The following is a 60,948-nucleotide window of genomic DNA, read 5'->3' on the forward strand; positions in this document are numbered from 1 at the left end:
AGTCTTGGGTATGTGCTTGATGCAAGGAGCTCCTGGTCCTCAGGGAACAAGTTGGTACCCTTGAGGCCAAGGTGACTGCCCTGGAGAAGCAGAGACGGTCAGTTAGGCACTTGGGGAAAACTCTCGGGGGCGTATTAGATGAGCCCCGCTCTGAACGTAGCAGCCCCATTGCTGCCAGAGAGCATGAGGGCACCGTGCTGAGGATAATGGGAATGTGCCCTCAGAAGGGACCTCTTCTTTGGTTGGTGAGCGGGAATCCTTTCGCGCCAAGGAACCATCCCTGGGCAGGGGGAGAGGGGGGAGGGGGGTTGGTAGTTGGTGATTCGATCCTTAGGCAAGTAGACAGCTGGGTGGCGAAACCGCGTACTGACCGTATGGTGACTTGCCTGCCTGGTGTGAAGGTAGCAGACATTACGCGTGTAGTAGATAGGCTGATGGACAGTGCTGGGGAGGAGCCTGTGGTCGTGGTGCATGTTGGCACCAATGATGTGGGGAAATGCAGTCGTGAGGTCCTGGAGGAAAAATTTAGGCTGCTAGGCGGGAGACTTAAGGCCAGGACCTCCAAGGTAGCCTTCTCAGAAGTGCTACCTGTTCCACGTGCAGGGCAGGAGAGCAGGCACAAATTAGAAGTCTCAATGTGTGGATGAGACGATGGTGTAAGGAGGAAGGGTTTAAGTTTGTTAGGCACTGGGATGCTTTCTGGAACAAGCGGGAGCTGTACAAAAGAGATAGTCTCCACTTGTCCCTGGATGGAACCAGGCTGCTGACGCTTAAAATCAAAAAGGTGGCAGAGCAGTTTTTAAACTAAATCTTGGGGGAAAGCCGACAGGAGATGAAATGTCTCTGGTTCGGGAGGACTCGTCTCAAAGAGATGAAGGGTTGGCTGCTATTTTTCTACCGGGTAATGGATCAGAGTTGTCCACTGTGATGGTGACAAACAGTATGGACTGTCTGCCAGAGTCTCGAGGCGGCAGGAGGAAGGTAGCGGGCCTAGTTTGCCTGGGAAATTATAGATGTTTGTATGCAAATGCTAGAAGTGTTCAAAGTAAAATTGGTGAATTGGAATGTTTAGTGTTGGGAGAAAACATAGACATTGTGGGAATTCAGAAACTTGGTGGAATGAGGAGAATCAGTGGGGCACGGTGATTCCTGGATATAAGTTATATCGGAAGGATAGGGAGGAAAGGGTTGGAGGTGGGGTGGCTCTGTATGTCAGAGAGGATATACGGTCCAGTAAGACTGAGGTCAGAGAATTAGATTCACTTTTAGAAATGCTTTGGGTTGAAATAGAGGGCCCAAAGGAAATTTAACTATGGGAGTTTGTTATCGCCCACTAAATCAAAAGAGAGAGGACGATTATAATATGATGGAAGGCTTAAAGATAGCGGCTAAACATGTCATAATAGGTGATTTTAACTACCCGCAGATTGATTGGGTCAATATGTGTTCTGGTCGAGAGAAAGAGATTGAGTTTCTTGATGCTCTCAATGACTGTGCTATGGAGCAGATGGTCTCAGAACCTACCAGGGGTGGGGCGATCCTGGATTTGGTCCTAAGTAATGCCCAAGACTTGGTGAGAGATGTAAAAGTGATTGCGCCGCTTGGGAGCAGTGACCATAATGTTATTGATTTCACCGTTTGTATAAATAGGGAGTTGCCCCCAAAGACCGCCACAACCACGTTTAACTTTAAAAGGGGTAAATTCACTGAGATGAGGAGGCATGTGAGGAGGAAACTGAAAGGAAAAGTAAATACGGTCAAAACCCTTGGGGAAGCTTGGAGACTATTTAAAACTATAATCCTAGACGCTCAGATAAAATACATACCACAAGTTAGGAAAGGCACAAACAGGCATAAGAAAAGGCCTGCATGGTTAACAAACAAAGTAATGGAAGCTGTAAAAGGTAAGAAGGACTCCTTTAAGCGGTGGAAAACCAGTCCAAGTGAGATTAGTAAAAGGGAACACAGGCTGTGGCAAATTAAATGCAAGACTGTGATCAGGCAGGCAAAAAGGGACTATGAGGAGAATATTGCAAAAAACAAAAAGACCAACAATAAAAATTTCTTCAAATATATTAGAAGTAGGAAACCAGCCAGGGAGGCAGTGGGGCCCTTGGATGACCATGGGGTAAAAGGATTACTGAAGGAGGATAGGGAAATAGCTGAGAAGCTGAATGAATTTTTTGCCTCTGTCTTCACTGTGGAAGATGAGAACTTTTTGCCCGCCCCAGAACCACTAATTTTGGAAGGGGTGTTGAAAGACCTGAGTCAGATTGAGATGACAAAAGAGGAGGTCCTACAACTGATAGACAAATTAAAAACAAATAAGTCACCGGGTCCGGATGGCATACATCCGAGAGTTCTGAAAGAACTCAAAGTTGAACTTGTGGATCTTCTAACAAAAATCTGTAATCTTTCATTGAAATCTGCCTCCGTTCCTGAGGACTGGAAGGTAGCAAATGTCACCCCCATCTTTAAAAAGGGTTCCAGAGGAGATCCGGGAAATTACAGGCCAGTCAGTCTGACTTCAATAACGGGAAAGTTGGTAGAAAGCATTATCAAGGACAGAATGAGTAGGCACATTGATGGACATGGGTTACTGAGGAAGACTCAGCATGGGTTCTGTAAGGGAAGATCTTGCTTCACTAACCTGTTTCATTTCTTTGAGGGGGTGAACAAACATGTGGACAAAGGGGACCCGATAGATGTTGTTTACCTTGACTTCCAGAAAGCTTTTGATAAAGTTCCTCATCAAAGGCTCCTTAGAAAGCTTGACAGTCATGGAGTAAAAGGACAGGTCCTCTTATGGATCAAAAACTGGCTGAGTAATAGGAAACAGAGAGTGAGTATAAATGGGCAGTCTTCGCAGTGGAGGACGGTAAGCAGTGGGTGCTGCAGGGCTTGGTACTGGGTCCCATGCTCTTTAACTTGTTCATAAATGATTTAGAGTTGGGAGTGAGCAGTGAAGTGGCCAAGTTTGCGGATGACACTAAATTGTTCAGGGTGGTGAGAACCAGAGAGGATTGTGAGGAACTCCAAAGGGATCTGTTGAGGCTGGGTGAGTGGGCGTCAACGTGGCAGATGCTGTTCAATGTGGCCAAATGCAAAGTAATGCACACTGGAGCCAAGAATCCCAGCTACAAATACAAGTTGATGGGGTGTGAACTGGCAGAGACTGACCAAGAGAGAGATCTTGGGGTCGTGGTAGATAACTCACTGAAAATGTCAAGACTGTGTGCATTTGCAATAAAAAAGGCCAACGCCATGCTGGGAATTATTAGGAAGGGAATTGAAAACAAATCAGCCAGTATCATAAATGCCCTTGTATAAATCGATGGTGCGGTCTCATTTGGAGTACTGTGTGCAGTTCTGATCGCCTCACCTCAAAAAGGATATTATAGCATTGGAGAAAGTCCAGAAAAGGGCAACTAGAATGATTAAAGGGCTGGAACACTCCCTATGAAGAAAGGTTGAAACGCTTGGGACTCTTTAGCTTGGAGAAACGTCGACTGTGGGGTGACATGATAGAGGTTTACAAGATAATGTATGGGATGGAGAAAGTAGAGAAAGAAGTATTTTTCTCCCTTTCTCACAATACAAGAACTCGTGGGCATTCGATGAAATTGCTGAGCAGACAGGTTAAAAAGGATAAAAAGAAGTACTTCTTCACCCAAAGGGTGATTAACATGTGGAATTCACTGCCACAGGAGCTGGTGGCGGCCACAAGCATAGCCACCTTCAAGAGGGGTTTAGATAAAAATATGGAGCAGAGGTCCATCAGTGGCTATTAGCCACAGTGTGTTTGTGTGTGTGTGTGTGTGTGTGTGTATATATCAAATTTTCACCACTGTGTGACACAGAGCATTGGACTGGATGGGCCATTGGCCTGATCTAACATGGCTTCTCTTATGTTCTTAATTGTCACATGGCATTGCGTGTGGTACAGCCAGATCTGAAGACTGCTCTGCAACCTTAAGTTCTAAGTCTTTATGCCGCATCCTGACTCCATAATTCCCCGTGCTGCTTCACCCCACCTGCTGCAGCCCTTGAAGCAGAGCAATGTGAGATGTCCGAATAAGAAATAAGATGTTCCTCTAAGCACTACAGATCAAAAAGGAGAAACTCAGCTGTCTTTTAAAAAGGCGAGCTTGTGTTTCTTGTAATGGCAAGGCAGCAAGTCTAAGCTGATGCACTTGGAAGTGATTATAACGTTACTCAGCGGGGCTTACTCCCTGGAAAGTTTTCAGATGACTGCAGCTTTAGCAACAACATACATGGTGCTTGAGCTAGTGACATCAACAAAAGGTGGGTATTTTATAGGGCTGAACGAGCAAGCTTGCTCAACTACCTAAAAAGGGACCCTTATAATGCTCCTTGGCAAGATGGAATCTTGTCGAAGCTCAAACACATGGGAATTGCAATTGACGATCTATTTTTATCTGATGAATTTTAGATTTATCAAACAGAGAATCTTAGATCTAGAATCTCATAAACTGTGTCCTGTCCAATTTTATGCCTGTTCTCCTGCAGAGTATAAAGTAAAGCAGCAGCACTGCAGTACTGTGGTCTGAACTCTCTGCTCACGACCTGAGTTTGATTCCGGCAGAAGCTGGATTCAGGTATCCGGCCCAAGGTTGACTCAGCCTGCCATCCTTCCGAGGTTGGTAAAACGAGTACCCGGCTTGCTGGGGGGAAAGTGTAAAAGCCTGGGGAAGGCAATGGCAAACCACTCTGTAAAAAGTCCACCGTGAAAACTTTGTGAAAGCAACGTCACCCCAGAGTGCTTGCACAGGGGACCTTTCCTTTTTCCTTTCCTCCTGTCTCACTTGGATTTGATGAGACAGCCAGGAAAATGGCCAGATATTTATCTGAACTAGATAATCCACAACATTGGAGAGCTTTTATGCTGGCTAGGATGAATGCATTTCCCTCCAATGTTCTCTAAGGGAGATTTCTTCAAGTCCCCTTTAGCGAGAGACATTGTCTATGCGGGTCAAGCTTGCTGGATTCCATCCAGCATATTTTATTGAACTGCCAACTGTATACTAATCTCCAGAAGGTTCTGTTAGATAGTCTTTCCTTACCGTCCTACATTCAAGAAAATAGGATTGATTGCCGTTTCCTATTAAATGACAACATAATCGATATCACAAAAGCTGTTGCCAAATTCTTGGCGGAAGTTATTAAAAATGATTCTAAGGTTTTATTGTGATCTTAATCTTAGTTTAGCCTTTTATGCTTTGAACAGACACATCTGATTGTTGTTCGGTTGGCAGGTCTCTGCATATCTCTCTTCGTTATGCCAATAAAGGTGTGATTGGATTGGAACAAAAGGTGGGGCCCTGCTAGGGTTGCCAAGTCCAATTCAAGAAATATCTGGGGACTTTGGGGGTGGAGCCAGGAGCAAGGGTGTGACAAGCATAATGGAACTCCAAAGGGAGTTCCGGCCATCACATTTAAAGGGACTGCACACCTTTTAAATGCCTGCCTTCTGTAGGAAATAATGGATAGGGGCACCTTCTTTAGGGGCTCATAGAACTGGACCCCCTGGTCCGATCTTTTTGAAACTTGGGGGCTAATTTGGGGAGAGGCACTGGATGTTATGTTGAAAATTTGGTGCCTCTATCTCAAAAAACACCCCCCTCCCAGATAACCACGGATCAATTCTCCATTATTTTTTATGGGAATAAATCTCCATAGGGAATAATAGAGTTCCCAACAGACATTTCCCTCCCCTCCCCCTGCTTTCTGATGACCCTGAAGAGGGGGGAGGGCCTCCAACTAGCCAACTGCCTCTTACGTATATATTTCACTGTTTTAACCTACTTATTATTTGAACATTGTAAATAAACTGTTGCTGTTATACTGCTTAGGTCCTCACATCTCCTTGGTCATGGTCAAGTATTTACTAATAAGGAAGACAAGGGTGGTTGGGTGCTCTGGGCTCTCCCATGCAGACCCTTACCAGAGTGGTGGCAGCCAGTAGAAGGCCTTCCTAGGCCCTGCTGTGTGACACATGGAAACACAAACCTGCTGCTGTCACCAGCGTTACGCCTTCCTTCATGTACAAGAGGCTGCACTTACTTGTGTAGGTTCCCTGGGGAATGGGGGGGGGGGAGAGGAGAGCACTGTAGACATCAGCATTTTTCTAACATTCACTTTATTTACAAATATGCAAGTGCCATTCCTGGCTAAATAGGACCTCAACATGGTTTATATTAAAAAATCACTTGAAAAAACTACAATTATCAATGCCACATACCAGTGAAGTCCAGTGCATCAAAACATTAGCAGTAGAATTGAAACAATCTAAACAAAAATGTCCTCTGGTCCTTCCAGAAGGCTTTTAAACACACATGCTTTCATCAGCTTTCTAAACATAAGAGTAAGCAAGCCTGGTAGTTTGTTCCAGAGAAGGGATGCTGCTGCAGGAAAGTGCTTTGTGGCTTGTATGAGCTTGCTAAACTTATCTCTGAAGGGTAGGGCAGTGCTATTATAGGATTCAGAAGGGCTTGTCTTCAAGCTTTTAAAAAAGCTTTGGTTGATGCCTTAGGGGGGGAAATGCATGCATATTGGCAGGAGTGGCCAAACTGTGGCTCGTTCACACATATTATGTGGCTCTTGAAGCCCCCACCATTTCCGCCAGCCAGCTTGGAGAAGGAATTTCTCTCTTTAAATCACTTCACCAAGCCAAGCCAGCTTGCAGTTTGAAGAATCAGAATGCATTTAAAGTTGCTTGCTTTCCACCTCCCCATCTATTTGCCTTCCTTCCTTCCTGACTTGTAGCTCTCAAACATCTGATGTTCATGTCTTGCGGCTCTCAAATATCTGATGTTTATTTTTTGTGGCTCTTATGTTAAGCAAGTTTGGCCATCCCTGCATATTGGCTACATCCCTATAAAGGGAACTTGTATATAAGCCCCAAACCATCATCAGCTGTACAGTAGATATATGCTAGCACAATGACTGAATGCTCATATTTCTTGTCATATTTAATAAACAAGCTAACAGCCTCACCTGCTGGAAGCCAACGTATCTGCACAGTACTGGCCTTTTAACTTACTTATAATGTATTGGCCCTAACCTTGATGGCCTAGGCTAGCCCAGATCATCAAAACAAAGTAGGGTGAGCCCTTAGCACTCGGATAGGAGACCACCCAGGAGAAGTCTAGGCAGAGGCAGGCAAAGGCAAACCATCTCTGTTGCCTTGAAAAACCTATGCAGTCACCATGACTTGACAGTGCTTTCCACCACCATTGTCTACCAAGTGATTTGTTCAAGTCCGTCAGTCTTTGCTACTGGTGGAGAATGAGCTCATTCTAGGTTGCAGGCTTAGCCATCTTAAAGCCATTACAATATCATTGGAGTTAAGTTGGGAGTGGATTGCTTACAACCTCCGTGCAGATTGAAGCCACAGATTCTGAGGTGAGTAGCATAAGGAGTGGGTAGGAACATAAGAGAAGCCATGTGGGATCAGGCCAATGGGCCATCCAGTCCAACATTCTGTGTTATACAGTGGTAAAAAAAAACCCCATGCCATCAGGAGGGCTTCTAGAAACCCTTCCACTGTGCTCCCCCAAGCACCAAGAATACAGAGCATCACTGCCCCAGATAGAGTTCTGACAATACACTGTGGCTAATAGCCACTGATGGACCTCTGCTCCATATGCTTATCCAATCCCCTCTTGAAGCTGTTTATGCTTGTAGCTGCCACCACCTCCTGTGGCAATGAATTCCATCTGTTAATCACCCTTTGGGTGAAGAAATACTTCCTTTTATCAGTTCTAACGCAACTGCTCAGCAATTTCATTGAATGTCCATGCGTTCTCATATTGTGAGAAAGGGAGAAAAGTACTTCTTTCTCTACCTTCTCTATTCCATGCATAATCTTGTAAACCTCTATCATGTTACCCCTCAGTCAATGTTTCTCCAAGCTAAGGAACCCCAAGCATTTTAACCTTGTACAGAAAGACAAGTTTGTATGGAAGAGGAAACATTTTTATTTTTGCTGACAAAGAAGTGGTAGGATTCCCTTGTCTCTAACTGCTGTGGGAAATCCTAGCTAGCTTCACAGGTGGCAGTGGAGCTTCCATTTCACAATCTGGAACTCCATATGGGGCTATTCCCAATCATGGAGGCATCCAAGCAAATACTTCCCTTTCCCCTTTTAGCTTTTTGCGCACATCATAGTGTAATTTGCCCGTATTGCCCCTGCCAGTGGCATCCAAAGGGGGTGGGGTGGAAAGGGGGGTGGAGGAAAAACACAACTTGTTGACATCTTCACATGTGTACTTTGCTTTAGAGGAAGAGGTTGCAGAAGATGACACAACCCATGTTGGACTGACTTCTAGTTCCTCTCTTAGTGTATATGGAAATGGGTGGTACCCAATTACAAAGTGTACACTCCCTATGTCAAGTCAGCCTGGTTCAAAATAGGATGACTCTTGAAACATTCAGAAGAAAGAATCCAATGTGTGTTTCGTTGACAGACCCTCATTATTTAAAAAAGAACATACATACACATATCCTTGTAACATGGCAAGATCCACATATATTGTATACGTGGGTTTCTGTTCTAGAGTTCAGAACGTAAATAGATAACCTGCCTGGAGATTAACAGAAAAGAAATGAGGTTCTTCACGTGTTACACTGGGATCCCCCCCACTGACATGCAGAACCAGTTGAAAGATTACATTCTACTTCAACCCCAAAGGTGTTGGGATATTACTTTTCTACCACCAGAAAGATATTACTTAGATATCTACACAGTGATTAGACAGTCCTAACCCTACTTGTAGAATCTCCAAAGATCAAGAAATCTGACTCCTGCTTCATCATCCTCTTTCCACCAATTCATACTCACTTCCTCAGTCTTCTGCCTTGGTTTTTAAGACTTGTTTCATTATTGATTGTTCTTATTCTGCTGTTTTTATTGTTTCATGGTATTGTTTTCACTTTGTGCAATGTCTTCAGCAGGTCTCTGGAGAGAAGCATATGGATTTTCTAGACAGACCTAAAGATAAATAAGCGACAATGCAATTGACTCATCAGTTTGACAGCGGGAGTCATCTTCCCATGAGCAACCTGCAAAATCATGTCCTGTGGGGAAACCCTGGAAGTGCAGTTCTCCCCCCCCCCCCCACAAGGCATGGCTAAGTGTTCTTGTCTAAAGAGTGGGGTGGGGTGTCTCACCACAAAGTGCAGCTTTGTTTTTATGGTGGCTTTACACCACTGTTGTAGTAATGAGATCCTATAGTCTGGGGATGGCTGCTTTTGAACATCCAAGACTCGAGAACAAGGTAGTCCCAGACACAAAGCATAGAAGTGTTTTATCACTTGTGTGTTCAGTCTAACTCTTGCTCTTACTATTTTAAATAAATAGTTAAGTACCAAACTGTTGTTTGATGCTGTTCTTATTAGTACATTAACAACTTCTCTTCCTATGAAGGTTGATAAGAATTAATCCTGGCTACAAAGGAAAGTCTTGTTCTGCAGTCATTTCAGCAGGAAAACATTAACAGAAGATTTTAATAATGTACAAAGTACCAGATAATGTGGCACTCCTGCAAGAAAAAGAACTGGTTTTTATACCCTTCAGAAGTCTCAAAGTGGCTTACAATCACCTTCCCTTCCTCTCCCCACAACAGGCACCATGTGAGGTGTGTGGGACTGAAAGAGTTCTGGCAGACCCATGACTTGGTCAAAGTCACTCAGCAGGCTTCATGTGGAGTAATTGGGGGAAAGGGAAATCAAAATTGGTTCTTCAAATTAGAATCCGCCACTCTTAACCACTACACCACATTGGGTCTCACTGGGTAATAATAGTGGAGCTCTGCCCGAGACCCTTGGATATTACAAGTGTGCCAGAGTGTCCCTGTCTTCATTTGAGGAAAACTGGGAGGTTCTGGTAGATTGGAAGGCTGCTCTGAACTTTCCAGAACTCAGAGAAGAGTGAAGAAGAGAATGCTCCGCTTCAGCATGAGGAAGTATTTACACTTTTTATCCAGGAGAGGTCACTCTTTGGATGCCAAGATTGCACATTGTGCTTTTTGTGGTTTGTTTAGTAAACCAAATGCCCAAATGATGTGCCACATATTTGAAATGTTTTTGCTTGTCATTGTCCGATAGAAGAAATGCAATATCTGTTTGAACCATTACTTAATAATTACACTTGATCTTAGACAAAAAGTTGTCCTTTTGAATAAGGAATGCCAACGTGATACAATATTTTAAGCAAGAAGAAAACCGTTGGTTCTGTGATAGCAAGAAAGCAAACTTTTTGCAAATGTGATGGTAATATCTAGGAGTCCAGGAGTACTGGAAAATGGTGACCAATATGTTATCTGCAGTCTTAATTACAGCAGCTGCTAGACCAGCCTTTGCCAAAGTGTGGAATCAGAAGATCATTTCCGGAAAGAAGAAGCAGCTGAAGAAAGTGAAGGATTACTATATTTTACTTAAACTTACAGCCTTACAGAGATATTGATAACCTTAAAAGGATACAGGGAGACAAGTCACAGATGGATTTATTGTAAATTATTTCGTGCATGTATGTGAATGCCCTTGTCTCCAATTCTTACATATTTGAAAATGCTGAGACCTACATATTGAATAAAACAACTTAAAATCTGTGAATAACTCCACAGCGCACAGGATTATCTTCCCAGGCTCCAACAGTTATCAGAGAGGAATGAAAGGTGTGGCGGGGGGATTTTTAGGGTTGCCAGCTCTGGATTGGGAAATTCCTGGAGGTTTTGGAGGAGCCTGAGGAGGGTGGGCCTTGAGGAGGAGAGAGATTTCAGTGGGGTAGAATGCCATACAGTCCAATTTCCAAAGCGGCCATTTTCTCCAGGGGAACTGATCTCTCTCTCACCTGGAGATCTGAGGAGATTGCCAGCCACCACCTGGAGGTTGGCAACCCTGGGGACTTTCCTTGAGCTTCTGGCTCACATGCTCATGACGAGACTCCAGAAAAACATATCATCACTTTGTTAAACTTCCTGCAAGGTACTCAAAGAGTGGAAGGAAACTTGCATAGGAATTTGTTTGTAGAAGTGTTTAAAAAAAAACAACACCTTGAATCAGAAGACACTCTTTTGGCCACAGAGAACACAACCCTAACCTTAGGGACAAAGTTCTCTGTTGGGCACCTCTGCATTTTACATGGAGGTCCCAACCTGATAAGCCCTTAGGAGTAGCAGAGATCACTGGACACTTATTTGGCTCTTCTCTTTTCCCCACACTTTCCCCCTGACTCGAGAAGACCACTGCTGTCCTGTGAGTGCTGTGTGGGAGATCCTTTCACAATGACTCCTTGCCTCATGTTGTTTCCTGGTTTTGGAAACCTTTCAAGAAATAGTCTCTAGAGAGTGGCTAGCCCTACCTTCTCTGGGTTCCCCCAGTGAGGCCTGGGATCCTCCCACAATGCAAACATACAGACTTTTCACATTACCTTTTTAAGCCAGATGACCTTCATTATTGTCCCATCATACAGTAAACTAGTACAGGGACAGGGCTTTCAGGTAGCGCTTTTTCTTCCTGTAGTAAGCCATCTCTGAAGCACTGTGTCAATTCAAACTGCACTGCTTTCCATTGCCCGCCCTTTAACACCACTCACAATTTTCCTCAGAGTTTTTTTTTTTAACCTATTAGGAGTGCTATGGTGCTGAAACAGGGCCACAAATTAGTGGAATGAAAGATATGGGGAAACCCATTGGGTTGCCTGGCTATTCAGCACTGTGATGTTCCCAATATAACATTTAAAAAAAAAAAAAGATTGTGTGCCTGGTGAAAAAGGGTGCGAAAAAAGTTGATCCAGGAAGCACTACAGGGCATTTTACATAGCCCACTGTAGTGATTCAGATCCAGAAGTAGCGGTTGAAAATGAGGTGGAAGCAGTCTTCATCCACAATGCCTCAGGTATGCCTCACTAATGGGAGACAAACGGGATTGTGTGAACAGGTAAATATATTCCAGTAGCTGCCAGTTACTGTAATGGATTTGTCTGAAATAAAAGTAAGGGGAAATTTTACTGGTCAGTTATTACACAGGACTAGATAGGCTGTCTGAAAAGTTTCATAAATGGGTCAAAGTGTGAATCCAACTGAATAGGCTACTTCCAGGTCTAGCTATATAACATGGTCTTTATTTATATGGTTAAACCGTTCTACAAGTTCCTCTGATTGAGGATGATAAACCAATGTTCTTCTAGGATGCGGTGTAAATTCCAAACAAGATTAACCATCACACTGGACTTCAGATGTTTTCCTTGATCAATCAATATTTCATAAGGAATACCCACCAGGGAAAAGTCCATTAAGCACTTGGCTACCTCTTAGGTTGCCAGCCTCCAGATGGTTGTTGGAAATCTGGAATTATAACCAATCTCCAGGTGAAAGAGATTCGCTCACCTGGATAAAATGGCCACTTTGGAAGGCGGACTGCATGGCATCAAACCCCACAAATGTCCCTCCCCTTTCCAAAAGCTGCCTTCCTCAGGCTCCACCCCAAAATCTCCAGGTATTTCCCAACCAGGAACTGGCAACCCTAGCTACCACTGGGATCTTCACAGCTGTCAGTAGGAACAGCTTAGGATACCAGGTGTATTAACTGACCATGACCAAATGTTCAAGGTAGTGGACTTATGAAAATCATCCATATCTTGGGAACAAATTCAGCTACAACCAACAGAGGATGCAGAAGCACTGGGATAATATGCCCTCTAGCACCTCTTGGAGATTTATGGTGACTTTTTAACATAGAGAATGCAAAAAAACCCCCCAAACCATGCTTCCATCTGTTCCCAGGTTTCAGCGACTCACATGGAAGCTGCCTGGAAACCAAATCAAACCTGTGTTCTATCAAGGTCAGTGTCGTTTACTTTGACCACATACAACTTTCCAGCATCTTTCATGTCACCTGCTGATGGGCAGTAGGTTCATGACGGACAAAAGGAATTACCACTTTACACAGAGAGTGATTAAAATGTGGAATTCACTGCCAGAGAATGTAGTAATGGCCACAGGCATAGACAGCTTTAAAGGAGGGTTAGATGCAGATTCATGGAGAATAGGTCTATCAGTGGCTACTAGCCATGGTAACTGAGGGGAACCTCCTTGTTCAGAGGCACTAAGCCTCTGAATCTCAGAGCCAGGAGGCAACATCAGGGGAAGGCCTCAGCCCTCATGCCCTGTTGTTGGCCATCCAGAGGAACTGGCTGGTCAGTATGTGAGACAGGATGCTGGACTGGATGGACCAGTGGTCTGATCCAGCAGGACTCTTATGTTCTTATGTACTCCTCGATCCTTCTATAACTGGAGGTGTCGGCTTGAATCTGCATGCAAAGCAGGTGCTCTACCACTAAACCATGGCCCTTCCCCCTGGTCCCAGTTGACCAGCCCAAATATCATCATGCACTGCTTCATATGTGTGCTCCAATGTAGAGAAAAATGCCTCTGGAGAGCCTGTTTGGTGTAGTGGTTAAGTGTGTGGACTCTTATCTGGGAGAACCGGGTTAGATTCCCCACTCCTCCACTTACAGCTGCTAAAATGGCCTTGGGTTAGCCATAGCTATCACAGGAGTTGTCCTTGAAAGGGCAGCTGCTGTGAGAGCCCTCTCAGCCCCACCCACCTCACAGGGTGTCTGTTGTGGGGAGAGAAGATATAGGAGAGTGTAAGCTGCTCTGAGTCTCTGATTCAGAGAGAAAGGCAGGGTATAAATCTACAGTCTTCTTCTTCTGTATCATCCTTCATTGTCTGCTTAGGCAGGAAGAATAAGCCCACATCATCTCCCCAAGGCCAGGCTGGCTCAGAGTGCAGTGGGGCCAGGTGGCCAGTGGGCAGTCCCTTTCACAAGACCTGCAGTAGTCTTGCTTGCAATATGGCTAGGGCACAGAGCAACTGATCCTGGTGTGTAACAAGCTCCTGGCAAATTCGATGAGGCCTCTAGTGACAGTCATTATGCACCAGAGGGATCACTGTGGATTGGAGTTCTGGCAGAGCTGACTTTCGGAAGGATGAAACATGAAAATGTTCATAAGAAGAGCTCTGTTGGATTAGAGTCCCTTTTAGTCCAGCATCCTGTGTCATGCATTGGCCAACCAGTTCCTCTGGATGGCCAACAGCAGGGCATAGAGGCTGAGGCCTTGTCCATGATATGGCCTCCCAACAGTGGGATTCAGAGGCTGTGGAAGTTCCCTTTAGTCACCATGGCTAGTAGCTACTGATAGACCTATCCTCCATAATGCTGTTTTATGTCCACGATGTCCAGAAATTGAGAGGGTATATACAGTATGCTCTTCTTAAAGCCAGTTTTTCACCTGAGGCCCCCGGCTGCTCCTTGCCCCCCTGGCTGATGGAACTTTTAAAAGTCCACTTATTTATTTATTTATTTATTTATTTATTTATTTATTTATATTAAGATTTATACCCCGCCCTTCTCACCTAAGTGTCTCAGGGCGGCTTACAACATAATAATTAAAACAACTTCAGTTTAAAACATTTAAAAATACAATTAAACCATAAATTAGTAAAAAACAAGATAGAATAAAACCGGCGGCCTATAGATACATTTTGTTCCATCCAAGATGTTTTACATTGTCAGCTAATGTCATAGGCCTGCCGGAAGAGGACTGTCTTGCAGGCCCTGCGGAATTGCCCTAGATCCCGCAGGGCCCGCACCTCTTCCGGCAGCTGGTTCCACCAATAAGGTGCCGTTATTGAGTAGGCCCGATCCCTGGTGGATTTTAGACAGGCCTCCTTTGGCCCGGGGACTACCAACAGGTTTTGTGAACCTGAGCGTAGTACTCTCTGGGGAACGTGTGGGGAGAGACGGTCCCTAAGGTAGGCAGGTCCTAGGCCATATAGGGCTTTAAAGGTAATAACCAACACCTTGTACCGGACTCGGAATATTACTGGCAGCCAGTGCAGACCCTGGAGCCCTGGCCGAATGTGCTCCCATCTTGGGAGCCCTAATAACAGCCGGGCAGCAGCGTTCTGCACTAACTGCAGTTTCCGGGTCCGGCACAAGGGTAGCCCCATGTAGAGGGCATTACAGTAGTCCAGCCTCGAGGTGACCGTAGCATGAATCACTGTTGCCAGGTCGTCACGTTCCAGGAAGGGGGCCAACTGCCTCGCCCGCCTAAGATGAAAAAAAGCGGACTTGGCAGTGGCTGCTATCTGAGCCTCCATCGTCAATGAAGGCTCCAACAGCACCCCCAGGCTCTTAACCCTGCCCGACGCTGTTAATGGAGCGCCGTCAAAAACTGGCAGGGGGAGTTCCCTTCCCGGGCCGCAGCGACCCAAGCAAAGGACCTCTGTCTTCGCCGGGTTCAGCTTCAGCCCACTCAGCCTAAGCCACCTAGCCACTGCCTGTAACGCCCGGTCCAGATTTTCTGGGGCGCAGGCGGGCCGGCCGTCCATAAGCAGATAGAGCTGGGTGTCATCAGCATATGATGCCCACCTCCCCCAAGCACAGATGGTCAACCATCTTCTTGAGCCCATGTGAGTCAGCTGTGAGGCTCATGCCTATCAGGTGACCCCTCCTGCTGTGTCTGGGAATCTCCTCAGAGTATTTATCATAGTCTTGCTGTGTAGTAAGTGAGACAACACAAAAAAACTGTGAGGAGATCTTAGTGGTTTCTGTTACCCCCTGAACCACATGGGCAGAAATGATCTGAAGGATTTTGCTTGTCACAACACTCAAGGACTGCGGATAGCAAAATATTATAATACACTAAAGTAAAAGCTCTCTTATATTTTGGTTGTTGTTGTTGTTCAGTCGCACAGTCGAGTCCGACTCTTTGCGACCCCATGAACAAAGTCACGCCAGGCCCTCCTGTCTTCCACCATCCTCCGAAGTCTGCTCAAATTCGTGTTTGTTACATCAGTAACACTGTCCAGCCATCTCATCTTTTGCCATCTCCTTCTTCTTTTGCCTTCTGTCTTTCTTAGCATCATGATCTTCTCCAGGGAGTGCTCCCTTCTCATATGGTGGCCAAAGTATTTGAGCTTCAGCTTCAGCATCTGACCTTCCAGGGAACAGTCTGGGTTGATTTCCCTTAGAACTGACTGATTTGAACTTCTTGCAGTCCAAGGGACTCTCAAGAGTCTTCTCCAGCACCACATCTCAAAAGCATTTATTCTTCTGCTCTCAGCCTTCCTTATAGTCCAGCTCTCACAGCCATACATTACTACTGGGAATACCATCGCTTTGACTATACAGAATTTTGTTGGCAGGGTGATGTCTCTCCTTTTTAAATTTTGGTACAATTGATTAAAAAAATAATTTGCAAAATTCTTGAAAGTTTAGATGTAGGCGAACAAGGTCTGCCACAGCACACAAATTCTAGTGATCTAGCTCACAGTTCCTTAACTTTTAAACGGTAAAAAATTTAGCCATATGATGTGGGTGTGTTAAGTGCCATCAAGTTGCTTCCAACTTACAGCCACCCTATGAAGACTTCCAAAATATCCTTTGTTAACAGCCTCACTCAGGTCTTGCAAACTGAGAGTTGTAGCTTTCTTGACAGACTCAATCAATCTCATGTCGATCTTCCTCTTTTCCTGCTACCTTCAACTTTTCCTAGTATGATTGTTTTTTCCAGTGAGTCCTGACTTCTCATAATGTGACAAAAGAACGATAGCCTCAGTTTAGTCATTTTAGCTTCAAGGGAGCGTTCAGACTTGCTTTGATCTAGAACCCACTGATTTGTGCTTCTGGCAGACCACAGTATCTGTGAAACTCTCCTCCAACACAACCTTCTTCACAAGGTGACTGTTGTGAGGAGAGGAGGGGAAGGAGACTGGAAGGAGGAAGGAGTCTTTGAGACTCCTTAGGGTAGAGAAAAGTGGAGTATAAAAAACAAACTCTTTTTTCTGCATTTCAAATGAATCAACTTTCTTCCTGTCACCACCTGATAGAGGCACAAAATTTATTTATTTACTTCATTTATACCCTGTCATTCTCCCCAATTGAGGTTCAAAGGGACTTACAGAATTCTATCCTTGTCCATTTTATTCCTTGTGAGGTAAATAATGGTGAGAGTATATCTTGTCCACAGTGATTCAAGGAGCTTCCATGATAGACTTGGTATTCGAACCTGGTTCTCCCAGAGCCTCATCCAACAACATAATCAGTACACCTCACTGACTCTTAGAGGGCTGAAAAATGACACCTATCCTAAACTGAAGGAAATTCAGAACATATATCCCTAACCCTAAAATCAAAATGGTTTGTCAAAGCCACAAGCTCTTCAGAATGTAAGGGAACAGCGTGCCTTTTTAGGCAGGAATTCCCTTTCAATATTTCAAATATAAAAATGGATCCAAACAACAGATAGATCTTTCTCAAAGGCTTCTTTGGAAGATTAGATTTAACTCTCTGCTTTCTGTATGCCCCAAACTCCAAATAAATTATTTTCTTTTCATCTGCCTTGTAACAATTAAAACAGATGGGGAAATGTTCCCTTGTGATACATGGAGATTTTAACTGTTTATTAGCCCACCATTTGAATCTAAAACTAGAATGAAGTTAGACCATTTGAATCTAAAACTAGAATGAAGTTAGTTATAAAGAGGCTCTCTCTCCACTTCAAGTAGTAAACCACATTGTTTTATAGACTTATTCCACAGAACAATTACTGGGAGACCTGTTTCTGTGTTAAAACGCAGCCTCCTCCAAATAAACAGTTAAATGTTTTGGCCTGAAACCAGGATAGCTATCTGAAGATATCTATTCATCTCAGCCACCCATGTGCTTGAGATCTTTTTGATGTGTGTCAAAAAAAACTTGAGATGTTTAGGACAGGGCTTTGTCAGTGGTGACCCACAGCTCTGAATCAGCTGAGAGGCCATGTCATTGTTAGAATTCATGTGAGGCATGCAGCAACCTTATTTGTCCAGATACTTTAATTTGAATTATGGCACTAGGTGCTAGTAATTGGCTTTTTTGTTGAACTATTCTTACCGTTGGCAGTTTTAATTTTAGAAATTATTGCCTTTGATGCCTGAGGTGAAGAAACTATTACTAAGAGGTCCAAAGGCAAAGAACATAAGAGAAGCCATGTTGGATCAGGCCAATGGCCCATCCAGTACAACACTCTGCATTACATAGTGGCCAAAAAAACCCCAGGTGCCATCAGAAGGTCCATTGGTGGGGCCAGGACACTAGAAGCCCTACCACTCATGCACCCCCCCAAGCACCAAGAATACAGAGCATCACTGCCCCAGACAGAGAGTTCCAACAATATGCTGTGGCTTAATAGTCACTGATGGACCTCCACTCCAGATGTTTATCCAAAGGTTTGGCTCTAAGTCTGGGCGGGAGATTTCCTGAAAGTCACATTCCTGGAAACCCTGAACTCCTGGCGGAAGAGGAGGGGACAGGTGCATTGCAATGAACAAATAAATAAGCATAGGGAGTCCATATAGAGTTGAGTTTTCTCAGGGCCTCGATTCTTTAAACACTGCACAACAACCGATTGAATTGAGCCCTTCGGGATGGAAGAGGCTGCAGAGTTTCCCATGCAATCCCAGCCAGCATATCTTTTTCCAGAAGCACTCAGGATTTCTGTAGAGGGGATCTACCCCAGAAATCCAAAGCTTCCTTCTCCTCCTTCCTGATACACCTCCCTCCCTTTTGCTCCCACCCTCCCTCCTTCTTTCCCCCTTCCTAATTGCCGGAGGCCTCATGGTGACCGTTGCTGAAAAAGAAAAAATCCCCTTCAACAACCACCGGGCACCATAGCAACCAGGACGTCAGCGTGAGACAGCTGCAGGTTTCCATCCTAATTTCTGTCCTTCCTCGGGATCTGAGGCATTTGAGGTGAGCAGGCAATGCGTGTCGTGGGAAAATTAAGAAACCTGGAATGAAAACAATGGTGGGAAGGGAGTTCTTCCCCGGCGCAGAGGCTGCAAAGGTAGGCTGTACAGTCCATTGTCTATTTTGCTTTATTTTCTTTTTAGGAGTGCTGAAAATGGGGCACTGCGTGCTCCCCCCCCCCGCCCGCCCTCAGTCCGGGGCAGAAACGACTTCAGAAGGCAAGGGCGAAGCTTCAGAGATTAATAAAATGATTGATTCCCCAGCGTGACAGTCGCTTTTGAGCGCATGCAGGGGAACCGTTTGTTAACTGGCGGTCCTGCTGAGCTTCTGTTGCTGTCCATGGTACTCCCAGTCTCTTTTTACCAAAAGAGGCAAAAAATGACTTGCAAAAGAAATGGGAGGTGGGCTGGATTGCTCCCCACCCCCACTTGGATTTGCTAAAGGCAGGTTCCATGGAAATGTATGGATCTTACTGCAGGCGGCATTGGCTGCTGACTTTTCAGTAATAAAAAAGAGAAAGCAGAAGGCTGGGGGCGGGGGAAGGCTTTACTTGGGAGAGGGCTCCTTCTATTGCCCAGGAACCTGGCAGGGATGGTTATGGGCTTCTCTGCTTGAAGGGCAAGGAAGAGAGTGAGTCTAAATTGCCAGGACTTGATGTGGGGTGATGGCACATGACACGTCCCATGTGACCAAGGAGTTTGAAAAGTGATAGGTGCCATGGGTGAGTATGAACAGAATCTTTTTATCTTCCCCGGGGAATGTTGAAAATGAAAGGTACTTTACCATACACACACACAATTTCAGATGGATCAGTGTCCAAATACAGAAGTCTTCAGAGTTACTGCAAATATGGTTTTGATCTCTGCCACAATGGACGCAAATCCCAGTAACAAACCCTACGGGGATCTCTGGATTATATTTGGATGGGGAGTTTGGTGTTCTTCATGGCTGAGGGTGATATGATTAAGAGGGAACAAAAGTCAGATGGACTTTTAATGTCACTTCCATTTTTCTTTAAATATTGTCAGTCTGCTTTGGAGGGGGGGATCCACCTCAGGGAGTTGAAGGAGAGAGAGAGATTCCTAGGCAATGTTATTCTGTTTCAAAAGTAAAAAAAAAAAAGGGGGGAGGGGGAGCTTCCTCAGTACTCTGCAGCCGCAAGTGCTTGCTAGCGCAGGTATGATAGAAAACTGAATGGTCTGATCTTTCTCAGATGGGCCTTCAAACTTGCAAATTCATTCCATATAGAGGGTTGTGAGCTATTGGGGCAGAGACTCACCTTTCTTGTGTGTCCCCCTCTAGGAAAACACAAGAAAGGTGAGTCTCTGCTCCTGGTCACTCAAGGCCCTATGCGTGGAATGAATTTGCAAGTATCAATACCCATCTGAGAAAGACCAGACCGTTCCACTCAACATAAAACAATTACTTAACCACTCATGCCTGGAATCCCCTTCCACCTTTTACCTCAGAAATAATGCTGATAGATAGTTGCCTTTAATGAGCTACCACAGCCAGAAAGAAACTTGTGGGACTGGCAACCTATTTGTTTTTAACTTTGCCTTCAGCATTGGTTGGATTTGTTTGGATAGAGAAAATCCAGTCATTTAAGAGCATGGTTCCTGAATTCATGTTAGTGGCTTTGTTTATCCTCAATGCATTCTGGAGAAAGGTCATAGTTCAGCGGCAGGGCAGAACTTCAGTCAGGGGAGTCTCCATATCAGAGGCCCAAGGCTCGAGAAGGGACCCAGTCCACAGAGCAGCTGCCAGTCAGAGCAGAGAACATGGGATGAGATGGAGACCATATCTGACTCAGCACAAGGTGGCTTCTGGCCAGCCAGCTGGTGCTACAGTTGTGAGCAAAGGCAGGAAGAGCTGCATTGGAGCAGAAGTCTCTCTTTGTGAGAGAGTTTGTAGATCATGGGGCTGGGAATTTATTCCAATCTTTCCAAAATTGGTTGAATTCTTCCTTTCCAAGAATCCCCAAACCAGCAAGTCCCCTCTTTGGAAGCCTCAGGCAGCATTTTGGCCCATAAGATCTGCCTGGGAGAGCCAGTGTAGTGTGGTGAGTAAGAATGGTGGACTATAATCTGGAGAAGCAGGCTTGGTTCCCCACTCCTCCTCCACATGAAACCTGCTGGATGACCTTGGGACAGTCATGGTTCTCTCAGAACTCTCTCAGCCCCACCTCCCTCACAAGGTGCATGCTGCGGGGAGTGGAGGGGAAAGGAAGGCAATCGTAAGCCACTTCGAGACACCTTAAGGTAGAGAAAAGCAGGGTAGAAAAACCGACTCTTCTTCTGGCAGTGATGGTGGTTCCAGCATGGTAGAATGAGCTGGCAGAACTCTGAAGCAGATGGTAGGGTTGTACCACTTCAGATTGCAGGGGAGGGGTCACCCTGTTAATGCTCCGCCAGAGAATATTGTCCAGCAAACAATAATAACAACTACAGCAGTGGCAGCAAAAAAGGTTCTCCTTTACCACTTACCGGGGATTACTAATGCAGGGGTGCTGTGAACATGAATCCCTTCCCTCTAGTGTGAAGTGGTAGCATCCATTCTATCACCTCATCACTTCACCCACTATATTCTGTGGCAGATGTTGCCCAGGCCTGTGTTCCTTAGTCGTGCTGAAAGGCTGAGAAGGGAGCTCAGGGCTACAGTGGCAGATTGGGCTGGGCCAGCTCTGCTGGTTCTGTGAGCCCACGAACAGTCAGCCTACAATGCAGATGCTCAGTTGGCATGGGTGGTGTGGGAGACTGTGGCATTCCTGGCATAGTTCACGGGTTGGGGCTTTTTGAATCCAATCAGGCAATATATGAGACAGGTGGTAGGGAGGGAAGAAAACCAGAGAGACCTTGCTGACCTGGCTGAAGTGCAGAATCAAGCCTGTGTCTTTCATATTCCCTGGCTCAGTCGCCTGGAGGCAGACCTCCCTAATTGAGGAGGCACCTTATGCACTACAGGATGCACCACAGTGCCACTAACCTGTCCCCATCCTGTGGCACAGTCTTTGGAAGAGCAGCAATGACTCCAAAAGCCAGACAGTGTCAGGAACAGGTGGCCCCTTCTGCACAACCTTAAGGAATGGGAGGAAGCAACCTGCTTCCACTCCCCCCCGAGCACTACATTCCCTCCTTAGGAGTTAAGGATGGTAACTCACTCTGGGCCTTATTTCTTCTGGTCAAACTTTGCAGACCGGTGTGTTTATTTGTACCTGAAGGATGAGGTGAGGACCTACTGTGCAAGAAAATGCATGCACAGAGCAAGGGATCAGAACCCACTTCCCTCTCCAGCTTTCTTGCACATCTTTCCAGGCACTTTTCTTTCAGCTCAGCTATGAAACTAGAGGGGGAAGCAAAGAAAGGTGGATTAAGCTGCTCCGATGTCCTCCTTTCATGCCAGCTGCCTTAGACCTAAGATGGCTCCAGAGGCATGGGTCCAGGAGCTATGTACCTCCTCCTTTTATGTCCCTGTGCTAGACCCCCCCCCCCCCCACAACTGCTTCGATAGCCTGAGTGTCATGGCCCTGGAGCCAAGCTGGGATGAAAAGTTCTTTAAGTGATGGAGGGCACAGAGGGAAGGGGCTGAACGTTCACTCCCTTAACTGGCATGTGCATTTTATGGTAGATGTTGGACCCTCACTCCACATCACTGCCCTTTCAAGACAAATGGCCCCAGTGCAGGCAGAAACAGACATGTCAAGCATCATTCTTCCTAAGGAGGTTAACCTGTATCTGAGTAGTATTTCATACTTAAGGGGGGCACATAGAACCGAGCGCTTATCTGGATAAAAAATCAGAACATGTCAGGGATAAAAAGTGCCTGTGTGGGTAGGTTTGCCAGCTCCAGCTTGGAAAATACCTGGAGATCTGCGGGGTGGAGTCTCAGGAGGATGAAGTTTGGGGTATAACGCCATAGAGTCCACCTTCTACAGTGGCCACTTTCTCGAAGATCTCCGTTCTAATAGTGGGAGATCTCCTGCTGCCACCTGGAAGTTGGTACCCCAACCAAAGATATGTGGAAAAGCATGCCTGGTGACACACTGTTAACATATCTGAACTGGCTCTGTTTTCCTCTGGGGAAAGGAGGGGATTTCTTGCCTGTGAATAAGTATTTAAAGAACATGATTCTTAGTTCCCAAGCTAAATTAGGCACCTTTGATGAGTCAGCACATCATGTGTTCATCGCAGACTACAATACAAATTGGGAAGTCGTGTCTCTTCCACTGACATTTAGCAAGAGAGTTCCAGCCGCCCCCCCCCCCCAAAAAAAAAAATCTTCTCAGTTCATATTAATGGGCCATGATCAAGATTCTGCAGCCAGAACTGCTGGGCTGTTGAGGCATAATCTATGAGGAGGCATTTAAACCTGAACTGCAGACTAGCCAGAGACAGTGAGCCCAAAAGCGAGAACAGGAAGAGGAGGAAGTGGGCTGCTGCCTAATCCCTCCCCTTCCTTTTCCAAGGCCCCTTGGGCAGAAAGAAAGCAACAAAGATCTCTGCTGTCCAGGCTGCAAATGAGGGTTGCCAACTCTGGGTTGGAAAATTCCTGGAGATTTGGGAGGCAGAGGAGAACTGATTTCTGTCAAGAGAAGAGTGTAGGGGGACAACATTCCAGGAAAAGATGGGGGTGGAGAAAAATTCAGGGGTGTAGAAGGTTTTTTCCTGCCACTTCCAGGATTTTCTCCGTTTTAAAAAATGGAAATTTGGGAGAGTTCTTGAAAACAACTTTTATATATATTTTTATATACTGGAATAGATTTTTCCAGACAAGATTTTACTCACTCTCTATATATAAGATGAAAAATTTCTTCAGGTGAATTATTATTGTTATTTATTGGATTTATATCCTGCCCTCCCCACTGAAGCAGGCTCAGCTGTGTTGGTCTGAAACAGCAGAACAACGTTTGAATCCAGTGGTATCTTTAAGACCAACAAACTCTTACTCAATGTATAAACTTTTGTGCGCACACACATAAGAACATAAGAGAAGCCATGTTGGATCAGGCCAATGGCCCATCCAGTCCAACACTCTGTGTCACACAGTGGCCAATATATGTGTGTGTGTGTGTGTGTGTGTATACTTCTTCAGATACAATGAAATGGAAGTTACCAATCCATATATATAGATAGAGGGTGAATAGTGAATCAGCATACAATTTACTGCTCACCTTCTACCTATATGTTTGAACAGGTATCTTCCGTTTCATTGTATCTGTAGAAGTGTGCATGCACATGAAAGCTTATACCTTGAATAAAACTCCGTCGGTCTTAAAAATGCCACTGGACTCAAACTTTGTTACGAAAATTTTATATAAGAGATTTTCTGCAGTGCTAGATAAACTTATGCTGGAATAAATTCTGTTAGTGCCACTGGACCCCTAGCATTGGACAATAATAGCTAATGGTAATTCCTATGTATATTTTCAAGAGTATTGTTGCTTAAATGTGAATAATTTTTAGAAACCATGACTCTGCTACAATACATTTAATAATACATTATTCAAGAGATCAGTGTTTATTTATAACATTTATCAGCCATCTTTTTAACATACAAAGCTCAAGGCAGCTTATAAGAACAAAATACATAGAATACATAAAAATCAAAATTTAAAACCACAATTTAGGAATGAAAGCAATTTGAACAAATACTTTCTTAAATATACAGCTTTCAGTGTTTAAAGTATAACCAGATATCCAAATATGCTTGTAGTCCTATTTATTATAACTGCAGGGCTGAGTTTCTGTCCAAATAGTAGGTTTTGGGGTTTATTTCTAAATTTGTTTTTCCCTACCTCTTAGAGAGCAAAAAAGATACATATGCTAAGGTCACATAGGGTGAAGCAGTTTGCAGTTTTCTCATGCTTACTGGCAACTGCCACACCCTACCATAGCTGCAGTTTTGCTTGTAGAAAATGAAGGAATCTATACTTTGAAATCCCATAAATATGTCACATGGCAGAAGTTTTATATGCCCCCAAAGTTATAAACACATTTTATATTTTTCAAGCAGCAAAAGAAGTTTAGGTGACATGAAAGTACGTATTGCATATATTTCGGTTCCCCTCCCCGCCCCCCAAAAATCTGACGTTTTCAGCTATTTTACATCTCCGTTCTGGTGCTCATGCAGCTGGGCAAGTCATGTGATCTGTTTTCATACATTGTTTGGCCTGAGGCTGGGTGGGTAAGGGGATCACAAGGGAATCTTGGTGAAGTCACGCAAGGTGGCTCTCGGCAGCCCTGATACTAATGTTACAAATACACACATTCTTGGTGGTGTGGAAATATTTTTATGCTGCAGCGGAAGAATTAATCATCTGCTACAAAAAAATTTCAGCATCCAGAATGAATTGCTACCCATAGCTATAGTGCACTGACCAGAGCAAGACATTGGGAGCTACCCTCCTCGTCCCCATTAGTTCTGGACATGCTGCCAGTATTCCAGGGACTGCACTTCACCAAGGGGGCAGTGATTTTGCTAGCCCCTCCCCTTAAGAGGAAATCCATGGGCTGCATAAAGCTTCCCTTCATTCAGTCCAAAGCAATCTATATATGGGCCTTAAATTAGGGAGCTAGTGTATTGTAATGAGTTTCCAGTGATTTCTCATTTCACTGTTAAGTGCAGTGGCGAAAGCTCCACACCTACTGAAAACTAGGAGGCAAAATCAGGCTTCTACATTCACAGTGCAAGCAACAGTTTGTTGTACCTAAAATGTGGAATTTATATATAGATGTTGGAACTATTTTGCTACCCACTGATAGGAAAGGTACTTCTTCTCCCTCCCATCAATTGTACAGAAACTGGATATTTTCTGGTACCAAGTTCCAGGTTGAGGGCCAAGGAATATTAATATTTTGTGGTACAGTTGGTGTCTTTGGTCAGTGTCTGGGGAGCTCCTGATGAATGAAAAGCTGTTCTCTTATGCATTAATTATCTTTCCAGTCTTGATTGGAGTTTTCTCATCATCCTGCTGGTTGGGGATAAAGCAGAACAGGACAGCCAAACTGCAAACAAAACCAGACTTCTCTATGGGAAACACAAGGACCAAGCAGGAAAATGCTAATGCATGAATTAAGGTAAATAACTTTGATTTCAAGTTGGTTAGCCCTGTTTGTCTGTCCATGGCAGCAGAAAAGAGCAAGAGTCCAGTAGCAACTTTAAAGACTAACAAAATGTGTGGCAGGAGATGATGAGCTTTCGTGAGTCACTGCTCGCTTCTTCAGATATCTGAAAATGTGAGCAGTGACTCATGAAAACTCATGGGAGGGACTGTGGCTCAGTGGTAGAGCATCTGCTTGGGAAGCAGAAGGTCCCAGGTTCAATCCCCGGCATCTCCACTAAAAAAGGGTCCAGGCAAAGAGGTGTGAAAAACCTCAGCTTGAGACCCTGGAGAGCCGCTGCCAGTCTGAGAAGACAATACTGACTTTGATGGACCAAGGGTCTGATTCAGTATAAGGCAGCTTCATATGTTCATAGGATATCAGCACCCTTCACTTCACTTCATATGTTCATATGTTCATACCCTGCCACAAATTGTATTAGCCTTTTAAAACAGGGGTGTCAAAGATGCAGCCTGCGCAGGACTTGAATCTGGTCCCCTCCAAGCAACTTAATTGTTCTGCTTCCTTTCCAGGGCTGCTACTGCAGCTGCACCATAGCTGGGTTTTAACCTGCTCCCTTGGCGGCTCCTTGCTTCCTATTTCCTGCCTGCCTGCCTTGCCCTCCCCCCCCCCTCTCACACACACACAGCTCCATGGCTGCTTCTTGCTTTGTGTGGGAGAGCAAAGACAAGTCTCTCTTACATTCACACACACAGAGTTTTTGCTTCCTTCTCATGGGCTGCTCCTCTTTTTTTGGGGGGGGGGGAGGAAAGAGAGATTTCCAGGTATAAGCCAGGAGAGGCCAAACATGTGGCTCTTTTTCACATATATTGGTGATATATTTCACATCTATTTGCCTGCCTGCCTTCCTGCCTGCTTTCAGACATCTGACATTCATGCCTTGTGGCTCAAACCTTTGATATTTATTCTGTGTGGCTCTTACGTTAAGCAAGTTTGGCTACCCCTGGTATAAGCTTGTGTGCAAGCACACTTCTCCTCCTTCCCTCCTCCTCCTCCTTCTGAGGGGAGGGTTTCTTTTTTTAAAAGGGGGGATGTTGCTAAAGTGATCAAAGTTTGATCCTGCTTTTTGAGAGAGGCTTCCATTTATAGCAAAAAAAAAAGCCCTCTTGATGCATTTTGCAAAAAAGCAGGAGAGTGAGCTCCAATCCAGTGGACTAGGAAATTTTCAGTGGCTTTTAGGAGTGTCTGAATTTTCTGATGTAAAAAGAAAACAAAAGAGGGAGGAAGTGGAGGAGAGAGAGAGATGCCTCCAAGTCTGTTTCTTGCTCTTTGGCCATGAAACTTCACTGTTCACTTTGCACCCACTGAATTCTGTGCAAATTGAATAGTATTTTGGAGAGGTTGTGGTTTGGGGGAGGGTTGGTGTGTGTGTGTGGTTTGATTGGGGAGGGGGATAGGAAGCCTTTTTTTATTGGATTGCCTACAGCCAGAAAGCACTGGTTCTCCCTGCAAAAGTAAAACCTTTGCTGGTGAAGTTGCAATGGCACTAAGACAGTTTGGAGGAATTTGATTTGCTTTCACTTTGCAAGCAGCAAGATTTTTTTTGTGGGGGGGGGGGAGGTGGGAACAAACTGGAGGAAGGAGGCTGTCTTCCTCTAAGCCAGTGAGTTAGAGTGTGGAAGGCTGCAACTTTGGAAGAGAAGGTGGTAACTATAGAGAGGTGCTGGTGGTGGTGAAGAAAACTATTATTGGAAGCATCACTTCAACAGTAGCCCCCCAAAAATCTTCCTTTCCATACACCTCTGTGTGAAGAGGTGTTCTCTTGCTCAATATCTATAGGTTTCTTAATGTAAATCCTACAAATGGCTTTGATTTTCCAGAAATGGCTGGGAGGTTAAACAAACAAGGCATTCTCCTACATTTGATGCTCATATGTGAAAAATGGAAAATTAATTCTTCAATGGACATGTATCGAGTTCTGGATGAGTGAAAGACGCGAAAGGCTGCTTTAAACATGCTTGTGCTAGGTTTCTGTAAAAGGAAATCAGGTAGATATACATTTGGCTGAGTGGAGGGGATTGAAGATCTTTCCTACTTCCTTTTCTGTATCAGTATTTAGTTCTTATGGCCCTTTCTTAAACACCCAGGGGAATGCTGATTGCTACTTTCGGATCAGGAAGCAAGTTTTCTCCAGGCCAGTTTGGCACGGAATCCTGGTATTTGTGAATTTCCTGTATTGTGCAGGGCATTGGACTAGATGACCCTGGAGGTCCCTTCTGACTCTGTGATTCCCTGGGGTTGCTGCTGCCTCCTGTCTTGTTACCAATGCTGGTATCTCCATGCCTACTACCCCTCTGCATATCACACCTAATCTAATCAAGCTGCTATTGTCACTCACCTGCTATTGCCATTCAGCATCTGAAATCACCTTTGTCAAGTTTATATCTCTAGTACCTGGTATTGAATTTTATGCCATGCATGGCCTGTCCTGTCCTATCGTGACATTTATGTCAGATCTGGCCCGTGCAACAAATTTCAACACCTCTGCTTTAAGGTGCTACTGGACTTTTAATTTCAGTACAGGATCTAGATCACGGGAAACTTTGAGGCCAAGCTCCATGTGACAAGGGACAGGCAGCTCCCTCCAAAGCAGTACCCCACACCTCCCCAGCCATGTCTAATGAAAGATGATGTGATCTCACAACACTCAGGTGTTTCCCACTGTCCACAAGCAGCTGCCAATTGCCTGGAACAACTTTGAACATCACATCAACACTCTTTTCCAGACATTCCTGGGGTCTAAAAGAGATGCTCCAAGCGGCAGACATATGTCACTGCCCATGTTTAGTTTTGCCCAAAGAGAGTGGACTGATGCTATGAGAACCAGCTGTGGTGTAGTGGTTAAGAGTGGCAGACTCTAATCTGGAGAACTGGGTTTGATTCCCCACTCCTCCACATGCAGCCAGCTAGCTGACCTTGGATCAGTCACAGTTCTCTCAGAGCTCTCTCAGCTCCACCTACCACACAGGGTGTCTGTTTTGGGGAGAGGAAGGGAAGGAGATTGTATACTGTTTTGAGTGAAGGGCAGGGTGTAGATCCACTTCTTCGCCTTTTTGTAGGGCGAATATTATCTAGGCTTTCAAGTGATTTTTCTGCAATCTTCATTGCAGATTTTTTTGTTCTTTTCTTTGATGGGTCCATTGCCCATTTGGTGGCCCCTACTGTTTCAACAACCACAATTCTATCTTCTCAAAAAGCAAATTTTCAATGTAAAAACTGAAATGAATATTTAGCTGAGCCCTTGTGTGGGCAGGACTCTCCCATAGATGGAAATAAATGGCCAGGGGGAAGACACCTCCATCACATATTCATCTGCGAGGCAAAACGAATTTGCTTTCCCAAACATCTCAAAATGACTCTCTGACTGTGAATCTGTTGCCATGCAATTTGAGGATTTCTCTATTTGCTGAATATTCACCAGCTGGTCACCCTTGAGCAAGTCGTCCTCCGATGACAACAAGCTCTTCCTTTGCAGGAGGGCTGGTAAGATATGGTGGGGTGGCAGAAAGACCTCCTACCCCATAGAGGTGGACAAGTGGGAGAAGGCAACGGGATCCAGGTCAGGTTCCAACGTATTTGGCTGACACTCTGCTTCAAATTTCAGTCTCTGATGTGTGACAGCATTGATCATTCATATGAAATGGCACTTAGTGCAGGCTGTTATTTGATCGCTGACATACAATATTTAAAAGCTGACAGCTGATCCCTTATCAGACTTCATATTTGACGCCTTCCAAGCCAACCATGGGGTATCAACAAGCCTACAGCTTTTAAAGTCTGAAATGAAATTTTCCATTCAAAATGGAAATTCGAATGTTGAATCCAAAGTTCTCTAGGCGAAACCTGAAAATCTGTCAGATTTCAAAGCTGAATGAATATTTATTTCAGCTTTATTCAGCCAATTACAGGTAATTACAATAGTCAAAGCATGATGAAGCATTGGGGGTGAAGGCAGATTTCAGGAAGGGGGAAAACATTCATTATAAGGCACAACAATGAGATCAGAGCTATTATGTTTGGATTCTCTGATAAGGTGGCATTCAAACTGCTTGTAAGCGGATGGACTTTAGCTGGTTACTTTCATCAGGCACATTCCAGTGCCTTGGGCCATGCAGGAGAAGGGGAAAGTCAAACATCTAGACAATAGGAAAACATTTTTTAAACAATATTTAATAGGCCAGCCTAAAATCTCTTGCGTGGAAGGGTGTGGCACCTCCTGGAGAATGCTTGCACCATCATCCTTGAAATAATATCTCTCCAAGAAAAAACGAAGGGGAATTTTTGGAAGCAACCTACGCTCACTTTGTGGATTGTTATGATCTCAATGGCACTGGAGCTATGGATGACGGTGGATATAATACACAAAACATGAACAGCAAGCAAAAAACAACCCGCTGCATGGTGCTGGGGGTCCCCACTCACGGGAAAGTCTTTAGGATTGGCTATAGCACAGGCTGGCCCAACCTCATCAGCCCTTGGAAGCTAAGCAGGGTCAGCCCTGGTTAGTATTTGGATGGGAGGCTGGCAAAGAATACCAGCGTCATGATGCAGAGGCAGGCAATGGCAAACCACCCCTGAAAGTCTCTTGCCTTGAAATCTTACAAGGTTGCCATAAGTTGACTGCAACTTGATTGGAGGGAAGGGGAGTTAGACCAACAAGCTGGCTTCTAGGCACATATCCAAAACCAGATCCAGAAACCCATACACTCCCCCCAACCTGATCCAGCAGCACATGCAACACCCCTTTTTCGGAAACTGGGATCCCCCCTGTCATGATCCTGGGTCTAGTGAGGTCTGCAGGCCCCACGGAAGCCTGCTTAGGAGTTATTGGGAAAAGCCTACATCTCCCATGATCCCGTCTCTCTGATTGGGTAGCGAGGGTTTTGGAGGGAAACAGGCCTGAGAGGGATGGGGCCTGGGAAGAGAATATAAAGGCCAAACCCAGGAAGTGGGTGTTCTTTTCCTAGGAGGCAGAGCTGAGGAATAGCTGCTGCCAGGGAGAGACCCTCACCCTGTGAGGTAGGGTGAGTAGACCCAGGTCTGACTGAGACAGTTAGGGACAGTAAGTTCAGACGTGTTAGGGCATTTAGTTATTTTTCCATTCACCCCTTTTACTGGTTTATGCACCTTGTTTGTTACCGTATATTGCATTGACCTTTTAACTCTGTCTGGTCCTCATGGCCATTAGTTGGCCTAAGCTAAGGGAGGCCTGGAAGGACTTGGGAAGGTACTCTGGGCCTTCTCAAGGGAGACCCTTAACCCAGAGTGGTGGCAGCAATTGGTGCAACCCCCCTGAGTCTTGACACCCCCAGTCAGGTCTTTGGGTGGGGAAGCAAAATATTAGCATCAGCCTTCCCTTTCCTTTGCCCCAGTATTGATCAGTTGAATCTCAGTTTTCTTTCAAGGGCTACCGAAACACAGGCCTGGCTGTCACACACATGTACTCTTGGGCTGGAGCAACAGACCCACATGATGGGTGTATGCAAAGCACCACCAAGTCACAGCCAACGGGTGGTATCCCCATAAGGTTGGCAAGGCAAGAGACGTTCAGAGGTGGCTTGCCATTGCCTGCCTCTGCGTAGTGACCCTGCTATTCCATGGTGGTCTCCCATCCAAATACTAACCAGGGCTGGCCCTGCTTAGCTTCCGAAATCAGGATAGCCTGGGCTATCTAGCTCAAAGCAAGCCACACGTTAGCTAGTGATAATTCATTGTATGAATAGTAGCAAGCCAACTCCTGCTAAGTGCATTGCTTATTTTACCTCTCTATCTTTTACTGTTATTTTTCTCTTCTCACAGCCCTTCAACACAAAGAGTGACTATGTTGCTTGCTTGCAACATGGAAAACCCCACTGCTGTTTTCCTCACCCCAACACCAGGGCTGCTGCAGCAGAATGACCAGCCAGCTGAGACTTCTAGTCCTCCGGTGCACCATGAGACGACCCGCTTACCAAGGGCACGTGAGCTAGAGAGAAACGCTACAGCCTTGCAGTACGGACTGATGCCGGGGGAAATCATAGCAGCCAGTCTCCTGTTTGGAGCTTTGTGGCTCCTTTCCATCTTTGGAAACTCCCTCGTCTGCCTGGTGATCCACAGGAGCAGAAGGACCCAGTCGACTACAAACTACTTTGTGGTCTCCATGGCCTGCGCAGATTTACTCCTCAGTGTGGGGAGCACCCCACTGGTGCTGCTGCAGCTAGCCTCTGGCAGATGGACGCTCGGGAGCATGATGTGCAAGCTAGTTAGGTATCTCCAGTACCTCACTCCTGGCGTCCAGATCTACGTGCTGCTCTCCATTTGTGTGGATCGGTTCTACACCATCGTCTACCCTCTCAGCTTCAAGGTGTCTCGGGAAAAAGCCAAGAAGATGATTGCAGCCTCTTGGCTCTTTGATGCTGCGCTGGCATCTCCAGTGTTCTTCTTTTACGGATCAGGACGGGATAACCATTGCAACTTCTTCCCTCCACCTTCATGGGATGGAGCCGTTTACAGCGTCATCCACTTGTTAGTGGCTTTCCTGATTCCATCTGTGCTCATCATTCTCTTCTACCAAAAGGTCATCAAGTACATTTGGAGGATAGGCTCGGATGGCAGGACGGTCCGGAGGACCATGAACATCGTTCCGAGGACAAAAGTGAAAACCATTAAGATGTTCCTCATGTTAAATTTGCTCTTTCTGCTCTCGTGGCTCCCCTTTTACGTAGTGCAGCTTTGGCACCCCTACGAGACGGACCACAGGAAGAGCTCTTTGGTTTTCATGTCAGTCACTTGGATCTCCTTCAGCTCCTCTGCCTCCAAGCCGACCTTGTACTCTGTGTACAACGCAAACTTCAGGAGAGGCATGAAGGAAACCTTCTGCATGTCCTCCATGAAATGCTACCGCAGCAACGCCTACACCATCACCACCAGCTCCAGGATAGCCAAAAGAAATTACGTGGGGATCTCAGAAATCCCTGCCCCAGCCAAAACAGTTTCTAAAGACTCGGTATACGATTCCTTTGACAGAGAAGCTAAAGAGAAGAAGCTTGCCTGGCCCATTAACTCAAACCCACCCAACACATTTGTCTAATGTGCTGGGAGTCTTTTCAACCATTGTTGTGCAACACAAAAGCACCTGTTTTTGAACAGAACTTATTTACACACGGGAAGGGCACTGTGTACAATTAAGTGGGCAGAAGAAATGGTTTTATTTTATTAAATGCACTGTTTTTTATTGTATGCTGGATTTTTTTAAACAAACCAGACAAATGACGCTCTTCAGAATTAGAGTCACATTTCAAAGATTCGTATTCTTGGTATTTAAGTTTTTTGTGTTTTTTTAAAAAACACATTTACTACCGGAGGTCCAACTATGGGGTGTAGAAGAGAATGATATATTTGCAAGGCTGGAAAACAAATGTGTTCCAATCAGCCCTTTTGGGCCAGGGATGGTCTTGCTGCCTGTCCCTGCTTAGACACACCGTACCCGTCCTACCATCTTTAACTTAGGCAGCGTGCATACATCAATATTAGAGCCCTATGCATTTCAGCCCCCTCCCCTGAAGCTCTTGAAAGTTAAAATTTTGAGCAGGGAATGGCTCTAGCACACAAGGATGTACACAGACATCCCAGAATCCAAAATGCCCCTTTCCCAATTCTCTTTTCCCAGCCCTCTGAGCTGATACTTGACACATTTGGGTGGCATCAATTTTACAGCTATATGCAGATCCATTGTGAGATTAGGAAACTATTGTGGCCTTTTTAGGAAGGGCTAAAAAACCCAATTCCATTGAGTCACTAGAGGGAAATGGTCCGGACATAATTGCTCCGGCGAAAACCGGTAGCAAACGCTAAGTGCGAAAACGACCCCTGTGTCTGCCAGGTGTGAATCAGCCTGATTCAGATTTGCTGCCTTTTCCACTGCCCGCTTGAACTTTCCAGGCTATTTGGTGTCACCATTTTTCAGCTGCTTGTTAAGTATTGAGCTTGGCATCCCATTTTCTGCTAACTAGCTAGATGTCGATCATAAATGAGCAGTCAGGGGCAGGAAATTAAAAGACGTGCAGTTAATAGCCACCCCAGTGAGGATGAGGCCTCACATGAAGAAGAGTTGGGGGGCTTTTTATATCTTGCTTTTCTCTACCCTGTGGAGTTTCAAATTGGCTTACAATTGCTTTCTCTTCCTGTCCCCACAACAGACACCTTGTGAGGCAGGTGAGGCTGAGAGAGTTCTGAGGGAACTATGACTGGCCCAGGGTCTCCCGGCTGACTTCAGGTGGCAGAGGAATGGGGAAGCAAACCTGGTTCTCCAGATTAGAGGCTGCTCTCACCCACTATGCCACACTGGTCTCCAATTAAGACCAAATGGGCTTCCTTTACTCTGCTCTGGTAAGACCTCAGCTGGAGTATTGTGTTCAGTTTTCAGCACCACAGTCTAAGAAGGATATAGACAAGCTGGGTCCAGAGAAGGGTGACGAAGATGGTGAGGGGTTTGGAGACCAAGTCCTATGAGGAAAGGTTGAAGGAGCTGGGGATGTTTAGCCTGGAGAAGAGACGACTGAGAGGTGATATGATCACCATCTTCAAGTATAGAGGATGGTGTGGAATTGTTTTCTGTGGCCCCAGAAGGTCGGACCAGAACCAATGGGTTGAAATTAAATCAAAAGAGTTTCTGGCTCAACATTATGAAGAACTTCCTGACCGTTAGAGCGGTTCCTCAGTGGAACAGGCTTCCTCAGGAGGTGGTGGGCTCTCCTTCCTTGGAGGTTTTTAAACAGAGGCTAGATGGCCATCTGACAGTGATGAAGATCCTGTGAATATAGGGGGAGGTATTTGTGGGTTTCCTGCATTGTGCAGTGGGTTGAACTAGATGAGCCTGGAGGTCTCTTCCATGATTCTATGATTCCTGCAAAAAATTCCCAGCATGTAGAAAAAGCAGCGTATCATGGAAAGGTTCCTGGCCTACCCTTCTCCTTCTCCCTAAAGGAGTTTTTAATGTGCATGGAGTTCCCCTCTCCCTCCCCGCTCAGTGAACTTGTTCCGTCTCAGTGGCTCTCATGTGCCATCTGATCCTAGCGGTGCCCTTCCCTCCAGAATCCTGGGCCTGCTTTTCTGTTCTCCTGAGTAGGCTTCCTGTGTACTTTGAAGAGTCCCCACTAATCAGCTAATGGCTCCCTCCACTGAAGCCGAGGAAATCATTCTGGGAAGGGAGGCTCCCTGTTCCCAGCACAGATGGCAGGGGGATGCGACATCAAAAATTATCACCACTGAACACACAAGTCTGCCTACATTCCCTTCCTGCCACACTGCACTTGCCCACACCCAGAATGTTTTAGGTGGGCTTTGAAGGGCCACAGGTTGCATCAGACAGACCTAGAGGGGTTTCTAAGGCCCCACCTCCAACGTCAGGGGGCCCACGAGTATGAGGGAGCTACTGCCAGGAAGAAATATCGCTCTCCCACATGGGCAGACGGGAGCCACTTGAAATCTCAGCTGCCATCTGCCGCCTCAGAAGAGGGAAAGATTATGACAGAGGCCTTCAGAGAAAGATCTCTCCAAATGCCTCAGAACATGCTGTTCTTAATAGTGATATTTTGCTACCCAGTCAGCAAGGAATGGCTTCTCTAAATAAAAAAGGCTAAGAATTAGACGGGGGAGGGGAAGTGAAGGGAGAAGCAGTTCTTGAATGAGATTTCTTTTAACTCTAGAGAAAAGCTATAACCTGAAGCTGCATGATACTGAATCAGTCCATTTGACCACTGAGGTCAGTATTGTCTACTCAGATCGACAGATGATCTCCAGGTCTTATTGTACTGTCAGGTGAGGTCTTTCACATCATCTACAACCTGGTCCTTTTAAAATGAGATGCTGGGGATTGAACCTGGAACTTTCTGCAGGCCAAGCAGAGGCTCTTCCACTGAACCACAGCCCCCCATCACCTTTGTTGAGAAATCTCCACATCTCCTCACTGTCCAAATAGGACCGCTCCTTGAAGGGAGTTTGGTCTATTGTCAGGAACACATTCAGTTAATGGTGGCATCCATTAAATTCTATAGAGTCCAGTAATTTTTTTTTGGGGGGGGGGAGACACAATGTACCCCCTCTCCAAAACATGAAGCACAGGTGTTAATTATTAGTGCAACAAATATACTTATCGCATGGAGGTAAATGGCTGACCATCAATTGTACAAGGGGGGGGGGGGGAGTCAATAACTACACTCCAGGGCACCATTTTGTCAGGATAAACCCCTCCTCCTAGCTGAATGGCCCACTGTCAGAGGGGCACTGTGTTCTAAGCCTAACAAGTCCAGAAATGCATTGCAACTACCCAGATGTCTATGCTCCCTTCTCCGCTTTGATAAAAGTCCACACACATAGTTTGAAGTCTCATCTGCTTTAATAAAAAGTAATTAAGGACAGGTTTGGGTCTTGCAATTTAAGAAGTTTCTCCACACCATGACATGCAAGCAATACAGGAAGTGTAAGAAGCTCCGAAACCCCTGCAGGGAGGCAGCCAGCTCTACCTGGCTATTTGTCTCCCTGCACACACTCTGCTCCCTCCCCGCCCCCTCTTCCCAATACCTCCCAGGCATTCAACATGAGAGGTCTGGGTCAGCAGCCTCCCCACTCCCCTCCCGCAGCAGCCAGGCAGCCAGGTAGGGAGGTGACAAACACCTCTCATGAAGGCATTCCTTGATTGCATGCAGCAAGAAAGAAAGAAAGAAAGATTGTGTTAGCGTTGGACTCCAGGAGTGCATTAACAAGTAGGCTACAGAGCGACACAATTTCACAGGCATAATAAAACCCTAAAGCAAAAGGAGGTCTGTTAAAAGAAAAAAAACACACAGCAATTTGCTTCGCATGGCTTGTTAAATGGGCCTTCTCACAAGGGGATGAATTTAGATATTTGCTAAGGAACTGAGTGCCCAGATCAATCAGCAGCTGACCTGCCATACATGTACCTATGGCCTCGTGAGAAGGAAAAACGCGTACCTGGGGTGGGGAGGGGCGTGGAATCAAGCCACTGCCAGGAGAACTGTGAGCAGCACTAATCCTTGCTCTGTCTACCAACACGTGGGCAGTAACGCCATTCCATGAAAGGAAGGAAGGATTTCCCCTGTGCCGGGGGGAGGGGCATTTCTCAAGCACTTGGGCTCGAGGATGGAATTGGCCTCCTGGGTGGTACTGACGCTTTTCCACCACTGAAGGAACTGCCTTCAGTACTGCTGTGTCATGCCCCCCTCACCGTCGCCTTTAAATCAGGGTTGCAGTTCTAAGAGGGAAAGGAAGGCAGTTACGAGGGGAGGGGGCAGAGTCCAGCTCGCTGAGGACCTCAGCTTTCATTGGGGTTACTTTTAACCTTCCACTGTGAATTGCCAGTTACAAAAACACACGAAGTCTGTTAACATCTCCAGGGAGAGGAGCAGGGTCTTCAGGGTCATGCTTATGTGCCTTGCCTCTCAATCACCATGCTGGGGGGCGGGGGGGGGGGGACAAGGATCATGCAAAACAGTAAAACACCACAAAATAAACTATGCAAACTGTTTGCATAAATACACGTCGCAGAAAACAGGTACCTTGGAGCATCCGCCTGTTGAATTTTTCATAGTGCACAGAACACACAGCCATGTCTTAAGCCCAAGTCACATTGGTCCTAAAACTGTCTCTGTCAACCCAAACAGAGCTTCCGCCCACTCATCCTGCACGGCAACACTCACATTGCTCCCCATCAGCCTTGTAAGGAGAAATTTGGGACTGTGCTCAGAGCTTCTGAATACTCCCCTGGGCATAAAAGTAAACTAAAGTGTTCAGCATACATATACAGAAAACCTCTAGATGGGGGTCCTAAGCCTCTTCATCAAAAGCAAATTGCCTTGGGATTAACCAGTGTTACTTTGAAGCAATGCATTTTGAACTCCTGAACTCAAGGCTACTTCATTTCATTATCTACCTGGCAAGATATAGACAGTTGCACAATCAGAAAGAACACGAGATTCAGCTGCCGAGCAGCCAGGCTCAGGGTTAAAAGCTTCTTGCTCGCTGCAAGAAAGGAGTCAGAGGCAGAGGAAGCTAGGATTTGGGTGCTCCCCCCCCAGCAGTCAGCTGATGAAAGCATGTGTGGAAGGCAAGCTAAGAAAGAAGTTGGTGGGCTAGCAAGACTATTGATGCTTCAGAAAAGGCTCTAAACCCCTTCACTTCCATGAAGTCAGTAAGATCATGGACCTCACAACCCTGTAAGGCAGGTCAGTATTAAGCCGCTACTGGAGGTAGCCAGAATTGAGAAGAGGAGGCTTGCCTAAAGCTTCATAGTGGGCTAACTGGCAAGATCGGCACATTCTGGTCCCCAGTTCACACTCAAGCCACAAGAGCTCAGAAATGACAACAGGGAAAACAAAGGGCATTCCCATCACGTACTCACATCCTAGCTTCATTATCATGCACCACAAATAAATAATCCCATGCAGAACGAACCCCTTCCTTCTCCAGTGATCAAGATCTCCGATTTTAGTGCACAAATTCTTCTTAAATAACTATGACCTAAGTACAACACAGGCTAAAAACTCTAAAACAGGAACAGCAACCTCGGTCAGGATGTTTCTTCCTCCCTCCCCCAAAGTCAGAACTACTTGCTCGTAGTCTGCAATGCAGAAGAGAAGTGGGTTAAAGTAAGTTGTAGATTTCCTTGGGTGGCCTTCTGGTCAGTTTCTTTTGGCCAGTCCACTATAATCACCACATTCTGTGCAACATGGTCATTGACGGGCATCACTACAGCAGAGAAGAAGGTCCACAAAGACTTGCATGTCACCACTTCTTAAAATACAGATGTGGTCTCCTCTCACAGCAGTGCAACCTTCACCCTGAAAGAGAAGGCAAACCTTACTACAATAAATCCTATAGCTTATTCATAAGCTCAGCCTGTCAATCAAAGCACCTATTATGGGCAATACTGACAAACCTTCCATGTATTTTAATGTTCTATGCCACCTCAAAGGGAGCCAGTTTGGTGTTGTGGTTAAGTGTGCAGAATCTTATCTGGGAGAACCAGGTTTGATTCCTCACTCCTCCACTTGCACCTGCTAGCGTGGCCTCGGGTCAGCCATAGCTCTGGCAGAGGTTGTCCTTGAAAGGGCAGCTGCTGTGAGAGCCCTCTCCAGCCCCACCCACCCCACAGGGTGTCTGTTGTGGGGGAGGGAGATAAAGGAGATTGTGAGCTGCTCTGAGACTCTTGAGATTCAGAGTTGAGGGCGGGATATAAATACAATATCTTCTTCGTCTTCTCTTTGCCTCAAGAGCCATTCAAGGTGGCCTTCACATTTTTTTTTAAAGCATCCAGATTATGGATCGGCCTTTCCCTTCACTCTCACCATGCGCCTGGCGCCCATTCGCAAAATCTTGTCCACAGTCCCTTCTCCCACCCATTTTTCAAATGGCAAGGATTTGTCCTTTGCCACTTCAATCCTGGACAGCTTCTAGCAGTCCCGATGACTTATTAGCCTACCCACTGGACAGTGGGGCTCCCTAACATCCTCCAGACACCCACCCAGCCTGGCAGCCCTAAGACAAGGAGGAGACAGTCAACACTTACACGGATTGTGGCTGTTGGCCTCTGCCTTGACAGCTTTGGACAGCTTGGTGGAGTTCTGCTGGGGTTTGCTTTGCTCTTCCCCGCTGAGGAGGGCTTTGATTTCAGAGGGGATTTTTCCTTGGTCCATGGCCATGCACCACTGCTTGTACTAAAACACACACCGACAAAACATACACTTGTAAACCGATGAATCCCAGCAGGAACAGAAGTTGCAGCAGCTTTTCCACAGCTGCGATTGCTGTACTTGCACCTCTCTACTCCAAAGCACATGCAATTTCACACAAGCGATGGGGGGGGGGGGGGTGAGAGAGGAAGCAAGGATGGGGATTTGGGTTTATAGCTCACCCGCACTGGTTCCCCTTTCCTTTTATGAAAGGGGAACCTTCTAGCACTAATGGCTGTCAAAGAAGCCATGTTGGGGTCAGGCCAACGTTGGATCTAATCCAACACTGGGTGGTTTCCCTCCCATTCGGATTAAAAGTGCACGAACGCACAAGCACATCTGAACTGGACCCGCTCTCACCCCGTCTCCAGACGCCTCTATACACATCAAAAAGCTACCTGGATTTTCCCAGTCTCATCCCCCTGAATCGGATGTAGGTCGCATAATCAGCTGCTATCTGAATGCCCTGGGGTGACTCATAAGTGGAAGAGCTGTGTGATCCTGCTGAGCTGTTTCCGGCAAGGTCGGGGGGGGGGGGTTTCCCCCCTCACCCTCTCCGAGGTGCGCTTGTCCAATTCTTCAATTGTGCGCATACATGGGGCCTTTTTTAAAGAGACAACCCTTTCTGCAGCGGGTCCGTGGTTGAGCCAGACTAGCAGTGTGAATGGGCAACCACTGACCGCTGCCAGGATCCTGCGGCTTCAGCAGCAGCTGTCTGATTGCCCAGTAACGGTTCAAACTGAAGTGGGTTTTTTCTGAACAGGATGAAATTGTGTCAATTTCACAGTGTGAAACCAGCCTCTGTGTCACACAGTGGCCAAAACCCAGGTGCCATCAAGAGGTCTACCAGCAGGGCCAGAACTCCAGAAGCCCTTGCACTGTTACCCTCCAATCATCAAGTAGTACAGAGCAAATACAGGTATTTGATGAACTCACACAGGCACTGACTGGTAAAAATCTCAGAAGCAGAGACAAGATGCAGAGACAGGATGTGGAATAAGATTCTCGACAACTGTGGGACACCATGCGTAGCTCAACGTTCCTGCTTGCTTCTAGCAGAAGCAGACTGACACCAAACAGCAATAAATGAGAAGATATGCAACTCTGCTTAATTTTGGTAGTTGGTATTGGCAGCTACCAGTGTTCCCTCTAAGCTGAGTTAGCGAGGGCTACCTCATAGGTTTTTAGCCTCCAGCTCACACATTTTTGCCTTAGCTTAGGAAGGATGGCCCCAGAGCACACTAACTGATGCAATAGCTCACAACTTTAATGCCAGCGGCTCACAAAGCAGAATTTTTGCTCACAAGACTCTGCCGCTTAGAGGGAACATTGGCAGCTACACAGTTCCTGGCTGTTACCCCAAGTTGGATTCTTTCTGACAAGTGCACAGAGCTCTGCTACCAAACAGGGCCTGCCCTTCCAATCCCAAGACACAGCTCTGATTGGGAGCCCTGGGCTTTTAAATGGCACACAGCAGTGGGAAAGCTCAGAAGGCATAACTTTGCCTGGGCAGCACTGCCAAGATAGGGAAGAGGTTATAACTCCCAGCCTTTTCTGCTCCTTAATGCTCAGCATGAGAGGGAGAAATGGCCACTGGATAACCTGCAGCATCTGTTAGAACTCCTGGGTCAAGATGAAGTAGATGTTGGGTTAGTGCTGGCTGCGAAAGGAGCCTGAGTTCACAGGGCTCTCCTCTTTTGCTCCCACTGCAAGAACCTCATCGCAGGGCACAGACTTCAAAGTAAACCACTCAGGCTGCCCACCACTAAAAGCCCATGCACCAAATGCAATGGAATTTAGTTCCAAGTGCAGGCTTCATTGCTCTGACTTGCCTTTCTTTCTCAAGGGCTATACACATTTAGCCAAGTTAATGCACCATAGGGTTTCAGCACACCTCTCTGTGCTGGCTGGAGCAATCGTTCAAAATCCTTCATAAAATGGGAGGATGGCAAATGGCACATGTACAGAGCCCATGCTTGTGAAAATGTTCACACAGGTATTACACATCGCCAAAAATGCATGAGGGGCAAGCAGGCACAGGCCCAATCCTGCTCTCACACAGCTCACCTGGTGTTTGTGTGTGTTTGCGTGCAGACATCTAGGAGGAGGAGCAAATGCAGAACACTCTTTACCACAGTGTCAATGTCACCACTGGGTAAAACAGCTGATGAAGCCCATGTTGATGGACTTTTTACTACTCCCCTGAACTTAACACATGGCAAAATTCTCATTTTGCTGTTTAGTAGGATGATACAGGTGCCCACTCCACCCTGCAGTCTGCAAATGCACCTGAGAGGCAATCTGCTCATCTGGGCAGACTCACTGTCCCAAGTGGGGAGAAAATGTTTTAAACACATCAGAGGCAGAGCAAACTAAAGAATGTGGTTGCTGGGCCAAGTTCTTGGTTAAGACTTTTAAGCAGACAATAAAAGGCTTGGGAGTACAGGGACTAGGGTTAAGATTTAAAGAAAGAGAGCAAGAAAGTGACAGTTACCATGTCTAACTCTTCTCGCAGTGCGCAGATCGCCCTCTCTCTACTTGACACCAGCTCTTCCAGGTACTGGTACCGCAGCTTCTTCCGCGCTCTGCATTCTCGCGCGCTCTGCCGACTCCTCTCAAGTTTAGCTTTCAAATCTATTTTGGCTGGTTTACGGCCTCGCTTCCCCGGCTTCTTCACTTTGCCTCCACCGACCTAGAAAGAAAGCCCAAGGCATCACTTCAGCAATAGGGGGAAGAAAAAGATTTCTCAGGAATAAAGGTTGTGAACTGTTAAAAGAAAAGAGCACTGTCAGCATCCTCACTGATGACTTTCTGCGGCTTGGGCAATCAGTTTTTCTCTCAGCCGTTTCCCTGCTTTCTCTTATCAGATTCCAGCTACTGATCCCCAAGGTGGGCTAAGGCCAGGCACTATTCTTTTCAACACCCATCCTCAGCCACAAGAGTAGGATGCAAATACTGACATGCCCCACTGGCCTTCTGTAAGGGTTGTCACAATGAAGTGCATGGAGTGCTTTCAACAGGTGCAACATAAACATTATGTACTGTTATGTCATCTCAAGCTTCAATAACAAAACATATTTAGTAGTCTTTGATCGCCAGCAACCTTTCCTACCTCCCCCATCCCCTTTCCTTTGCATCTGCCGGGAATCCAGATGTGCCCAAGTCTCTGTAGCTCAAAACTCCAGAGTGGGACTAGAGATGGATTGCTGTGGGCACAGTTTTCTGTAGATCTAACTTGAGAACAGGTCCCATTATATTCAGTACTTACAAGCTTTCATCCTCTTAATCAGTTGACTAAGATTTTAGTCAAAATACTCTACTAAATGCTGGTCAGTTTTCATTAGGGAGGACATTATTATTTTTTCTGCATACTTTACCTTGTGATATTAGGGGCTTTGTTGATCTTTTGAATAATTTCATTATACTACACGCATGGGATAAGAATAGTGGCAGTCTTCCTCTGTCACATCATCAAGAGAAAGCACATGAAATGTTACAGAAATTCTTTTTCCTTTTTCAGATACACTGCCCAACGCCTCCTAAAAGAACTTTGAATAAATATTTCTAGGAAACTTCATTTGAAGATCACCACACATGCATTGATGATGACTACACTATTAGATAGCTAGAATGTTAGACTGGGATCTGGGTAAGCCAGGTGTGAATCCCCACTCTGCTGTGGAAGCTCACTGGGTGATTGTGGACCAGTCATACACCATCAACCTAGCCTACCTTTCAGGGTTGTTGTGAGAATAAATCAGAATTTACAAAAATGATGTAAGCCATTTTGGGTCCCCATTTGGATGAAAGGTAGGAGATGAATAAATGACGTAAATAAATTCAGTCACTGGCTCAGTTCCTTTTCAGATTTTTAACAGGTTACCAGCCTCGTTACTTTTTTGTTTTGTTGCAGTTTTGTGTGTGTGTGTGTGTGTGCCCCCATGCCTGGATACCATGGCAACCCCTATTGGGGCACGGAGGACATTCAGAGAAGTACCTGCCTCTGCCTTCCAGTTCCTGGAATTCTCTGGAGGTCTCCCTTCCAAATATTTGCCACGGTCAGCCCTACTTAGCTTCCAAGATCTGACAAGATCAGGGTTGCTTGGACTATTTTTTTTTTTTAAAGAATTGGAGGTATATTATAACAGACTGATTCAGGAAGGTTATTTTATAAAGCAAACAGGACCACAGACAAGGGCTTTTTTTTCTGGGGGGAAAGGTGCCATACCTCTCAAGAGGGAAAAGAAGGAGAAACACACAGGAGCTCCTCATGCACTTTTAAACATTTTTTGATCATTTTGTTTCCACAAAGAGGTCCCAAGACTCCGTTCTGCTGCATTTCCCCAGGAAAAAAAGCCCTGCCACAGACTATACCACTGCATATGCCATGTAATCTCTTGGCTGTATTATCCTGCTCTCGCCTCGTTGCTTTCTACTTATGCAACACCATTTTCTACATCGTTTAATATCCCACATGTAATAGTTATGCTTTGTTTCAGATTTCTGCAGTCCTAACCCTATGGCATTGCTTACTAGATGCCTCATCATACTGATCAGATCATCTTATACTGTGTAATCCATCCTGTGCTTCAGTGAGAAAGGTAAATATAGAAAATAAAATAAATACTTAAAATACACGAGCGCCCAGGTCTTGATAGACAGACGCAGGCAGAGATACACGCACAAATAAGACTACTTACTTTGCTGTCGTCCATATGTGCAAAACCCAGGATCCCTGCACGAACAGAGGAGAACTCTCCCTCTGAACTGGGGACACCAAAAGCCCATCAGCTTTACATGCTGCTGCAGCAGCCGCTACTGCTTCCTTGTTTTGAACTCTTTCCACTCCTGTACGCACCCAACTCCATCAGCACCGCGGTGCTCGCTGGGAAATGTAGTATTGAGCCTTCGTCTTGCGTCAAGAAACAAGGAAGCATTTGAGAGCTAAGACTACAATTCCCATGATGCTGCAGAGTTCCGCAATGTGATAAAGTTAAGAGGGCGAGCGAAAAGAATAACGTCATATGCACCATGGACATAGCAAAAGCGAGTGCTAGAGCGACACATCCTGGGACTTTGGGAGGAGCCTCCTGAGCTCCGGTGGGAAAAGGCGATTCCCAAATGAGAACTACATTTCCCAGCAGCCTCCAGCAGTTGCCCTGTGGAGCGATACCTGGCTGTTGACTGAAGCGGAGCCATTTTATTTTAAATAAATATTTATTCGCGTATGCGCGAATAAATCCACAAATACAACTTTAGGCTGACGAATTATGGTTTATGATGGCTTTGCAGCCTGATTGGATACCGATTGCTTGTTACGTTCTGTTAGGGTTGCCAAGCCCAATTCAAGAAATATCTGGGGACTTTGGGGGTGGAGCCAGGAGACTTTGGGGGTGGAGCCAGGAACAAGGTTGTGACAAGCACAATTGAACTCCGAAGGGAATTCTGGCCCTCACATTTAAAGGGACCGCTCACCTTTTAAATGCCTTCCCTCCATTGGAAATAATGAAGAATAGGGGCGCCTTCTTTTGGAGTTCATAGAATTGGACCCCTTGGTCCAATCCTTTTGAAATTTGGAGGGTATTCTGGGGAGAGGCACTGGATGCTATCCTGCAATTCTGGTGCCTCTACCTAAAAAAACAACCCTCCCAGAACTCCAGATACCCATGGATCAATTCTCCATTATACCCTATGAGAATCAGTCTTCTTAGGGAATAATGGAGTGCCCAGCAGACATTTCCCTCCCCCCACTTTCTGATGACCCTGAAGTGGGGAAAGGGCCTCCAAAGCGGGGGATCCCCTGCTCCCACCTGGGGATTGGCAACCCTATGTTCTGCATATGATTGATTGACCTCCAACATGAGAAGAGGCAACAAAGGGATTTGCTAAATCAGAAAACAGCTGTTTACTTTTCCTTTCCCATTTGCAAGTGCTAATGCTTCCTTCGGGAGATCGATTGGTTTGATTACCATCCTCCAGATAGGGGCTGGAGTTCTCCCAGAATTGCAGCTGATCTCAACTCCAGAGCAAAATTTGTGTCCACTGGCACCTTCAAGACCAAGATAGTTTTATTTGGGGCTCTTAAAAATTCATGTGCACACACACTTCTTCAGAAGTGACCTCCAGATTACAGAGATCAGTTCCCCTACAGAAAATAGCAGCTCATCCCTTCTGGGTTTCCCCTGGCCCCAAACTTTGACCTCCTATTAAATAGTGGGTTCGATACATGAGGAGGCTCTTGCGTAGTGATTAAAGCTTTTTATTAGTGACTCAGCATCTCTACTAAGTGGCGTACCAGAACAGATGGCAATATATACAGTTGGGGCAGGAGAAACCCAGCCCCCAAGAAGCTAAAGCTCATCTGTGGTTGTGCCCTTTTTGGATCCTTTGTTAGAATATGCATTCTTATTGGCAGATCCTAAGATCCTCTCAGTGTATTGTGATGTGCCTCAAGCTCAGTCCAATAGCTCCAATGAGCCAGGAAGAAGCTTACACCCAACATGTCCAGGCATATCTTCACATACATAGGAAAGGAAAGGTCTCCTGTGCAAGCACCAGTCATTTCCAACTCTGGAGTGATGTTGTTTTCACAGCAGACTTTTTATGGGGTGGTTTGCTATTGCCTTCCCCAGTCATCTACACTTTCCCCCAAGAACGCTGGGTGCTAATTTTACTGACCTCAGAAGGATGGAAGGCTGAGTCAACTTCGAGCCAGCTACCTGAACCCAGCTTCTGCCGGGGATCGAACTCAGGTTGTGAACAGAGCTTAGGACTGCAGTACTGCAGCTTTAACACTCTGTGCCACGGGGCTCTTTATATAACACCTCCCCAAATTTTCAGGAACTTCCTAAGCCAGAGCTGGCAAATGGAACTGTCAGCTGAGCAGCCAATTCCTTCTTCTTTTAAGTGGGACATTTTGTAGCAAGGGTTGGGATCTGGCTACTCCTGGATACTAGGGACATTTTTAATTTCCATAAGAGAGCCAGTTTGGTGTAGTGGTTAAGTGTGCGGACTCTTATCTGGGAGAACCGGGTTTGATTCCCCACTCCTCCACTTGCACCTGCTGGAATGGCCTTGGGTCAGCCATAGCCCTGGCAGAGGTTGTCCTTGAAAGGGCAGCTGCTGTGAGAGCCCTCTCCAGCCCCACCCACCTCACAGGGTGTCTGTTGTGGGGGAGGAAGGTAAAGGAGATTGTAAGCCGCTCTGAGACTCTTCAGAGTGGAGGGCGGGATATAAATCCAATATCTTCTTCATCTTCTTCTTCTTCATAACTGAGCCCCCTCCCCTTTTTTTTAAAAAAAGAGGGTTGTATCCAATGAACTACTAACGGAAAAAACTGGAGGGCATAGATGTTCCTTACATTCTTTCTTTAGTCAATATCTTTTAAGCCCCCAGAAAGACAATGCCTGGAGTTGCAGAACCCAAACAGACAATAGCCACTTGGGTAGAAAGATGCCAGTAAGATGGGCAGCAATACAAATCTTCAGTTCACCTGTTTCCAAGCACAATCCAAAGTCCTGGTTCTTACATTTAAGACCATACATGGCTTGGGGCTAGGGTACTGCTCTGCTTCCCATATTGTAAAACTCACTAACTAATATCCTCCCAAACCCTGCTCTCTACACCACCGCTTGCACCGCTTTAGTGCTGGCACCTCATCTATGGAATACCCTTCTTAACTAGGCTCATTTGGCACCTGTCTTTTAGTACCAAATCAAAATTTCCATGGATGGATTCCTGGGCAAGAGAACTTCCATAAGGAAGAAACTGATCCTTCCCTCAGTCAAAAATCAAACCATAATTCATAGTTCCTGCTTGTTTTCTGAGCACTGAGATAGGGTGGGAAGTGTACTAAAATAGCTTCAGGTTCAGAGTTTCCTTCAAGAGCCCTGTTCAAGCATTCATGGGCTCTGGACACACGTGTGCTCCCAGTTTTATGTGGTGATAAGGTCAGTCATGGCTTATGGTGGCAGCAGACTACATCTAAAAGATTCGTGTATGTTGGGCAAAGGCCTGGACAGAAAACTCACATAAGGGATCTGCGTTTGGGTGAAGTTTTTGGTGGCCAGTTTTCCACCAAGGTGACCATTTCCCCTTCTGACTGCCCCTCCCCATCCATAATGAATAGATCAAGTTTGGAGACCAAGTCCTGTCCTATGAGGAAAGGTTGAAGGAGCTGAGTATGTTTAGCCTGGAGAGGAGACAACTGAGAGAAGAAGAGACTGGATTTATATCCCACCCTTCACTCAGAGTGACTTACAATCAGTGTTCCCTCTAAGCTGAGTTAGAGTGAGCTAGCTCACAGATTTTTAGCCTCCAGCTCACACATTTTTGTCTTAGCTCAGGAAAAATGGTTCCAAAGCAAACTAATTTATGTAGTAGTTCACAAATTTAATAGCAATAGCTCACAAAGTTGAATTGACAATCTTCTTTCCCTCCCCTCCCCACAATAGACACCATGTGAGTAGGTGGGGATGAGAGAACTCTGAGATAACTGCTCTTGAGACAACAGCTCTGAGAGATCTGTGACTGATCCAAGGTCACACCAGCAGTTGTACGTGAAGGAGTGGGGAATCAAACCCAGTTCTCCCAGATTAAAATCCATACTCTTAATCATTACACCAAACTGGCTCTCGGTTTGATATGATAACCATTTTCAAGTACTTGAAGGGCTGTCATATAAAGGATGGTATGGAGTTGTTTTCGGTTGCCCCAGAAAGTCGGACCAGAACCAGTGGGTTGAAATCAAAAGAGTTTTCAGCTAAACCTTAGGAAGAATTTCCTGACAGAACAGTTGCTCAGTGAAGCAGGCTTCTTTGGGAAATGGTGAGCTCTCCTTCTTTGGAGGTTTTTAAACAGAGGCCATCTGACAGCAATGCTGATTCTATGAACTTAGGCAGATTATGTGAGGGAGGGCAAGGGAGGGTTGCATCAGTGCTTAGTTCTCATAGCCCTTTCCTACCTGCCCAGGAATATGCAGATTGCCACTCTGAGGTCAGTCAGCAATTTTTCTCCAGGCCAGTTTGGCCAGGGATCTTGGAGGGGTTTTTGCCTGGGCATTGAGCAGAGGTCACTGTAGGGGGTGGGGAGGTAAGTTGTGGATTTCCTGCATCATGATTCTGTGATTCTACAGACATTATTTCTTAGGACCTTTACACAAACATCAGATCTACTAAGATCTCATCCAATAAATGGTGGAAGTGGTCCAGTCCTCCCTTTCTACCAAGATTTTTTTATCAGATCTCTTCCTAGTTTCATGTAACTAAAGCCATACCCACACTGTAGACAGATATTGGTTTTGTACAGTTTAATTCAATATAACATCCTGGGAACCATAGTCTGGCCATGAGTTGAGAACCTGCTGTTTTAAATGAGAACAGAATTTTTTTGGGGGGGAGGGAGGGGGGGCTTGAGAAATGACAAGAAAGGAAGGAGGCAAAAAATAAAAAGGGGGAGCTGAGAGAGACTTGGGATGACCCTAAAACACAACGAGAGAAGTCTCATGAATTTATTGGAAAAGGCAGATAGAACGTTTAATCACCTGTGGCCACCTGTAACCAGTAGACTGCACACTGAGGTGTCAGAGGAATGCTTGAATGGTGCAGAATGTGGCAAGGGTTATAGAGTTTAAGTTCCCACAAGAAGCTATTTATTGGGTAGCCTAACATGCACGTTCCCTGGATCATGCACAAAACCCTGGATCAATCTCTTCATCTCTGTCTCCCACAACATCAAGGAGGTAAGGCCAGCTACTTCAGAAGAAGTAGATGCAGGAGAACCCACCTTGTGCCTTGCTGGCTTACAAAGGAACCAAAAGCACCTGAAGCAGCAAGGCAGCATACCAGGGTGCATTCTTTTCTTATTTGTCATGACAACTGTGGAGTGGGGCAGGTAATGGTATATGTACCTAGATCAAGGGCCTGTAACTGATGGTTTCAGATCCAAATGTTGGTTCAGTATGGAGCCAAATATAGCATTTTCTTACAAAAGAAAATGAAATCTTGAAGGGATGTTGGAGGGTTAGGTGGGATGCTTGCCCTGACCTGGATAGCTCAGGCTACTGTGATCTCATCAAATCTCAGAAACTAAGCAGGATCCGCCCTGGCTGCTATTTGGATGGGAGAAGTCCCCGGAATATCAAGGTTGTGATGCAGAGGCAAGCAATGGCAAACCATCTTTTTGTATGGCTCTTGCCTTGAAGACCTTGTGAAGTTGCCATAAGTCAGCTGTGACGATGGCAAAAGGGGAAAAAAATGTGGGATGCTGGAAGAATCCATACCTAAAGAGAATGGCTGACAAAGGTTTTTATGGGACTTGTGTGGGACTGGACTTTGTTGCCAGTCAGTAGAAACTAACAATGGCTCCCGAGTTCAGCCACATCTTGTGGAACCAACCATCATAGAGCTGAGCTGAGAAAGCCATTTTATGAGCCTTGTGGGGGAGGCTACCTCCCCCCCCCCCAAGCCTGCTGCCCACCTGCCAACCATGAGTACCAAGGCCAGCATCCAAAAGGGAAGAAGTAACCACTGGAAGCAGAACCCGTCAGCCAGAAGTTCAAAGAAAGGGAGGGAAAGTCTCTCTCTCTCTCTCAATCTGTGTTTGTGTGTGTGCGTGTGCGCATGTGCATAGGTTTTGTGTGCTCTGTACAGTTGCTAGTTTCCTGGTGGGGCATGGACTTGTTCCAGAATTACAAATTTTATGCCAGGGATGGCCAACAGTAGCTCTCCAGATGTTTTTTGCCTACAACTCCCATCAGCCCCAGCCAGCATGGCCAATGGCTGGGGCTGATGGAAGTTGTAGCCAAAAAACATCTGGAGAGCTACCGTTGGCCACCCCTGCTTTATGCCAAATGAGTACAGGATTTAGGAGCTGAATTTATTGAGAGCTGCTAGAATATTGATCATTCAATTGGGAAAACCCAAAACTGACTGTTGAGACTGGTCAAAAAAAGTTTGGTATGTCACATTAATGAATATCTGTTGGGGAGGGGGGAGTGAACACACAGCAGACTTTTATCCCTCATAACAGTTTCCAAGGCTCCAGAAACAGCAAGATCAGTGAAGGGTGCACAAAGAGGCAGTGAACTGGGGTTTGCCACTCTATCCCCTCCACCTCACTTACCCTACTCCTCTATCTAACTCCACTATCTATCTCTGTTTCCCCTATTTTGACTGTGTCTTCTAACCTGCTACCTCCACCATGTCTTGTAACCCTTTACCTCCACCATCATGGTGTGTTGTTTCCTCTCTCCTACCACTCCTCCTATTCTTCTTTCCCTTTCCTCCTCTATCCACATCCTCCCCTCTTCCCTTCCCCACCCCACTATTCCCGCTTCCCTTCCCTACACCACCCCCACTAACCCACTAACTTACCCACCCCTGTCCCCACTGTACCTGCTTCCCTTCCCTCCACTAGTTCCACTGTTCCCTATTCCAGGGGTGGCCAACAGTAGCTCTCCAGATGTTTATTGCCTACAACTCCCATCAGCCCCAGCCAGTATGGCCAATGGCTGGGGCTGATGGGAGTTGTAGGCAAAAAAAACATCTGGAGAGCTACCATTGGCCACCATCTGGAGAGCTTCCATTCCCTCCACGAACTCAACCCATGGCTGGGCCAGTAGAGGGAATGGAATAGGGAGTGGCTGTAGGTGGTGAAGGAAAGGGAACCAGGGATATGCCAGCTATAGACCTCCCATTCCATTGTTTCCTAAGAGGAACCAATGCAATGGGAGGGTTGAAGCTGACCCCATTCCCTTCCCCTCCCTCCCTGGGAAACTCCACAGTAGCTGCTGTGTGTGGCCCTACACCAGAGAAGTCTTCCAGTGGAGCCAGTGAGGTAAGCACTTTCCTTTGTTCTGGGTTCAGCTCAGTGTCATGAGCAAATCTGCATGACTCATTTTGTTGCCATGACACAGTACCTAGCCATTCACCGCTGATACTGTGAATGTTCTTTTTAAATGTGTTTGTATTGAAACTGTGTGTGTGTGTGTGTGTGTGTAAGAAAATCAGCTTCAAAGAACCAGAAATAATCAATTACTGAAGTGGGAGAGTGTTGAGGTGGCAGAGTCATTTGGTCCTTGGAGAATGCAGGTGAGTGGCTCCTTGACAGTGCAGTGCTTTTGGGATTCTTCCTCGAGGAGAGAAAGGAAGCGTCAAGATCCTGTGAGGAGCCTATGCCTTCAGTTGTTTGGTGCTGAACTTGATACAGAGCCCTGAGGGTCAGTGAAGTCGAGCAGGGTCATGGCTGAAGCAGCAAGTGAATTCTGCAGCTCCTTTGGGATTCAACGTCACAGCTTCTGCGTAGGCACGCATTGCATGTGTGCGCAGGCCATCCATAGGAAACATTTCCAAGTCATTCTAGGAAAGAATAAACTACATTTAAAGACTAAATGTGTGTGGGTTTCTGCTGTGATTAGGGGTCAAAAGGAGCAGGCCTCCTCTTGATTGTTTCAACTGTGGCTTTAAAAATGATCCATTCTTTGTGCCTTCTATGCCTTGGGGTTCACACAACAGAGCTGCCTGTTTTGTCTGTCACCAGTTTGCCCAAAGGCCTGATTTGATAGAGCTGGACTCAAAAGGACTCTTTTTCAAAGGCTTTGGTTGTGTATCAGCCTGACTAAAGGCACCTTCCCCCTTCCTGGTGAGGTGTGGTATGACAGAGCCTCAGATTCACTGGCTCTTCTCAAAGAGCAGTTTGCCTCTCCTCTCAGTTCCATGGACATCTTGGAACCATCAGTGATGGTTTGGGGCTCCCTGGCTGCTACTGTTTCAGTGATAACACTTCCAAGCCCAGCTTCTTTGTAGGCAATTGCCCCTTGTCAGCTTCACAGTTACCCACATTCCCTTCATCCTACCAGGGAATGGCCCAAACTTTCCCCAGGGTTCCCACTCTCACTGCGGCTTCTGAGAGAGAGCTCTTATTTCAGCTGAGTTCGGACTATCTCTGGAGTGACACCATTTGTAGTGAAAACCAGTGTGGTCGAGTGGTTAGAGAGCTGAGCCAGGATCTGGGAGAGCCAGGTTCAAATGCCCTTTTGTCAGAAAACTTGTTTGAGACCTTGGGCCCATTGTGTTCCCTCAACCCAACCAGTCTCACAGGGTTCTAGTGAGAATGGAATGGAAAAGTATAAAATTTTATACGCCGTAACACCATACTCCTCTTTTTAAAGGACTCAGAACAGTTCCCCTGTGGGACAAGGTTTTTGATGTGCAAACTAATTATTAGCAGATGGTTTAGTTGCTACTACAGACCTTTAGCAAATGAATGTTTGAATCCACTGGTCATCTCTATTGTTGTTGATGGATGGCCTGCAGGTTAAATAGCTGTCCATCGGGGGTGGGGGGGACCATGCTGGGTCATCAACGGGGGGGGGGGGAGTGTGATCCAGGGTGGGAGAGAACCTTCAGGCGGTTTAGCAGGTGGCTCAGACCACAGGGGGGTCTCAACCCTGACTCCTTCCCTCACTGTTTGAAGCAGAGGGGTGACCTTTATGGGCTGTAGGGGCATCCCTAAAACCTGCTTTCAAGCTACTGTCCTGAATAGCATTCCATCATACAAAATGAAATCTCGGATATTAGACACCTTTCCCCCGTAAAAGTAAAGCCTGTGCGGAAATACTGGGCTGCTTATTTTAAATCTACACGGGAACCAGAGGCTTCTTTCCCTCAGCAGTTCTTGGCCATGTGCCCTTCTTCTCTCTGCCCAGGTCCCTCTCTCAGGCTCCTTCCTTCCTGAGGCCTTCTCCTCAGGTCTGCCTCCACTAGCAACCCTTCCTTCACTGGCTTCTCTGGCTTTGCCCCTTTCTTGGGCCTCTGCCTGCTCCTTTCCAAGGCCTTCTGAGAAGATCCACAACTATGGATGGTTGCCAGTTCAATAGTAACTATAAATTTCATTCTGGCATCTACTGAGGAAAACTTCCAGTACAGAAGCAGTCCCCTTCTTGAAACGCCATGGGCAGCACAGGGGGGCTTCTTTCAAAATGGGGCATGAGGCTCTGTCATGTCTTTGGTAATCATATGCTTTTGATCAGTTCTCCACACAAAATTGGTAACTAGCCAGATAGTTGCCAGTCTCCAGGTGGTGGCTGGAGATCTCCCGCTATTACAACTAATCTCTAGGAGACAGAGATTAGTTAACCTGAAGAAAATGGTTGCTTTGGAAAGTGGACTCTATGACACTATATCCCACAGAGCTCTTTCCTCTCCCCAAACTCTACCCCCTAAATCTCCAGATATTTCCCAACCTAGACCTGGCAACCCTATTTAAATCAGGCAACAAGTACAAAAGGGAGGCAATTACTGTGCGGAGCAGGAGATAAGAAAGGCAAGCATCTCCATGGCTTTTGGGGAAAACTTGATGACCAGTCTCAAACATGCCCCCCCCTGCCTTTTTACCTTGCAACAAAAACTAAGAAGCACAAAACAAAACAAATAATCTCTGGCTACAAGGAAATGTCACGAGGTAAGAAAAGGGATTGAAGTCAACCTTAGTGCTGAACCAGGCAGTACAATGTCCTTCATTCAAGGGTGTGACAGTTACGCTGATGTGTATATCTGGCATTCAAACAACAGGGAATTATTGCCGCTGATATGGTAATTGCAGAGGTACAGAGAGAAAAAGTGGGTGGGTCATGTGAAATTCATGAAATAGTTGAGGTGAACTCAGACTGCAGAAATATTAGTCACTTCTTCAATGCTGTGTACTGTGTGTCTTGCTTTGTGCAAGCGCATTGTTCATTCTCCAGAGAGGCTCAGACATGTGCACCATCGCAGAGCTGAGGGGTTTTGTTGTTGATGTTCTAAAGATATTTTCATGACATGTGTTTACTCCTTTGGCCTACGCTGAGAAGTATGCCTGCATATGCATACCTATTACAGAACACACACTGTGGTCTGTGAATGGCCCATTCAGGACCTAACACTTGGGACGTGTTCACGGCCATATTCGCAAACTAAAAAGGAGGGCAGTAAGTGGTATTAGCAGTACTGGAAACATCTCCCTATGAAAATCAGAAATCTTAGGCCCTGGGCTTTTTTCCCCTGGAGGAATGTGGTGGAACGGCATTCTGAAACCTTGTGGAAATGAAATTCTCAAAAAAAGTGTAAAAGTTCATGAGGGGCATACATGCATTTCTCCTTCATTTTCCTCTTGTGAGTTCCAGCACCTCTTTTCCCAGAAAAAAAAAGCACTGCTTATACCAAAGTTATGCCACAATCTTAAACTGCCACAGTGCTTCTGGAAATTGTAGTCAATGGAGGTAGGGCTCTCAGGGGTGAGGAACAGTGGCTCTCCAGATGTTTTTTGCCTACAACTCCTATCACCCCCAGCCATTGGCCATGCTGATTGGGGCTGATGGGAGTTGTAGGCAAAAAACATCTGGAGAGCCACTATTCCCCACCCCTGCGGGAATACTTAGCACCCTTATCAAACCATTGTCCCTGGGATGCTGTGAGAGAAGCTATAACAGTTAAACTGGGGGCGGCCAAACTTGCTTAACATAAGAGCCACATAGAGTAAATGTCAGATGTTTGAGAGCCACAAGACAGGAGGGAGGGATGGATGGAAGAAAGCAACTTTAACTTTAAATGCATTCTCCAAGCCACCGGCTTTGGCCACCCCTGAGTTAAACAGATATAAAACTGATTAAAGTGTTTGTATCCTGAGAGAGAACACTACTTTGAAAGCAAAACATACCAAAGGATTGCCCTTGAAGAAGACAAGTTGTCAAAACATGTTGTGGCTTTTTATTCATTACTTGGCAGCAATCTGAGATTTGCCTTTTCTTGCTACTTCTCTGCGTTTTGAAGCCACTGGCAAACACAGGTTTCAACCACCTGTAGCTGTTGTAACTTGAGTTGCGTGCTTGTGACTGCCAGGAAAGTTCACCATCCATTGAGATGTATCATAACAAGGTTTTACAGGAGCAGCTCCTGTCTTTTTGTGATCCTTGGGGGCCAATCTAGCCCAAGTTAATCATGGGTAAGTCTCAATTATGCCAGAGGGTAAGTGCAAGTCTTCATTCTCCCAGTGACGTGAATGGCCCATAAATATAGACTGCACTAATTGTGTTTCAGCTGGGTTTTCCATTCTGTTTGTGAGCCTCTTTTAGGGGAAACAGTCCTAGCCCCCTTGCTGGATACCCTAGATCCCTGAACTATCCATAGAGGCTTTATCTCATGATTGGTGCTGCTAGAGAAGTCCCGGCCTCTATAGTTGTCCCCCTGTAGGCTGTTTCAATGCCCCCTAGCAGTAGGCTGCAGTGTCCCTCTGGCAAGCCACCTGTTTCCAAAGACATAGCCTTTCCTGTAGCCAAGGTCACTGTCAGATACATAAGACCCTCCAGGCTATAGCACTTTCCTTTCTTTCCTCCCCTGACTCTTACTGGTCTCTCAGGTTTCCCTTTACACTGCCTCATGGAAGAAGAAGAAAGAGGAGTTAGATTTGTACCTTGTCCTTCACTTGAAGCCTCAGAGCAGTTTATAATCTCCTTCCTTTCCTCTCCCCACCACAACAGGCACTCTGTGAAGTAGGTGGGGCTGAGAGAGCTCTGAGAGAACTGCTCTTGAAAGAAGAGCTCAGAGAACTGAGACTGACCCAAGATCAGGGCTTATTTGTAGCAGGAACTCCTTTGAATGTTAGGCCACACCCCCTGATGCAGCCAATCCTCCTGGAGCTTTCAGTAGGCCCTGTAAGAAGAGCCCTGTAAGCTCCTGGAGGAGTTGCTGCATCAGGGGTGTGTGGCCTAATATGCAAAGGAGTTCCTGCTACAAAAGTCACCCGGCTGGCTCCATGTGGGGGAATGGACACTCAAACCCAGCTCCCCAGATTAGAGTCCACCACTCTTAGCCACTACAGTGCATTACTTTGGGATCTTATTAGGGTAAAGGAGAGCCAGTTTAGTGTAGTGGTTAAGTGTGTGGATTCTTATCTGGGAGAACCGGGTTTGATTCTCCACTTCTCTACTTGCACCTGCTGGAATAGCCTTGGGTCAGCCATAGCTTCTGCAGGAGTTGTCCTTGAAAGGACAGATGCTGTGAGAGCCCTTTCAGCCCCGCCCACCTCACAGAGTGTCTGTTAGGGGGAGGGGAGGTAGAGGAGATTGTGACCGCTCTGAGACTCTGAGATTCAGAGTATAGGGTGGGATATAAATCCAATATCATCTTCTTCTAAAGCCAGGATATAAATGAAATAAATAAATAAGCAGACTCACTCTTCCATTCAATAGGCCAGTTCTAACAATATAGATCCTGCCTCCTATTATGTGTGCCCACGTGAACAGCACAAGTGGAAGCCATGGGAACAACCGGAATTGATTTTTTCCATTTGCAAAGAAACTGGAGTCCAAGTTGGAACAGATACAAACTCTTTTCTCCTGCTCTAGAACAGCAAATACTGCAACTTGTAGCCGGTTCAGAAAAGAATGGTCAGGCATGACTATTAGAGGTGAGCAAGTACAAGTCCTCCTCATCCACCTCCACCCACTTACCATCCATCCTTGGGGGTTGTATTTCTATACATAGCCCCACTGTTTGGCAATCATAAACTGTACATTCAAACGCACAAACCAACTGGTTAATTACCACTCACTAAAAACACACACACAGAGATTTTTGTTCTTTTTCCTCTCTCCCTCCCCCCTCCACACAGCAAAGCAAATTATTGACCAAGCCCTTGTTAGTACAACATCCGGTGTATAAATATTAACCAGAGAAGCCATTGATCTGCAGCCATGGACTCCTGACTTTCCAGCATCAACAGCTGGGCAGAAAAACAGCACCTGTCCTGTGAGCCAGCTTGCTCAAATGAATGAGAGTTGCTAATTTTCTCTTACAATTACACACAACTTCTTTTGGCTGAATCAGAAAATCAGTTATCCCTAGCTCAGCGTTGCCTTCCATGCTCCATGTGTGCTGAGGCCCTGCTAGAACTGCTTATGCGATATGTTTCATGATAACAATGCATGTGTATGATCCTGGGAGCACAGAGGATCCACAGGAGATCTGGTTGCCGCACAGGGTTGCCAGGTCCATCTAGGCCACTGGTGGATGATGAGGGTTTAGGGTTGCCAGATAGGGTTGCCAATCCCCAGGTGGGGCCAGGGGATCCCTCGGTTTGGAGGCCCTCCCCCCGCTTCAGAGTCATCAGAAAGGGGGGGGAGGGGAGGGGAGGGAAATGTCTTCTGGGAACTCTATTATTCCCTATGGAGACTTATTTTCATAGGAAATAATGGAGAATTGATCTGCAGATATCTGGGGCTCCGGTGTGCCTATATTTTGAGGTAGAGGCACCAAATGTACAGCATAGCATTCTGTGCCTCTCCCCAAAATACCATCCAGGTTTTAAAAGGATCGGAACAGGGAATCCAATTCTATGAGCCCCAAAAAGAAGGTACTTCTATCCTTCATTCTTTCCAATGGAGGAAAGGCATTTAAAAGGTGTGAGGTCCCTTTAAATGTGATGGCCAAAACTCCCTTTGGAGTCATGCTTATCACAGCCTTGCTCCTGGCTTCACCTCCAAAGTCTCCTGGCTCCACCCCCAAAGTCCCCAGATATTTATTGAATTGGACTTGGGAACCCTATTGCCAGATCAAGGTTGGGAAACGCCTAGAAATTTGGGCATGGAGCTTGGGGAGGAGTTCAGTGGAGTACAGTGCCACAGAGTCCCCCCCTCCAAAGCAGGAGGACTGATCTCTGCTGTCTGGAGATGAGCTTTAATTCCAGGGGATCCCCAGGACCCACCTGGAGGCTGGCAGCCTTATTGCCAGACCAGTGATGGCAACCCCCAGGAGATTCAGGGCAAGCAGGTGTCTGGACTATCAGCACTGTGCCAAGGCAGCGATGTCATTTCCAGTCATGATAACAATTCCCATCCAGTTTTGCTCCCCTGAACAGCAGCAGGAGTGGCAGAACGAGGGTTGCCAGCCTCCAGGTGGGGCCTGAAGATCTCCTGCTTTGACAACTGATCTTCAGCTGGCAGAGAGCAGCTCCCCTGGAGAAAATGGCTGCTTGGAAGGGTGGGCTCTGTGGCACTATAGCATGCTGAGGTCCCATCCCTCCCCAAACCGTGCCCTCTCCTGGCTCCACCCTCAAAGTCTCCAGGTATTTCCCAACACTGACCAGGCAACCCTGGGCAGAACCTGGGATGGGTTGTCTCCAATGTTCCCTCTAAACTGAGTTAGTATGCACTAGCCCACAGTAGTTTTTTTAAGTCTCCGGCTCACACATTTTTGTCTTAGCTCAGGAAGAATGGCCTCAGAGCGAATTAAGTTATGCAGTAACTCACAACTTGAATGCCAGCAGATCACAAAGTAGAATTTTTGCTCATAAGACTGCACAGCTTAGAGGGAGCATTGGTTGTCTCTCTAGGATCCTGCACATGAAAAGGCCAGTGTACACGTGACATTGTTCATCGTGTCCCTGCCTGAAGTGGACGTGCCACAGACCTCCCTTGGGGGTTTGATGCCCAGAACTCAATTCCCAGGCATGCAGGGGCCTAAATCAGATAGGAACTGTCACACATGGGATGAAAGCAGTTAAGTCTCCCCCTCCAGTGTTGTTTTCCTGACCTGAAACGGCCCTGGGGTACTGCTCTTTGCCTGTTGGGGAAACTTCCATGTACTGGTGGCTCTCCAAGGCCATCTCAAGTTTGGGAATATTTCACAGTGAGGATGGAGGCTTAAGCCTCTTTTCTCCATATACCACAGTTTTGATCCAGACTGGGTACCCGCCTGCCTGGGAACTGAATTCCCAGCATGCAGTCCCAGGTATACATCTGCTGCCAGTCCACATACCTACCACATAGACTTTGTAATGTGTGGATCTGACCAATTTAGAGAGGCTGCTGTGTCTCTGCATGATTTACTGATCTAGTCCTGCCTCCATCTGATCAGTTTTTTGCTTTTGCTTTATACATTCCTGCAACCTCCTTCATTATAGGTGAGTAATTCTGCCACTACCTTTAAGTGTGCTTGAATCATCACATGGCAGAACTATACCGCACAAAAATACTCATTTTCGGGGAGGCTGCCCATCACATCTCTGCATGAATCCATGTTCTGGGCTTGAGTTTTTCCAGTTAGGATGCATACCTAGAACACTGATTCCTGCAAAAGTATCAGTGATAGGAAACGCTACCTAAAGACCATTTAAGAACATAAGAACATAAGAGAAGCCATGCTGGATCAGGCCAACGGCCCATCAAGTCCAACACTCTGTGTCACACAGTGGCAAAAATGTTATATACACACATACACTGTGGCTAATAGCCACTGATGGACCTGTGCTCCATATTTTTATCTAAACCCCTCTTGAAGGTGGCTATACTTGTGGCCGCCACCACCTCCTGTGGCAGTGAATTCCACATGTTAATCACCCTTTGGGTGAAGAAGATTTGTTCTTAATCTTTCCAGTTTTAATTGAGGTATGCCTCAGTTGACTAAATTGGAAGAGAAGAGAATTATGCAAACTGCTTAGCTAAAATGGAGGAGAGGAGAACAATTGTAAACCATGCTGGGTCCCCATGGGGGAGAAAGGCAGGGCATAAATGAAGTAAATGAAGTAAATAAAGCAGTTGTCAGAACTTTGACTAGCCTTTGGGGTTTTAAACTTTGACTGTACTCTGACTAGCCTTTGGGGTTTTAAACAGAGGCCTTTCCCAGACTCTTTAACTGGAGTTACTGGTGACTGATAGTACAATCCTAAGGTCACTTTTCTGAGAGTAAGCCCATAGTAGAATTTAGAGTAGACCTATTTAGGATTGCTCTCTGAATGTCTAGTCAGATGGTTATGGCTAATAAATGGACACAAAACATAAAATAAGAAAGTTACAATGCTAGATCTCTGTGTCTATGGGGAAATGCCTCCCCTCAACACACTCATAGAAATTTAGTAAATGTCGCTGTCCATCCCTCAGTTTTTATTTTATTTGCTTTTGCATTCCCCTAAATAATGTTTAGGAGACAGATGGCGACTTGACTGGGAGCAAATGCCACCGTATTTATATCCTTTACCCAGCAAACCAAATAAAGATGTCACTGGAAATGTCAGGCCGTAGGTGTATGAGCAACACAGCCATGAATCAACTTTCCAAATGAAACTAGATGGCTATGGTATACATGCGTTCATATTAGACAAACTTGCAACTATTCACAGCAAGACAGGCTGAAAGGACTGTGGGCGTGCCCTGACGCTTTAGTGCCAACGTATAGACATTTTAAAAGACAGATTGCCCAGCCTTGTACACAAATACAGCACTTGCAGTTCTATCCTCAGTAGAGTTATA

The 60,948-nt window shown here is 45.9% G+C and overlaps 2 protein-coding genes across 2 annotated transcripts; one reads left to right on the top strand and one right to left on the bottom strand.

The window, feature by feature from the left end:
* The first annotated feature begins 18,739 nt into the window (after nucleotides 1–18,739).
* Nucleotides 18,740–33,159, top strand: GPR19 (G protein-coupled receptor 19). The gene is made up of 3 exons (XM_060253971.1): nucleotides 18,740–18,924; nucleotides 25,775–25,896; nucleotides 31,741–33,159. The coding sequence occupies exons 2-3, from the start codon at nucleotides 25,877–25,879 to the stop codon at nucleotides 33,008–33,010; spliced, it is 1,290 nt and encodes a 429-aa protein (XP_060109954.1). The 5' UTR covers nucleotides 18,740–18,924; nucleotides 25,775–25,876; the 3' UTR covers nucleotides 33,011–33,159.
* Nucleotides 33,160–36,297: 3,138 nt separating this feature from the next.
* Nucleotides 36,298–44,534, bottom strand: CREBL2 (cAMP responsive element binding protein like 2). The gene is made up of 4 exons (XM_060253736.1): nucleotides 44,369–44,534; nucleotides 42,163–42,360; nucleotides 39,506–39,653; nucleotides 36,298–38,777 (listed from the first exon to the last, which is right to left on the bottom strand). Exons 1-4 carry the CDS (start codon nucleotides 44,381–44,383, stop codon nucleotides 38,773–38,775), a joined length of 366 nt encoding a protein of 121 aa, XP_060109719.1. The 5' UTR covers nucleotides 44,384–44,534; the 3' UTR covers nucleotides 36,298–38,772.
* Between the last annotated feature and the right edge of the window lie 16,414 nt (nucleotides 44,535–60,948).

The sequence above is a fragment of the Heteronotia binoei genome, chromosome 14 (genome assembly GCF_032191835.1).
Source record: "Heteronotia binoei isolate CCM8104 ecotype False Entrance Well chromosome 14, APGP_CSIRO_Hbin_v1, whole genome shotgun sequence".
In the NCBI taxonomy this organism is placed as follows: Eukaryota; Metazoa; Chordata; class Lepidosauria; order Squamata; family Gekkonidae; genus Heteronotia; species Heteronotia binoei.

Coding starts and splice junctions, on each gene's coding strand:
- CREBL2 (XM_060253736.1), bottom strand. Junction 39,654..42,162: donor TGCGAGAAGAGTTAGACATG/GTAACTGTCACT, acceptor TGTGTGTTTTAG/TACAAGCAGTGGTGCATGGC.
- GPR19 (XM_060253971.1), top strand. CDS start 25,877: ATGCTAATGCATGAATTAAG. Junction 25,897..31,740: donor ATGCTAATGCATGAATTAAG/GTAAATAACTTT, acceptor CTCTTCTCACAG/CCCTTCAACACAAAGAGTGA.